This window comes from Mya arenaria, chromosome 1 (genome assembly GCF_026914265.1).
Source record: "Mya arenaria isolate MELC-2E11 chromosome 1, ASM2691426v1".
NCBI lineage: Eukaryota > Metazoa > Mollusca > Bivalvia > Myida > Myidae > Mya > Mya arenaria.
The window spans coordinates 26547217-26619305 of NC_069122.1; the positions used below are offsets into that span (position 1 = coordinate 26547217).

Below are 72089 nucleotides of genomic sequence, written 5' to 3' on the forward strand. Positions count from 1 at the left end.
CTGGCCATTAGAAAAGAGGTTCTTTCAAATATTTATGTATTTCAAACGAATTGTTGAGATCGTTTAGGGAACGTCAAACAGCGTCACTTTCTTTTTAATTAAGTTGTTTACAATTGTTATAAACGCTTCCTTTATGTTCCTTTTTATTTTGCTTGAAAATCTTTCATATCGAAAACTAATAGCATTTGAAACTACCATGACCAGCCAAAAAGCCAAAGGTCTGTTTAGTGTTACAGGTGATGTTTCCGTTAACGGGATCGCCGGTCGATTTCTTGTTAAATCAATTATGAAGCTTCTTTTAAAACTACCACCCAAGCTGCTCATTTTAAGATGTATTAAATGGGATAGCCATAGGTTCGCTTATGTGCTCTGGTGAGTTACGGACATTTTCGCTAACACGAATATACGATGTTACTCCTTTTTGTTTAACTAAAAATCAGCAGCATGAATTCGCTCAGCCTATGTCAATTTACTGGTTTAGTTGAACAAAAAATAGCAACTTTAACTAACACATAGGCCTAAAAAATATATGTCTGTTTCGGGTAACCCGACCCTACCTATAAAAATGCGCCGACCCTAACTATTTTTTTCCGTTTCTGAGCAAAAAAAATATTCGTTAGCGAAAAGAGAGTTACGAATGGCGGATAAATGCAAATTATTGTTTATCTGATAAAACAATGTCAGGCAATGACAGTTATGTAGGAAAGACTGCCATGTGCAAGAAAACACTCTGAACTTACGACAGATTTTGAAAAATAAAATAAAAACTAAAAAAAAATCCCGACCTACCCTACCTAGAAATTTTGGGAAGGTTACCCTAAACAAACAATTTTATTTTTTTTGGCCTTATCTTGCTTTATGCCACAACGATCTATGGTTGAAAAAATAACAATATCGAACATCGTACTTCTTCAATCTAGTTGAGTTAGCATTGTCTGAAAAAAACAACACTGATTGTTCTTTATAACAAGATGAAAATAACCTGAAAAATGCGTGAAACAAGAATTAGCCTGATGCAGTTTTATCACTTTATTCACATTGTGAAAATATTTTATATCCATTGTTCGATAACTCTCATTAGTTTCTCTTGATCATGCTTTCTGTCTTTCTTCTCCAGCGAACTTCATTTTCTCTTACCTCATCTGTCGTCTGTTGTTGTTACGTGCTTTCATTGTGATTAGTTCGTATCTGTAGATAAAACATTCTTAATACTTCCTCACTTTATGGAAAGTGTATCTAGGTAAAAGGAGAGGAAAGTCAATTTCTACCGTTCCATTCCTGGATATCGAAAGGAAAGAAGAAGAATGTTAATTCATTATAAAATATACAAATCAATATTCATCATTCTTAATTATGCTACAAAATATAATAAATATTACTTTAAATTAAAACATAAATAATTTAATTCATAACTAAACATAACGTACCAGAAGTACGACCATTTGTAAACAATAGTATTAACCTTATACAAAAATATACTATCAAAAATCACATAGATGGCTAAACTGTTATTATTCTTCTCCATTTTGTAAGACTAACTACATGTACATGTATTGTGAGTATTGATCAAAGGATTTATGTAATTGAGTGTCAATTCTATTGATGTTATGTCGAAGACTCAAATATTTATTGCAAAAAGGAGGATAATAACAAGTGTGTTTACTAAAATTGTATCGAAAAGGTTCTAAATATTAAACAAATTTAAGTAGTTTGTATGAATTAAGTGTTATTTTAGTTGTTTCGATGATAAATACTTGAAACTTGTGTATACACACTTAACTCTTGGAATTAAGCTGCGTGATCTTAGACAGTGTTCAGACATTCTTCAACTAAGTGCATTACACACTCTAAGTCAGATAAACGTTACACTATTAAATATTTAAATGATATTTGTATCAGCATCACATATGTTGTTCTTAAGTTGGAAACTAGTGATATAAATATTAAATACGTAGAGATAAAACTGTTAATAATGTTAAATTATATCAGTGCGATTGACATGTGTATATTTCGCTCATTAAAATATGCTTAAACCAAGTCTGAGTTTCACTCTCCATGGTGTGCTTTATACCCACTTGGGGCACAACAAGGAAATACTGACTTCTAAACTCACACCCCTGCTGCAGCCAAATTGGTAAATAATTCTCGATGTTTCAGGCATCGAATTTTTAAGGGTGAAACAAAACATAGTAACATTTCATAATAACTTTATAATGAAAGTGAATACATTCCAACGGCCAGATTACTAGATTCGACCACATTTCCAGGCGTTATTCCAAAGTGATGAGAATATGTTTCCTACGAAGATCCGAGAGCCAGAACCCTGCCGTCATCATTATATTATACTGAAATGATTTACAAAGCGCCAGATGCCGTTTTTTTCTCTAAGTGAAATTAGCACGCCAATCAAAATGAAACATATACCTATTAAAATATATTTCAATCGCAATAAATTCCTTTCGGTTTGTCTAGTCGGTTGGATGTGTTAAGTCATCATTAACAAAAAAGGCAAAAGGAGAATCAGTTATTGAATCACATTACATATTGTTTCGTTCTGACGTGCTTTTATTCTTGGAAAATTTCGAGTAACGGAAAATTTACCTTCACCAAACCACTGCGAACAAAGTAAATGTTATAACTCATACGTCACAAATTAAACGATTAAATTCCAAGCGACATGTATCATGAATGAAGCATGAACTATTACCGACTTAAAATTATCAATGGGTAGAACATTAAGTATGACGTTCAGGACCCTAAACATAACAGTTTTAGTCACGTTCGCTAATAAAAAAAGTGAAAAATTACCCTTATTGGTATATTTTGAAGGACAAACAAAAATATGCTATGGTTATGTATTTCTTTCATCAGTTAACATCTCAAAATTGCATCAATAGTACATTATTTATATTCATATTGATCTTCGGTCTGAAAGGATACGTTTCACACAATGATTTCCCACAATGACTGTGGTTTTAAAACATCTATACCACAGAGAGCAATAATGGAAGTTGAAACCACGTTAATCAATGTTCTCGCCCACGTACAAGTGTTTGTTTTATAATGAAACGAGTGTTTTAGAGCAGATATGTTTCAAAAACAAGGCGGCATACCGCAAATCAGCGGCGGATTTAAGGTCACCTGCAAAACTCTAAAGGGTATCTTAAAGACACGCGGGAAATGTTGGAAAGGTGCGCGGAAATCAATAAAAATATAATTGAGCTTTTACATGCTTACCCAACAAAATCAAATTGAGAAGTTTTGTACATATGATGGTATTTCTAGCTCACCAGAGCACAAACTGCTTAGCGTGAGCTATTGTGATAGGGTGATTGTTCGTCTTCTGTTGTTCGTCGGCCCTCGAATGTCGCCATCATTTTCCTTCAAACAACTTCTCCTCCTTAACCACTAGGACAATTTCAGCCAAACCTCGCAGGAATACTCCTAGGTTGGTCCTCATCCTGATTCCTTCAAAAATGTTGTTCCATGCAGAACTCTGGTTGGCATGGCCACAAAAAGAAAATAATTGAAAATCTTCGTCTCAGAAATCGATGGGCCTGATTTCAACATTTTTACACAAAAACGATCAGGTGGCACTGTATCAAATCCCTTCACTCTATATTGATTTGTAAAAGAACGTGGCCGCCAGTGGACGGGGCTACTTTTCACTAAATGTCCAAATGGGGAATCTTTGAAAATTTTCTCCTCGGACACCGTTGCCCTGTTTTTAGAATAATTTCACAGAAATGGTCATTAGGTGACCCTCTATCAAATTCCTTCACCCACTGTTGATGCATCAAAATATGGCCACCAATGGACGGGGCTACTCTTACATTTATGTCTATTTGGAAAACTTTGAAAACCTTCTCTTCAGAAGCTATTGGCCCGATTCCAAAACAATTTCACTGAAGTATTCCTGAGGTGACCCTCTTTCAAATTCCTTCACGCCATGTTGATTCATAAAAAAACACGGTTGCCAATGGCGTTGCTGATTACCACTTTATGTTTGTATTAAAAAGATGGTAAAAAGTAGGGTTCAGTGACATTTTAGAAAAAAATATATGTTTGGACAGTTATTGCCAGTAAGTGATTTTGAGATTCCGCTATTAAGGTTTAAAGCTATCTACATAATTCTGTTCAGCAGTATAAGAAAATCTCAAAGTTATCCACACATAAACAAATGTATTATGCAGTGTTCATGATTCATGTCAGCAAGACAAAATTGTTATTTTGAATTAAAAACACTCCTGTTAACGTTATCAAGATGATAATTGTTTTGCTGCCTTCACTTTACGAAAGCTGGTCCCGCCTTCCTTATCAATTTGGCAGCAAGAAATTATTTTCATCAGAAGACTCAGATGCAATTAATTCTGGGTACTTCATGTCTCGATGGCTTTTCTTGGTGATTTTTTTCAGTCTGATTTGCCTTAATTGAGAGCAATTTACAGAATGTTATATTTTTGAAGGTGTCAACGTGAAGTCTTACCGTGATTGTATGACACTTACCGATAAATTGTTTTGTAGAGTAGATGTTATAATAGAATAAAACCCAAAACCAATATCCTATCTTTGGTGCGTTATCAATTGTTCTCTGGACCTTAATAAAATATGCATTTATATGTGTCATAATAAACTGCTAAAACTTCAAATATTATGCTGTATACAAGTAAGATGTGCACGTAAATGCAAAAGTTAAGTATAACGTTTGATGTTAAGTTCATGGTAATTGTTATTAATGTTGTGTCTTGACTGATACGATTGAAAGAATGAGCCAAGCCATAAAATTTCAACGTTGAACTTGGTTTAACATGCACACAATAATCTTAACCCAACAGACACTTTACGAAACACACAACGACACAATACATTTATATATTATTGATATTATCTAAGTATTTATTAATGAAATTCAGATCAGCGCCATGGAATGGTTGGTGAAAACAGTTTAGTTCACTGGAGTTTTCATAACTCAAAATATGTATAAGTAAGAGCATAATCTAATGTTTAAGCTTCTTTTTTTCTTCAGAGACTTTAGCAGTGAGTTTAACAAAATCAAAACATCGCGATTGGTAAGAGTTTGGGTAGCAGCCTTGGCATGGACATTGGCAACTAAGTAAGAACTAATCCATCCAAGCAAAGGAATTATCTGCAAATCTCAAGAAAACAATTCACTAGAGTGTGACACCTATATAGGTCAATAAATGTGCATTAAATTAACCAGGGCACTGAAGTCGTCATTAAACAATTCAATAAAGGTAGAGCTCTACAACGCAGACAAAAGAGACACGTAGTATTAACATTCTTTGTCTATCAATTTATTGTTATCATTTTGTCTGTTTTTGTTTTGAGAAATACAATTTTAAGGGAAAAGTATGAAGAGGAACTATAAATGTCAATTTCTACCGTTTTAATCCTGGATATCAAATGGAAAGACGTAGAACGTGCTTTCATCAATGATATATGTAGCACAAATGTTCGAGTCAGGTCGAAATGACCAATGTTTCATATATTTCTATACATACAATGCAAGTCATATTATTCGGTATGGACGGACATAAATTTAAACAAATACTGTGATTCAACTTAATTAATGATTATCATAACAAGGGTATACAATGTAAAAATAATTTTTCATCATTATCAATGTTACTATAAAATATAGCAAAATAACATTTTCAATTAATACACAAATCCTTAAGCTCATTACTCAACTAAATGCAATAATCATTCTCCATTTTGTAAAAATAATTTTACAACATGTACATGTATTGTGAAGAATTAATATACATGATTTATGTTAATGAGTGTCTTTTCTATTGATATTAAGTCAAAGGCTCAAATATTTTTACCATATAAGTGAATGTGTATGTACATTGTACTGTAAGTCCCTTTTACTAGCCTACAGACTTAGGCGTTACACTTTAGGCAAATAAATGGACTTGTTGAACAATAGTTATCTACTCACCTATAATTAAAATCATATTCAATGATTTCATCTTTCTCCATAACATAGGATTTCTTCATGTTATCGATATGCATGTACTCAATCTATGTTATGTATCATCGGGTAACAACTTCAGTGAATCCTTCCGGCTCAATCATGATAATAACACTTGTGTTTAATAAATTGGAATCAGTAAGGTTAACAATAACCAAATTTAAGTATTTATATGAATTACATGTTCTTTTGGTTATTCCGAGGATGAAAACGTGACACGTGTGTATAAACACATGGATTTAGGCTACGTTAGTTTAGACTGTCTGTAGATTATAACGCCCTTATTACACTACACAGGCTTAGTCAGATAAGTGTATAATATTAAAATGGCATTTAATAAGCTAATATATGTTATACTTAATTTTCAAACTAGTGATATAAATAATAAACTCGTAGAGATAAAAGTGTTAATAATATTAAATGGTATCAGTTTGGGATTAAAATGTGTATTTTCGCTCATTAAAATATGCTTAACCAATTATGTGTGCTTTGCTTAAAACATTACATTTAGTGCTACTCTATATATTACAAAATTACTGGATAAAAATTGAATCGATTTAATTTAGTCTTTTAAAAAATGCTTTCTGAGTTTGAGTCCAGATTTAGACTTGTGTCAGTAAATATTAGTCCGCGACATTGTAAATAATGCGCAATAAATATCTGATAGTAGTTTGTGTTTATTTATTTAAATACGGTACACACAATACTTCCAAAAATGAAAATAATCATTTGATTCAGTATAACTCATAAGCGCTACTTTTACATTAAAAACATAGCGTTGTACACATATAATGGTGATCACCATGTCACAACATATAAACACGTCCGTGCAATGTGATCATTCTGTTACAATAAGTATGTCTGCAATTTACTAATGTATAATTTCCCGGAATAAAGCTGCCTTTCAGACAAAGCTATGCTTACTGATATTTTGTACTTTTCATCGGGAATACGGAAGTTGAACCAGATGGAGAGAGAGAGAGAAGGTCACAGAACGAAATCGCAATTGCAAACTAGTTCTAATTGGAGGTCGAAATAAGACAAATTGGAATTTTCTTTTCTAAATTCCAGTCCCTGCTGCAGCAAGATTGGTAAATAATTCTCGAATTTACAGGCATCGAATGTTAAAGGGTAAAACACACCGGCCAAGTATAGTTGCCAGGTTTGTCTCTCACTGAATCTGTAAAAATAAGCCTGGAAGCCTGGAACAGTCCGCTGCCTTAGTGGTTATGTTATAGTATTAGGTGAATCAGACTCGTTTTCTTGCGTGTCAGTGTATCACCCTTAATATATAATCGATTCAGCCACGTTGGCTTATAAAAAACAAAGTGAACAAAATGCATGGCTCTAACTGATTAATCTAAACAGACGGATGGAAAATGATGATTGTGATTGTTTTTAGCCGATCAAAGCATAACAGTACACTGACCGTAAGTAAAATGGCGGTTTCCGATCAGTGACTATTGAGTGACTTCTTGCATAATATTTAAACTTCGTATGCATATTGCTCATGATCATTAGATAAATTATGATGAGTTCGGTGTAATTCGGTCAAGGGCCAAGATCATGTTGAGCATTTAAAAATTGTTCATTACAATAACTCGTTTATTTTAGAGTTATCAAAGACATGTACATTGGTCATGGACAAAAGATGATACCTTTTGATTATAGGGGTCAGTATGTTTAAAGTCGGGTCATGATGACCTTCACAAAAAAATCGGTTTTAGATCAATACTTTTGAATGGCTTAAAGAATCTCAAACTTTGTGTTCACAGTTATGATCAGCACTTTGATGCCAGCCTACTAAAGGTCACTGTCGTTGTTGCATATATTCAAAAATGGTTTAAGCTTTATAAATCATAAATGCTTGATCTTACACACTAAAACATGGTAAAAATACTGATCATGAACAGAAGAGGACCTATATTGATATTGAAGTTAAGGGTTGAGTTGTATTCACCCCCTTTAACAGCAAAATTGATACTAAATTAAGTTTGGCAATGATGCTGGCTCCTGATAGGCGATAAATCCAATTCGAGGAATTAAAGCCATACACAAAAATATTATCTAGTATTATGTCCGTTTTATCAAATTCGCAAGGCGTTCGTGAAGAAGTATAATATATACAAATGCTTGATAAAATTAAAGCATTAAGAAGGTCTCTTGTAACCATAACCAAAACAATTATACCCGAAAGGGTAGAATACATTTTGTTTTACACTCGCTTGATTACAACTAAAACTTAAAAGCAGATAAAGTCACAAAAACAATCTCTAAAAATATCAACCATTCTGCAGATTAAACACATTTCGTGTAAATGACTTGCATCCGGATTTCTTCTTTGATAAAGTAGTTCTCAAATGTAACAGACAGGTGAAATTTGCAACGGACTCTGCATGAACTGTTAGTATTCTTTTTTTCCTTCAGGGAGACAACATAGCAATCATTATCATCGAACTTTTATTTGTTTAATGCAAATCTCTGGGAAATAATTGACAGGATTGTAAACTGGCGGTAAATTCATATTGTCGGCATTGTAATTTACCACCTGTCAATCGGTATGTTGGTTGCTTACAGATGATGATTGTGAACGTCTGCGGTTTTTGTTTTTAATACTGCCTGCTGAAAGAGTTTAAGTGGTGCATACAGATTCAATGAGAGGAACTTCATTTTATTTTTCTACCATTCTAATCCGTGATATGGAATATACAATTAAATTGAAATGTTGTGTATTTTCGCTCATTTAATATGGTTAGAAAAGGACTCAAAACTGCATATCTCTATTTCTTTGCATCTTTCACACGTCATGGTCAGCTGTGCTTAACATATTATTACTCGAAAGTGTTGCTATTAATTATAGGTTATAAGTAAAATGAATGCAATAAAATTAGATTGTTTTGACATCATTCAAAAAATTATTTCTGAGTTAAACGCTAATACTTGAAACCGTTCGTGTAAAATATACCCAAGCCAATGTAAATAATGCGCGATGGCGGATTGTGTTCTTGTAAATGTCGTGCGCACATGCAATATTACAATTAAGGGCATTTATCATTTCTTTTAAGCTCTATTTTAAATGAATTCCATAATGACTCTTTGAACAAATATCAAGGTGAAAAAATTGTCACCACGTTAAAACACACGTCAGTGAAATGCCATTCCGTTATATTTACTATGTCTGATTTTAATTAAGATATTACTTTCCGGAATAAAACTGCCTTGCGATTTTTTTATGCTAACTGACATTTTGTGATTTCATTTTCGTCAACTTGAGTGTCTTTAATTACCAGAGAGAGAGATAATGAGTCACACAACGAAATCATTGCAAACTTGATCCAATTTGAGCTTTGGCCACATCAAGGAATAAAAGACAAATTTTAATTTCTAAACTCCTGCCTCTGCTGAAAAGTGATCGGTCAAAATACAAAATCAACTATTCAGCGGCAAAACACTTCGGCCACGTATCTGTCTCAAGTTTGTCTATTTGGCTGGAAGGCTTAAGAGACACAATGGAACGTCAAAATGTTTTTTATTGAAAGCATTTCATCCATTTATGCGACTTATCAGGACTCATGTGCATTACTCTTGCACGTATATAAATGTCGTTTTTGCGCCCTTATTGTACCGTTCTGGCGTGTTGGCAAAATTTTGGAGACCTCAAAAATTTGCGCGTTTGTCATGACAAAGAGATAAAACCCATTTATTTTGAAATCAGAAGGTCAAAAGTCAGGTAATAATGGCCTTTAAAATCATCATGGTTTCCGATCGGTACCTTTGAAATACGTGTTGAAGAGCTTTCATACTTTGTATGCCCACTCACAGTCAGATGATGATTTTGAGGCCAGTCGGTCAATAGTCACAGTCGCGGTGTTATTTTGTTCAAAAATAGTTTGGGCTTAATCAATCTTAGTCCGTTGCTCTAACATCCTCAAGCTTACTTGAAATACTGATCATGAACAGAATATATCCCTGTTTGAGGTCAGAGACCACGATAGTAGATACCCATTTGATATCACAATTGGTATGACATGTCTCAAAGGCTTTCTTAAATGCGTTCTCCCTCCTTTGCCTTAATAGAGAGCTATTAAATGAATGTTATATTTTTAGGAGTGTTATTGTGAATTTTTAATATGATCGAGAGAAATTATCAGATTGTTTTGAAGTGTCAGAGTTATATTAAATAGGGTAAAACCCCAAACCAGAGAATCGAGCTCTGGACAAATAAGAAGAGTTCTATTTATAGGTCACATAAAAAATATAAAAAATCGAATATTATGCTGTAAAAAGACAGTATGTACAAAGTTGTAAAATTAGATAGGTTTGTTTGATGTTAAGTTTATGGTTAGTATGGATATAACAGCTGTGAATATTTTGCATTATCCGTCCGAACAACGATGAAACAACAGGGATCAATGAAATGTTCAATTATGAACTTGGTTTAAAAATGCAAATCGAAGCAGACACAACACCCAACACCATAAGACAACAATAAATTATTTATATTATTAAATAATTATTAATCAATAAATGATCTGATCAGCGCCTTGGAATAGCCATTGAAAAACACTTCAATACAATGGGGCATTAAATCGGTCTACGTAATCAAAATCTCACAAACACCTGTACAAACATAATTATAAGTAAGAGCAAAAAATAAATCTGAAGTCCTCATCGGAGCCAGCATAAACTTAGAAAATAAAGAAAGACGCAGTGTGACCAAGAGAGAAAGACATTTCTTAATGATATGTGTTTATTATGTTACGTGATGTAACATTTCTTAGCCAAATTATTCACCCTGGTTTAATTAAGACCTTAAACGCGTATTAACGCGTAATAATATCACAGTAAATCTCAACTGTTTTTACATTTTGCAGTTCAGACGTATTTTGTGGCAATAACATGCGTCGGCAATTCTTCGTTGATAAAGCATTTCTTAAACGAAACAGACAGGTGGATTTATTATCTGACACTGCATGAATCCATTGTTTCATTAGAGGTTTTGTATTTCTGTTGTAACCTTTTGTGTTCGTTAAAGGCAACATATTTACTCTCATAGAATCAAAATCAAGGTAAGTTTCGTTTAACTTTTAAATCAATTTTCGAATAAAAAATATTCGGTATGTAATGAGACTTTGCAGAAAAGGGTGACAAACATCCTGCAAGTAAGAAGTATTGACACATGTTCTCTCCAATATCTTTATATCTGCTTTAGCACTCCCTGTTCTAAAGCGATCATCCGTATAATTTGTTTGTTTGTTATAAAACGGCCCAAAGACTTTCTCATTGCTTCAATCAACTTTGCAGAGGATTTCTTGCACTGGTACCAAGTTAAGTTTTGCTTTAGACACAGCAGCTACTCTCGAACTGAGTTGTGAATATTCAAGGTAGTTTTCATAATATCTTTTATCAACCTTGAAATAGTGTCACGCACTACCGGTTTATATGATGAAAACGCGATAGTACGATGATGAAAACGCGATAGTAAAATGTGAAAACACGACAGTACGATGATGAAAACACGACAGTACGATACTACGATGTTGAAAACGCGAAATCACGAAACTTGGATGGCGAAAACGCAACAGTACGATGGTGAAAACACGATAGTTTATCGCATTATCATCGCATTACTGTCGTATTATCGCGTTTTCGTTATCGTACGGTCGCGTTTTCACCATCGTTGTGTCATTGTTTTTTCTATATTTTAACACGTTTTCCATTAGAAAACATGAACTGTTCAGCAGTGTCGAGACAGCGAATATCACAATCAATGCCGTGACATGGGTTGTCAGCAACGCAAATTATTTAGTACTATAGATATAAATGCAAATGTGTTGATTAAAGACCCTGGCTTACTTCACCCACTACTTTTCGGGTTTCATTTAATTAACTTAATGTTCAAATTGTTATGAAACTACCTAAGTGAAATAAAAAAAATCAGCAGCATCAATTTACATTAACTTTACATATGTAGTGACAGGCACGTACCGGCTACAGTTTGGGGAAAGTGAAAATATGTTTTTTTGGAATCGATTTTTATTGCCAATAAGCAGAATTGTAAAATGGTCAAATCCTGCTTGTCGAACCTACAGCCTTTTAAATCGTTCAGCGCTTTCATTATATTAACAATACTCGCTTTTTGGGGAATCGGCGTGAGAATTAATTAACAAAAACTATTTTGGAAAGTAATGTTATTGTTTCATTATCTGTTTCGACAACGAATCGTTAACTATCAAACAGTCTTGTTATCCGAATAGCAAATTTTAATATAGTTCATTTGTTGGTTAACATGTGAAACACATACACCCCCAGGGTTGCTTAATGTGTATATCTATAAATAAATCATGTTGTTGTGTGTTTCTAGTTCATTGCGTACTATGGTTAAACCTTGTGCTTTTAAACGGGGTATTTGTTAAATATTTGGCTACTGAACTACAAGGGTTCACATGGTGTCTTTGGTTGACAGCTCTAATCGGATGACTTCATCGTAGCCCCGCTCTTTTTTTAAAGAGTTATTATGAACCAGGAACCTTCTCCTATCAACGTGATTCATCATAGCCCGCCCTTTTAATGAGTCATGATTGACCACTTATCGTAGCCCTTAGAGGCGAGTCATCGTAGCCCTGTCTCCTTTTAATGAGTCTTTATTAGCCACACACCATGGCCATCCATATCAGACATTTCGCAATCCACTCGTCAAATGTTTTCAAATGATCGCCAAAGCTCAAAGTTCAAAATATATTGGTAAAAGCGACATATAAATACCTTAAGTCATTACATACATGGTCGTGGAAGCATACATAATATAAACATATACACATATCACAAAGAGAAACGTGTCATATCATAACAGTGAAACACATATAGTACGTAGTTTAGAAACAGTTAGAATGATATAAATAAGATAAATGAAAAAGGGAAATAGTGTGTGTGTGTGGGGGGGGGGGGGTTACCGAATGTTCTTTAAAGAAAAATCATAATGCCAATGATAACGTCCGCTACTTAACTATCAAAGTCACAGGAATTGTAACGGGACCTGAAACTCTCACTGCGTACAATATTTTGATCACATACGTTTTAAGTAAGTAAATGATATGTCATACATAGTGGGTTTTTTCCATACTTTCATCAATAGGAAAAATACCAAATTAGATTATATTATGTTTCATTAATTACGCAAGGGTAACCTTGAAGCGTACTTCTTGAGAATTTCTTATTTCAAATTTCAAACAATTTTCCTTTGTTTTACACAACTTTAGCATATTATACATTACAGTTCAGCACACGCAGCCCACGTGTTAAATGGTCACATGTTAAATAATCAATAGGGCTAACCAAAGGGCGATTTCTGAACACACCATGGTATGTTTTATTACTATCTTCTAACCGGCCATTTAAAATACACAAATTGTTTTTTTTACAAAGAGTTAATAGTTTTAATCCGAAAGAATTAAACTGTTAATACACACTGGTAAAAGTGAAACAGTATTTAAAAGAATATCGTATTACGGCATATTGACATAACGGTTCAGGTGTATCTTGAGAATATAGCCCAGCTGCTTGCCAGATCGAGAATTTAGGTCATCATTCAGGTAAACATTTACACGGTTACTACTTTTACGAAGGTCTAAAGACAGCTGGTATAAAAAACCTCTAAAACTATGAAATATTAGGAAATCTGTAAACATTGGACTCATGTCGAGGTATTTAACAGATGAAGACATAGTTAAGTGTGTTTTTAACTTAACCTATGCGTATCCTTTGTAACTAATTTCAATTAAATCTGTATAAAATGGGTAGCAATATTTCTATAAATATAATAACCCTCCTTGAACGTTTAGCTTTACGAGTAAAGGAAAGACGAGGGCAGTTGAGTTTTCGTTATGGACAACTTTGTTAATGTTAGATGTTAAAATGTTAAATGTTTCAGTTCATAGGAAAGTATCAAAGTCAAACACAAAGTTAAGAAAGTCAGGGTCATCAAATTATTAGAGAATAATCTTGACGTTTCATAAGTTATAAGTTCACAATCAAATGTATAACCGGAAGTGCGCACTGTGTTTTCGGTAAGCATTTTGTTGTAAATAAACAATTTATCGTAAGATACATAAGCTGGTTTGCATTCCCGTTTGGCCTTGATCTTGTACACATATGAGCTGCTTCAGGCGCTCTTAGATGACGGGTGCTCCCTATCTGTGCTGAGTCCAGGGAGCCCTTGTCGAAAGCCGCCGAAAAGTCGGCTTAGGAAAATAGTTGAAAATAGCTTCTGTCATACAAGGAGCACGTTCCATCTTTATAAAATCATTACGATTTTCTATTTCAAGTAGGTCACGGAATTAGATGGTGAAATGTTATGCACAGTCCTCCGCGCGTCGTTCGTCCGGAGTGATCCGTTCAGTGCATGGAGTGGGATTCCAAGTACGTTATTTTCCCATGTAAAGAACTGATATTAGCTAAGTGCTTTTCAACTTCAGCGTTCCGTATGCATTCAGATTTAAACGTGTTACGCTTGGAAGTCACTACCTCTAAGTATGTGTGCTTTACCTGGCTATGTGTTGATAGTACTTGGGAGACGGAAAATGTTTGACATATGAATTGTGATTGTGCCGATGGTGCTTAGAAAACACCAGGTATTGGATATGTTCCTCAGGGTAGGTGGGGTGGCAGGTTCATCAGGGAAGGTGGGCTGGGCATGTCGATAAGGGTAGGTGGGCTGGACATGCTCATCAGGGAAGGTGGGCTGGGCATGTTTATAAGAATAGGTGGGATGGGCATGTTGATAAGGGTAGGTGCGATGGGCATGTTCATCGGGGTAGGTGGGATGGACATGTTCATCAGGGAAGGTGGGCTGGGCATGTTGATAAGGGTAGGTGGGCTGGACATGCTCATCAGGGTAGGTGGGCTGGACATGTTCATAAGAATAGGTGGGATGGGCATGTCGATTAGGGTAGGTGGGCTAGACATGTTCATCAAGGTAGGTGGGGCGGACATGTTCATCAGGTTGGGTGAGATGGACATGTTGATATGGGTAGGTGGGCTGGATATGTTCATAAGGCAATGTGGGATGGCGTGTTGATAGGGGTAGGTGGGATGGATATGTTCATCAGGGTAGGTGGGATGGACATGTTGAAAAGGGTAGGTGGGATGGACATGTTCATCAGGGTAGGTGAGATGAACATGTTCATCAGGGTAGGTGGGCTGGACATGTTCATCAGGGTAGGTGAGATGAACATGTTCATCAGGGTAGGTGGGCTGGACATGTTGATAAGGGTAGGTGGGATGGACATGTTGATAAGGGTAGGTGGGCTGGGCATGTTGATAAGGGTAGGTGGGCTGGGCATGCAGATAAGGGTAGGTGGGCTGGGCATGTTAATAAGGGTAGGCTGGCTGGACATGTTCATCAGGGTAGGTGGGATAGACATGTTTATACGTGTAGGTGGGCTGGACATGTTCATAAGGGTAGGTAGGCTGGACATGTTCATCAGGGTAGGTGGGATAGACATGTTTATACGTGTAGGTGGGATAGACATGTTGATACGGGTAGGTAGGCTGGACATGTTCATAAGGGTAGGTGGACAGGACATGTTCATCAGGGTAGGTGAGATGGAAATGTTCATAAGGGTAGGTGGGATGGACATGCTCATCAGGGTAGGTGGGCTGATCATTTTGATAAAGGTAGGTGGGAAGGACATGTTCATCAGGGTAGGTGGGCTGGATATTTTGATAAAGTTAGGTGGGAAGGACATATTCATAAGGCTAGATGGGCTTGACATGTTCATAAGTGTAGGTGGGCTGGACATGTTCATAAGGATAGGTGGGCTGGACATGTTAATTAGTGAAGGTAGGTAGGATATGTTCATAAGGGTATTTGGGATGGACATTTTCATAAGGGTGAGTGGGCTGGACATGTTTACCAGGGTAGATGGGCTTGACATGTTCACCAGGGTAGGTGGGCTGGACATGTACCAATGGGTAGGTGGGCTGGACATGTTCACCAGGGTAGGTAGGCTGGACATATTCACCATGGTATGTGGGCTGGACTTGTTCACCAAGGTAGGTCGACTGGACATGTTCATAAGGGTTGGTGGGCTGGACATGTTCACAAGGGTATGGGCTGGACATATTCACCAGGGTATGTGGGCTGGACATATTCACCAGGGTATGTGGGCTGGACATATTCACCAGGGTATGTGGGCTGGACATATTCACCAGGGTATGTGGGCTGGACATGTTCATCGTTTGTAGGTGGGCTGGACATGTTCACCGGGGTAGGTAGGCTGGGCATTTATACCATGGTAGGTGGGCTGGACATGTTCATAAGGGTAGGTAAGATGGACATGTTCACAAGGGTAGGTGGGCTGGACATGTTCACCATGGTATGTGGGCTGGACATGTTCACAAGGGCAGGTTGGCTGGACATGTTCTCCAGGGTAGGTGTGCTGGACATGTTTATTAAGGTTGGTGGGCTGGACATGTTCACCATGGTAGATGGGCTGGACATGTTTACCAGGGAAGGTGGGCTGGACATGTACATATGGGTAGGTGGGCTGGACATGTTCACCAGGGTAGATAGGCTGGACATATTCACCATGGTATGTGGGCTGGACTTGTTCACCAGGGTAGGTTGGCTGAACATGTTCATAAGGGTTGGTGGCTGGACATGTTCATAAGGGTAGGTGGGCTGGACATGTTCACCATGGTAGGTGGGCTGGACATGTTCACCATGGTAGGTGGGCTGGACATGTTCACAAGGGCAGGTTTGCTGGACATGTTCTCCAGGGTAGGTGTGCTGGACATGTTTATACGGGTTGGTGGGCTGGACATGTTCACCATGGTAGATGGGCTGGACATGTTCACCTCGGTAGGTGGGCTGGACATGTTCACCAGGGTAGGTGGGCTGGACATATTCACAAGGGAAGGTGGGCTGGACATGTTCACCTTGGTAGGTGGGCTGGACATGTTCACCTTGGTAGGTGGGCTGGACATATTCACCATGGTAGGTGGGCTGGACATATTCACCATGGCAGGTGGGCTGGACATGTTCACCATGGTAGGTGGGCTGGACATGTTCACCATGGTAGGTGGGCTGGACATATATTCACCATGGTAGGTGGGCTGGACATGTTCACCATGGTAGGTGGGCTGGACATGTTCACCATAGTAGGTGGGCTGGACATGTTTACCATGGTAGTTGGGCTGGACATGTTCACTATGGTAGGTGGGCTGGATATGTTTAACATGGTAGTTGGGCTGGACATGTACACCATGGTAGGTGGGCTGGACATATATTCACCATGGTAGGTGGGCTGGACATGTTCACCATGGTAGGTGGGCTGGACATGTTCACTATGGTAGGTGGACTGGACATGTTCACCATGGTAGGTGAGCAGGACATGTTTACCATGGTAGGTGGGCTGGACATGTTCTCCATGGTAGGTGGGCTGGGCATGTTCACCATGGTATGTGGGCTGGACATGTTTACCATGGTATGTGGGCTGGACATGTTCACCAGGGTAGATGGGCTGGACATATTCACAAGGGAAGGTGGGCTGGACATGTTCACCTTGGTAGGTGGGCTGGACATGTTCACCTTGGTAGGTGGGCTGGACATATTCACCATGGTAGGTGGGCTGGACATATTCACCATGGCAGGTGGGCTGGACATGTTCACCATGGTAGGTGGGCTGGACATGTTCACCATGGTAGGTGGGCTGGACATATATTCACCATGGTAGGTGGGCTGGACATGTTCACCATGGTAGGTGGGCTGGACATGTTCACCATAGTAGGTGGGCTGGACATGTTTACCATGGTAGTTGGGCTGGACATGTTCACTATGGTAGGTGGGCTGGATATGTTTAACATGGTAGTTGGGCTGGACATGTACACCATGGTAGGTGGGCTGGACATATATTCACCATGGTAGGTGGGCTGGACATGTTCACCATGGTAGGTGGGCTGGACATGTTCACTATGGTAGGTGGACTGGACATGTTCACCATGGTAGGTGAGCAGGACATGTTTACCATGGTAGGTGGGCTGGACATGTTCTCCATGGTAGGTGGGCTGGGCATGTTCACCGTGGTATGTGTGCTGGACATGTTTACCATGGTATGTGGGCTGGACATGTTCACCATGGTAGGTGGGATTGACATGTTCACCATGGTAGGTTGGCTGGACATATTCACCATGGTAGGTGGGCTGGATCTGAATCTTTCAAAGCCTTTGACTTTAAACAACATAGCAATATGTAAATATAATTTCTCCACGAAAATATTGTATTTATTCTTTATTTTCATTGACTTTTTTCCAGGGTTTATGAAGAATGTATTGTATACGCATAAGGTTACTACAAACAATACTGGTCAACATTTATTAACGGAAGTTGCAATGCTGTTGTAGCGCTTTCGAAGGAAATAAGTTGTTTGAGACATGTTCACAACATCAATAAACACAAATTAACTCTAAGCGAACTCCAAGATAGTCTTGTGTCATGAGTAAAACTTTATTTCCGACTCAGCAATATCACTGAACAGATCTCGCGCTTCACTCATGTCCGACTCTCGGTACGTTTTCACAAACTCCATAACCTCCCGTACACACTGAGCTTCCAACCGCCTCAAAGTCGCGTGCATCTGAGCACCTACGGGACTTCCTGTCTCCATCAACTCTCGTCCTTTCTCGTGCGCTCGATAAAGTGCGTGCCGTCGGTCTATGGTCGTCTGGAAAGAAGCACGTGGCGTGTCGCTGAAAGTGGACGAGACAGTCCACGTGCCGATGTTCGGGGAGTCACAGAAGATGAAGGGTTTAAAGATTGACACGTTGGCGTTTGGTGTGCCCGTGAACCAATGACAGCAAGGCTGGCTGGAGGTGGGTGGAGCAAGTACTGACACTTGACTACCCACAGTGAGCAACTCGCCAATGAAATTGACGCTGCTTTCTTCGTTCCGTAGGAGTTTAAATATATGGCTTATGTCTACCTTATCTGAAAACATCATGAACTAAACATCAGTACAAAGTGTAATTTATGCCTAATAAGTTAATGTTGAGCCCGATTACAGACATAACCTCTCAAATACCTGTTTCATTTATACAGGTGTAAGCTGGACGCTGAGCGATGTTATGCTTATAACCTCATGTACCTTAAATGAAACTTAAATGATGAATTTATTCAAAAAGCGTATTATTTTAATAGCTAATTTGGGCGAGGTTACCGTGTAATCATATAACGGTCACATTTTAGCATAGTATAAAAACGCTTTGATCACCAGCTTCAGCGAAATGAGAGGTACATTTATATTATTATTGTTTACATCAAAAACAAATTTGATCACGTGCATGTCTTAGATATCCGCCTAATTAACAACAGTGTCCATGTTCTTACCTTTAACGCTATGTAAGCTATTTTGAACAAAGTTTAATCTGTTTCCGGGAGTTTGTTTTTCAGAGAGTGATATTCCCGGGTAGTCGGCGGAAAAAGCCTTTGCGAAGTTCAGCTCGCCGTCGTCTGCTTTCCAGTATCCGCCATTTTGCGCCTGCGCAAGAATATCGGGAGACATAATATCCGCTTCTGTCCCTATGGTAAGACAATTTGATACGGCTAGAACACCATCTAAAAGAGAAACAGTTTATATTACAAGAACAATTTTCAACGACTTAGGTAAGTGCATGTTTGCCTATCAAACTTTCCTAATCTTTCGCATATAATTTTAATTTAATGGTTTGAGATTGTTAGATTGTCATAAAGTGGAGCCTAAACTATGTTAGGAAAACACACGGTAAAATCATGTGACTATATGTGTAAAATGTACGTCTATTAAAACTGTATTTTATTTTAAACATAAAGAACATAACTCATACGATGCTGAATGGTTGTCGCAGCGGTATAATTAATTTCATAGGAGAAGACGGTAATTACTGTTTGTTATTTTACGTACTCGTTACTTTCTTAGCGGCCCACATTTTATCAGCTGTCTCCAGAAGCCAGGCTTCCTGCTTGTCCGCGATCACAAAAGAACTGAAAAGTGCAATAGGGTCTTCTTAAATTAACCTGAATTAACAAATGACTGTCTCGGTTTATCACTGAATGGAAAATCGGCACAGTGCTGTTATTCTTATTAATAATAGAAACCTCAAATATGTTTCAGGTTTTTGTTCAATTAACCGAATTAATTCATAATAAAAATATTGCCACAGGTTCATATCTATATGAAAAAAGTACAGAAACAAGCTCAATAGCCAAAAGTTTAAACATAAACCCCGTTTAATGGCACATGGTAAACGCGAAAGACATAGACTACAAAAACAAAAAATCATAAACAAGAAACATGGAACAACAGCACAAAACTCCACAAACAACACAGTGCATTATATACTTTAAAAAAAAAAAAACTAGGTGTGTTTATCAAGGATTGTTATGTACCGCCTTGGAACGGTCAGTAAAATGTAAAATTACTGCGGTGTTATGTCAATTTAAGTGGTTCAATTTCACGTGTCAAGTCAAAAACAGAAGCTAAATTAGAGTTTGGCATTTACTCTGCCTCTCTAAGTTATTTTTGTATAGATATTTATATGACATATACAGAAACAAGCTCAGTAACCAAAAGTTTAAACATAAACCCCGACACTCAGAGATCCGCTTTTACCCGTGAAAAGTATATTACAATTTACTTCTGGCTCTTTGTAACGGCCTTACTTATGATATGTCCACTGTCCAAAGTTGTGGTCTTCACTGCAGATGCCGCCTTGTCCATGCGTCATCAAGAGAATGGAAATGACGTCAATTGCCTCACGCGCTGTGCTACTTCTCTCTAGTCCAAGTCTAACGGAACATAGATGTGATATTTATTTTGCCTTTTCGATCAAAGCTGCTTTAAGTTTATTTTATATTTGAGGCAAGAACCGAACATATGTTAAATGAAATTACAAGACCACAACCAACGAAGTAGTTTAGTTAATACATTTTTGAGCTTGGTTGCGTCGTTTAGACAGCTGAAAATAGATATATTAATTTTCAAATTGTATCAAGAAAAACTCTTAAACACCACAAACAACGTTGAAAACCCGCCATTTATTTTCAGAAGAACACACAGGGAAGCATACAACTACGTCGGTCGGACTTCACATTTTTAAGTCTAGCATTGTTAGGTACATTCGGATTATGTGATCATTACAGTACGACAACGATGATAAATAATACTTATTACAATATATATAATAATCACAACATTTCGCTAGATTCTAAACCGATTATGTTTCATATTATTTACATCAGTGTTTTAACTTGGTATCATCTTATAGGTACTCTCTTGCGCTCCAATCTATGTGGATTTTCATCTAAAAACCGCTCTTAAGATTCTTAACATACATGCTCTATGTTCTTGGAGCCATCCAATATGAACCTGACTCAAAAATTCATTCCAAACCCCTCACACGAGCAATACATCAACATCAACATTATCATATCGTTTTTACTTAAACCGAGTTTTGTTTTGTAAATGTAGCTTACCTGACCAGGTCCATTCCTATCAGTTTTTCCTCGTGGTCCCCGGGCCTACACAGGCGTGTCCAGACGGCGGTGTTACCTATACAAACACCGTGGTCATTAGCTCCCATCTCGGCGCCCCAGCACCATGCCGGCTTGCTCAGGATCACCCCTCGCGTCTCTGGGATCTGGTCCACCTCGATGAAGGTACACTAAAATACCCAGAGAAATAAATCCCTATAATTTCTTTTTCCTGCTTACTAAAACGTAAATTATGTCGTCAAAGTAAAAACACTCACTTTTGGTTTGGTATATAGTTTAGCTCAAATATATTAGGCAATATTCCCATGCGTACACAAGCAGTAGAACATATATGCGCTATATCCAAATATAAAGTTATAAATTTTGAAATTAACACTTCCAAGTTAATAATACATTAAATTGTGGGTGAGGAAAAAATAAGTATAGTGTAAATATTAATCCGTAATAATTATATTATTTTCCTTTTATATCTTTAGCCTGAAATACGTACATCTCTAGTTTTCTATTTTTATTGATAATTTCAAAGGTGAAAAAATCTTAATTAATTATCGATATTGATTATTTATAACACGCACATAGAAAAGCCAAATCTTTTCTTTTTTATTTGCAATTCCTTCAATCTGTATGAAGTAACTGTTCTTGCTATTGCATATGCATCAGAATATGTTTTTATAGTTTCTTGGAGAGTAAGACTCCATAGCGTTTACATTGAAATTCTAATTATTAAGTCTCCTCGACGAAATCGCAATCAGGCTTTGAACCTGTGTAATTATGGCGACAACGCGAAATACTGACCACCAAACGATCAAGGCTTCAGCGCTGAACTGTATATGGCATATACCTTATGTGAATATACTTAGGAATATAATAGATACTGCGAACCAACCTATATACACTACATTGCATTGTCGATTGGACCTTTGTTTAGAAGTATAATTAATAACACTATAATTGTACGCACGTGTAATTTGGTTCCCTTGTCATGACTGGCTGGCGGAACATACACGACTTCTTGTACTTCGGTCGGCGGTCGATCCGAGTTCTTGGCGAAGATTACCGAACCGTCAGCCGTCAAAGGAGGTAAGACCACTAGAATGTCAGACATTGTCGCCCTTTGTGATCCACCGGTAAATCAAGGTTGGAGATCTGCGAAAGAATGAAATACATGTATATCATGGTCATTCTTCATTAAGCATCAAACTGCATTTCGTATATTTACTTAAAAATATACATTTTTGAAATCAATATTCTCTAATACCAACGCAAATCTAACTTGATATTCCCTATACACAGGATTGTTTAAAGCATGTTATACCTGTGTGGTATTCCAATAACTGCATCTGGTGAACTTGAGTTTGTTGTTTTACAGTGATCGTAAAACTAAATTGTGTAAATAAAACAAATAAATAGTATTGTTTAAAGCTAAAACTTCTTTATCCTAGAGATGCTTTTGTTACACTGATAAACATTCCTGTAGCTTGAACAGTTACCGTAAAGAATCGGTAACGGAATGAAAGCTTTGACTTCCATACTAATAAAGAGTTAAATTAGACACAAAATCAATTGCTGGCAAAAAAATTGGGAATGGAAAATATTTAAGCTAAAACAAAATGTGTTTTACATACATGATATGGTGGTAATAATCTATTACAGAGAGTAACTACCAAGAAGAACTTGTACCTTTCAACATTTGGCACACTTTCGTTTTCTTTATACATTGCTTTTGAAATAATTACGAGAACAAAATAGAGAAAGACGGTGCTCGGGACTATAAACATGTTTTATTGTAAGATGATATTAAGAAACAGAAACCTTGACTAAATTGCAAAGTGTTTTTTTTTTCATAAAAACATAGGTACGAGTATGTTTGAGGAAAATACATGTAAAATTGAGGTCATGTACTGTAGTTTACTGAGGAGGTAATTGCCTAATGTATAAGGACACATAATTAAACTATATGTGGACCTTTAATATTGGCATAGCTCTGCATTTATTTAAATACATTGTTGAAGAGCGATGTATTGGAAACATAAACAGAGTTGCGTTTTTATAAAGCCCCGATCCAATCCCAATCTATTAAATAATATAGACGGAATAAGAATTGTGCTTGATAATAAATTTGCATAAATTGATAGTCATATGTTTGGTGAATACATATTCTTTACCTGAGTTTTTAATGTATCTCTGACAGAGAGGGGTAATTCTTAAAAATAAAAAATAAATGTTTAACACGCATTTGGTTTACAGAAATGACCTTTAAGTAAGGTCAATGAGGTGTCCTCGTCTCACCGCACGTTTTAATCGCGGCCACGATCACGGCTAGCACACTGAACTATACTCACGTTTTTAAATCTAATCACCGACCCGTTGATCTCGTTGAATTATTTTATGGGCTTTATTCAAACCTAACAGTACTAATAATTTCTCCTCAAGCACCCATATCAGGGAACGATCATCATCCCTTAACATCTGTGTTTGTTTCGATTCGCCATTTATGGCGATTACATGTATATATATATATATATATAAAGACTTCTGAGTTCTGCCTTATCCTTAAAACAATATCATAGTTTCCATAGCATCGTTGGTCTTGAGTTGGTTACAAATTTCGTTTTCATCACAATGTGTCAACGTTATGTCAAAATCTCTGTTATAGTTTGTGGTACACTGACCTATGTCATTTCCTCAAGATACACGCTATTTATTCCGTTCATAGAATGCCAAAAGGAAAAACAACACACGCAATAGACAGGCTTAGGGATATTCGAATAATTGTACAAATACCATGACGCTCAAGAGGATATCACTGACAACGTGTCCTATACTCGGGATATTACTTATTCATCAAGAAATGCATTAGGATCAGAAACGAAAATCAATTTTTAAAGTGGTGTTTTTGGAAACCACCAAAAATATCAATGGCTTACCGACAAAAGCTGACACATTCAGAAAAAAATACATTCACGAAAAACGAACGTTGAACTTCTATCAGCACAATTTTCCGTTTAAAGTAATGACAAAATAACAGGCATTTATGCCCAGGTATTGAGCACAAAAATTTGAGATAAATACATTTAAACTGAACTCGATGATGTTGAAAATGCATACTAAGAAAAAACATAAAATGAAAAATTATTCAATGTACTATCAACTTTCAGCTCTCAACATTTGTCCTTCATATACAACAAAACAGAAACCATGTGTCTGTCCTGTCTAAAATCACTCCTCTTCCTGATATGTAAGACTAATTCATTCTACGGTTTTCCGGCGGAATATGTCAACCACATCACATACAGCTAATACCTTTTCAATTCATGTAGCATTCATGTGAGTTTCATTGATATATATTTTTAATTTAAACGAACGTTGGAAATCACACTACAAGCAAAACTTGATAACGATGAAAACCAATCTGCTCATATCCCATTAACAGTTCAAGAAGGTATTTAAAATCCATTTCCGGACACAACAATTAACATTCTTATCGTTTCTTTAGGCGGCGAAGAATTTTAAGCACTATTTTAAAGCGATAGTTATGACTATGACGTATGATTAAATCAATAAATGGCGGACAAACAGGAAACGATAACCGTTATTAAAACTGCTTTGCATCAATGATTTACACTAAAGAAAGCAAAATGAAGGGAAAAGGCACCAAGAAATGTTGAACAGATGAATCGTTTGAATAATTGAAAAACATTTATGTTTTTTGCGTTGCTTTTGGAATATATGCAAATAGGCAGAAACTATTCTTGGTTGTTCTAGACTACTGATTATTCAAGTTGTGCCCAATATTGCCTACGCGTCTAACGAAGTTTCTAAATACAAATAAAAAAAATGATTAAACTACAATGCGAACTTCAATATATTGCTTGCTTGAACGCTCTGTTTTAGAATGGGCAATATAATTTTAAAATATTATTTACATATGGATGGCTATCAAACTTGCAGGATATATGTCCTTTCACTTTGTTATCAAGTTTCAATTGGTAAAGATTGGCTAAAATGCTCTATTTAGAGATTGGGAAAAGTGAAAACTTTGACTATTTATGATCAAGCATGGTTGAAATATTATATCCAAAATAATTTAACAAAGAAATTCTCATATTCGAGAGCGGTCAATGTGAATTTAGTCAAATTTGGTCATTTCGAGGTTTATAACTCTGAAACTTATAACGCAATGCGGCGTTGGACCAAACGAAGTCATAATATAACCCCCAAAATACTGTTTCTAAGTAAGTTTCAAATATTAAAACAAAGAAGTATTTAGCTGACCAAGCTACAAAGGCCATGTTTTCGCTACTTAGAAAAATAAAAAAACTCACACTACCATTTGATATTCAAATTGATCTTTTTGAGAAATGTGTAAAACCCATTTTATTATATGGATGTGAAATTTGGGGTTTTGGAAATATTGATGTCTTAGAAAGGGTTCAACTGAAATTTTACAAATATATTTTCAACTTAAAAAAATCTACACCAAACTATATGGTATACGGAGAAATCGGCATCCAGCCGCTATCAGTAGACATAAAAACGAGAATTGTATCTTACTGGGCTCGAATGATTGACAACAAAGAAAACAGTCAAGTAATGAAACTAAACTCAAAATTGTATGTTATACTTAATGAACTTGTTTCACAAAGACGTGTTAAATCACCGTGGTTCGAAAATGTTAAAAATATACTTTGCAATAACGGTTACTCGGGTATATGGTATAGCCAAAGTTTTAGTAATAGTAAATGGCTTATAAAGTCTATGCACCAAAAACTAAAAGACTGTTTTATTCAACAATGGCACTCTGATATTGACAGAACCTCAGCATCGAACTTCTACAAAATTGTAAAAGTTAATTTTGCACAAAGTAATTATATAAATGATTTATCATCAAATTTACTTAAATCATTATTGTCCTTTATAACCAGAAATCATAGACTACCTATAGAAACGGGTAGATGGAATAACACTGTCATAAATGAAAGAAAATGTGTTAACTGTGATGATGTTGGGGATGAGTTTCACTATTTGTTCAAATGTAATACTTTTTCAAATGAGAGGCACAAATATCTTAATAGATATTATTATAACAGACCTAATACTCAGAAATTAAGAGAACTGTTTAACAACGAAAACAAGGAGGACATTCGTAAACTAAGTATCTTTTGTCATAAAATAATAAATTACTTTTCAAGGAAAAATCAAAGTTAGAAACGAATTCATTTTGGAATAGAAAAGGAAAGAAAAAAAAAAAAAAAAAAAAAAAAAAAAAAAGATCAATACATCATAAACTCTTGATTAAAAGCACCTTTAAATCCTTGTGTTTCGGTTTCGGCAAGTTTCTAAAATAGGTGTGAAAATATCATATTATATATGTACGATACATCGACTAGTGAAACCTTGCGCGTGTGGACTGTCCGTACAGCTGGCGAAGCTAGTCGATGGTACAAATCTAATAAATGACTAACCAAATTTGTTGTCCACATTTTATCTTTTTTGTAGTAGATACTTATGCTAAATAGATATACTCACACCTATAATTTGTATTAGTTTTTTTCATAAAGCAAACAATCACTAACCATAACAATGAAAGTAACTAGTCAATTTGATAATTGATTTATTTAAGCATTATTTATTTTTATTTCTTTCACTAATATGTCAACATATGATATGTACACACTGCAAACAGTTGTAAATAGCATTGCATATATTTGTTAAATCATTGTTATATAACATGAAACATAGCTGTTTGTATACATCCTGTTTCATAATATGCGTTAAACAACTCATTTTCTATAGCTTAACACAGCGTTGAACTTGACGAAATTATATAATTCTTAAACTTTCATATATGTGGTATACTGTGGACTGGCCATACAGCTGGCGAAGCTAGTCGATGGTACCGCAATGTATGTCACATTTATATTTAATAAACGTGTTTATATTTTGCATACTTGCATGTGCCGATGCTGCATTTATGCGCGGCATTATTATTTCTAAAAAGCTTACTTATGTATATGTGTGTATTTTTATGATTCTCTATAACACTAAAGTGTTTGTTTGTATATAACATTCTATACTTATGTATAGCCGTTTTCCATTATATTACGTGATATGAACATTGTATTTGTATAAAATGTCTGCTTTTGTTTTCCGTATAATGCAGAACTTAGCATTTGAAAATAAAAGTTGAAAGTTGAAAAGTCTGATGAAGATTTGATAAAATACTCATCGACAAGTAGGAGAGTGAATATGTCTAAATTTGTCACGTCAAAGCCAATACCTCAATAGTGACTGGTGTCTGGCTGTTGTAATCGAATCGAAAAATAATTATCATATTCAATATGAATCGTAGTAACAGTTTTATAAGGGATATGTGCTGATTTCAGAGTACGATCGTATTTGACTGCAATAATATATATATATATATATATATATATATATATATATATATATATATATATATATATATATATATATGTTTTTTTAATAATATTAAATATGTTTTATCGATGACAACAAATAAAATGTAATACGATCTTGGAACTGAATTTAACAAAATTTATTTGCATTTGATAAGTTCTCGCTGAGACACCCTTTTTGGCGACACGTCCGCCCCACCAAGAGAAGTAATTGCTGCGTGGAGTTTGCCCCAAAAAACGCAAGCAGAAGTTATATTAACATGAAATAGTTCCACGCTCAGTGAAACTTCATGTATCTGAATAATTTTCATTTCATTTTTAAATAAAATCAACAAAAAAATAAATGGATTCATATAGTTTTATCAATATATATTTTTTTAATCAAATGCATTTGCAATCTTAAACAAATACATGGCATCGTTTATGGCGTTCAAATTCACATTGTAAATACACATTGGTTATTCAAAGACGGTATTCAATTTTCGTTTTGTTAATTATTTTTTTAATAACAGAGAACAAAGCAGTTGATATATAGTTGTATATGACCTTAATTTTGTTTTTGTTTTGTTAGAAAAAATGTTACTTTCCTTGCCATAAGTTAAGCCCCCTTTAATACACAATCTTATCAAATAGGTAAGTGAGAAAAAAAATAAGAGAAAATGCTGAATGTAGCTGAAATTTAGAGAAAATAATAGTTGTTAACCAAAATTAATTACAAACTGAATGGATTAATAAATCAACAAAATCAGTACTAAAAGATTGGCTTCCTTAATTATGAAGTACAATGCATGTGGCTTTATTCATAAGTCTGTCACTTAATGGATGCATATCAAAACCAGCAATGTCCAATAGAATCCATCAATGAAAAAGTTAAAAACGCTTCTATAATAAGGTAAGGTAGATATTAGAATGATTCTAATCAAAATTTCTTTAGCATTAACCACACTAATTTTGTTTCTGCAAACACAAAACCATTCAAATGTGAGTTTTAAAAACAAGTTCGCCGAAAATTTGTTGAAAGTAGTTCTTCTCAAGCAAGAGAAAGTGAAAATGATCGGATGTTATCATTTCACTCAAGCCAGAGTGAATTATCGAGTTATCATTCACCAATATTGTCCACTCTTTCACCCATATGCATGAAATAAACAGCTATCAATTCATGCAAGCAGCAACTAATTTCATAAATAAATATTTACAAGGGATATTGTACCTATCATAAAACACAGATATAACGAGATTCTTAATGGTGAAGATGAGTGTTTATGATTATTTGAACGTAAATGCGTTTCATTAGTCTTCATGTAAACATTGAAATGCCACTTCACTGACTTTGATGTTGAAATTTTATTTTGTAATAAACGTTTGCATTTGATCAGACAAAAATACAATTAGCTGTAGCAATCATTTAACAGACATCTTTCAGTCACATACAACATTTATTATAAATCAAAGTGCTGAAAGCACTGATGGACTAGGGCTTCATTTAGGGGAATGTTGACAACCATGTTCTAAGCATTGAAAAAAATCGGCTCACATTACAAGAGGTCACTGTTTAATGGGCTAGCTTAAACTTTTGACTTAAATTGCTTGCAAGCTGCAAAGGAAATTTGAAAAATCTCGTTAAGTGTGTGTAGAGTGAGGGGTGCGGGGTGTGGGGCTAAAGCGTTAAATCAGATAAAGTCATAGTTCTTTTGAATTTCTCAAAGTCGTTTAATCAGACTTGTACAAATTAATTTACGTGTTTGGCGTATGTTAAACAAAGTACACAAACTTCTTTAATTTGATCAGATCTTTTATATCAAAGGTCTGTTATTTGCAGTTTCAGAGAAGATTTTCAATGATGTAATTATATACTATGTAGAAAACCTGTCACCTCTTTTTCAGGGGAGCTTTAAACCGCAGGGCCATACTTTGAACAATCTTGTACATTGTACACGTATGTCAGACTGCATGCACAATGCTATTAGGAAGTACAAATGTAGTTTTTATTTGAAAAGTGAAGAATTATTTTCTCCCTCTTAATTAGTGGTTGGTATTCAATTAATATAAAATGTTACCATGATAACTTAGTGCTGTTGATAAATATGAGGCACTGCCTTCTGTCTCATGCTATTCTTATTACTGCTGCAGACTTTTGTACAAAGCAAGTTGAGTAGACTAAGATGAGATGAATATCGTTTATCAAGTATGAAATATTGAAATGTCTTTTAAATACTTTGAACATCAAATTTCATAACATGGTGTCAGCATTTCATCACACTGCTAGTGAGAATGGAATACCAAACATAATCATATTTTTTATTATATACCCATCATCAATCCACATGCAATACATATCACAAAACACTTTAACCCATATTCCGCTCCAGTGCAATACGGCCATATACCACTCTTGTGACGTCACGTCATAACAAGTATGTTACGCAATATTAAATTGACGTCATTAAACCAATGAGTGCATCCTTAAAATGCAATTTATTATGCAAAGATGTGGCTTCTAAGTGACCTAATCAGTAATGTATATAATAAAAGGATTATTAGTACTGCGTTTTGATCCGGATATGGCGGAATGTCATATTCGATTCTGGTAGTTTTTTGTAGATTTTGATTTTACTCGGCTTGTGCCTTGTGAAAACCGAATCTGCAAAAATCTACTTGAGTCGAATTCAACCTCCTGGATCAAAACGCAGTACTTATAGCCCTATTATGTACAAAACCTGTTACTCCATGGACAGAGCATTTTTAACCCACAGGGCCATTGTATCTTTGAACAATCATTGTATGCAGTACTTACAACCCTATTATGTACAAAACCTGTTACCCCATGGACAGAGCATTTTTAACCCACAGGGCCATTGTAACTTTGAAAAATCATTGTAAAAGACAACTACATGTGAGACTACATACAAGATGCTAAGGAAGTAGTTTAGAAAAATGAGAATTATTTTCTCCGTCTTAATTTGTATGCATTAGATAACTCAATAAATGCAGCAGTTGACCATTCTTGTATTGTCCTCTGTCACTGTCCTGATAGCTCCCTATCTCAAAAGTTGCAAATGGTTGTAGGTTCATGATTCCCTGGTCCAATATGTCATACAGAAAGAAGATGTTGAATATAGAATCAAGAACCTTTCTTTTCAGGCACTTCGAATTGAATAGTACTGTAACATTTGGAGTGCCTAGAATTTGTTGGATTCGTAGGCAACATGTATCAGGTGTTGCAGTACATTTGGCAAATACTTTTCACCCGTCCTTGTAAATCTAAAAAAACTTTCATTTTGCAAAAGTAGTTCATATAACTATAAAAAGGTTGCTAAATCAGAGTTTGAATAATTCTGAAAACTAGATGTGCCTTTAATTGCAGCAATTTGAACTCCAACTCATAATGTCAATTAAGCTGGTTAAGCAATACTGCAGTTCCTTGGTATGGGGATTGCTTTATTTACTTGAATAAACAAACATTTCTTGCATTGGATAGTACAATGTATCTTTAAATTGGATTGTAAAGTATAACTTATATAAATAAATATATATTCCTAACTTTTAATATGTAATTAGACAATTTTTCAACTGCGCGCCAAAACCCTGAATCTAAATACACAAGCTAATGCATCAGTCAATTGTAACCATGCCCCCCCCCCCCCCCGGTCCCGGAATAGCGGGGACTTTTATTTTCGGTCCAGCCAACCCCAGCTAAATTCCCCGCCCTGCGGAGATAATCTGGTGGTTAAGTCCCCACCAAATGCACCCGCACCCAAGGGACATTAGGTTAAGCCCCATCCACACTGTATTTTCCGGGAAGACCCGGCACTGCGGGGCCTACTGAAAGGTTAAAAATGGCCCATTTCGACAGCTATCCCCGGTATACCCCCGGATGTGGGAGCCGTGGTTTCAATTGACTGGTGCAAAAAGATCCTTGTGATCCAATTTCATGCCAAGACGATTTCTGTTCTAACATTGCCAGATTAGTTATTCTTAAGCATAAAACAGATATTTGAGAAAGACTGTTGTGAGGTTTAATCTTCATTACTTCACTATTCCACAACATTGGGTGATAATGGAACTTTATTGAATATTTTGATTTTAATTTTGTTCCCTAAACGCCACAAGTCAACTGATTAATACAAAATAATTCAATTCTATCTCCACAATATTCGGCACTGCATTGTTAAATAAAACTACTCTTGTAAATTATATAACCAAATACCTTTCCCTCAAATATTCCACAAATTTATATTGATATATCAACAACAATGCATCACCATACTGTATCTCTGACTGATTATTGGTTTTCATTCTTGGCTAGAAAACAAAAAGTGAGCACAAAGCGTCTTCAGAAAAAGAACTTGTAAAGTATGCACCAGTCAATTGTAACCACGCCCCCCCCCCCCCCCGCAGGGAACAGCAGGTACTTTGACTTTCGGTCCAGCCAGTCCCCGGTAAAATCCCTGCCCTGCGGGAACGAACTGGTGGTAAAATCCCGTGAATAATCCCGCACCCCGGGGATCTAAGGTAAGAGCAATTCCCTGATACAATTTGCGGGAAGACAAAACCACCGCAATCTCCCGGCATTGCGAGGACACTAGTTCTGGCTTCCATAACTTTAATGTTGATATTTTTTTTGATGTTTACAACACATTGAACAAGTCCAAAAAGGTAATATATACATGTAATGTGTTCGCTGAAGTTCTTTAGCTACGAGGACACCTGAAAGGTTAAAACACAGCCCTCCCCCCCAGTATATCCCAAGGGACCGTGGTAACAATTGACTGGTGCATTATACGAGAGGAAATCAAAATTGAGCAGGCAAGATTGTTTTACCTACGGCGATGGTTTATCACAATGTCATTGAACAAAATGTACTTACACTGAGAGTGGCTCCAAAACTTTTCTATGCACATAGGTTAACAATCATCTTATTCATAAGCCAGATGCTGTGCACATATTCATACATTTGGCTTCATTTAGAATGAAACTTCATAAATAAGTATGCGCATATTTGATAATTTTTATCTCCATTTTGCAAAATTGAAATCACATGATTTTATCAAACGAACTTGTATTGCTTGAAAATTTACGTGTCAAATTAAAAATGCTACCCACGGTAAGATGAAAATAAATCCGTTTGATGGTGGTAATCATTCAATGGCGGCTTTATTGATAAATTTCTTCAATAAAACACGTATGAAATTCACATCATCAGCATCCGGAAGTAGTGATAACATACATGTCTGAATCATTCCGCCGCTCTGATCAAAGTAAATGAGGTCAATACAGTAGACTGGTACCCTGAATTACTTTTCCTCAAAAATATAAAGTGATACAGGTACGCGGCATATGGGTTTTAGTTAACATTAATAGTATTTGAACAATAAATACCAAAAATCATGTTGTGTTTGAAAAAGTGCTTAGTGCCATGCAATGATTAGTTAAAAAATAAACTTTGTATCGAAAAGAAAATATCACGGAAACATGCAAATTATGTCGAAAAAAAGAACAGGGACCGACTTCGGATTTGTTTTATTAACAATGGATATCGTTTTTATAAATAAATACCAACATTCTATACAAAGGATATTAACTAACTTTCCTGGTTGTTTTCTACTTAGACCGCACACTTTAGCCGCTTGAATTCACAAGGCATTTCGAATGCGCGATGGGCACCGCGGTTATCTGATACTGGTTTCTTTACGGATAAAAGAGAAAGAAGATACCAGTCTATCAATACAGAGCATTGAACGCGAAAATTTCGATGCGTACTTTTCCAATATGTTCATATTCTAATTGCATATAATCTGACCGTATGCAAGAACATTCATGTAGTTAACCCGATTAACTCACTAGCTACGTATGAATCTCTTGTGCTTCATTAAAAGAACATACGGTTAGCTTGAATTGTTAGGAGAACTATTTTTATTGGATTTTTTCATTGTAATCAGTTCTGGTACTACTTTGATTATTCAAATTCGCTAACGGCAATCCAATCAAAATACAGCGTATGAATACATTACGTCAGTGAACCCCCAGATGCAGCTTGAGAATGCAGATATCGTGAGTATCGCTATGAACTAGGCCAAAAACGATTAAGAAACAAGTGTTTTGACTCAATATTAAACGCAATATTAATCGCAGTTTTCCAATATGATTTGAGTATAAGTGGGGGATAATAAATAAATGGTTTGCACTTTACACCAATCAATGCTGTATTCAGCTGAACACAATCTAACAGAACTCCCTCGGAAGCACACAATAAATCTACAACATGAAACCAGCAGTATTGATTTGTTTGAACACTTCCAACATCGCCATATGTAGCCTTGGGTTAATTTAGCATTCCCTTTCAGCACCATATACGGCCTTGGGTTAATTTAGCACCCCCTTTCAGCACCATATGCAGCCTCGGTTCGAATGAACGCTTCCTTACACATCCATAACTCCTCGGTTCGAATGGACGCTCATTTAAACAGTCATATGCAGCCACGGTTTGAATGAAATATTACAACGCCATTTCAGCCTCGGTTTGAACGAACACTTTCCAACACCGCCATATGCAGCCTCGTTTTGAATGAACGCTCTTTAGCACCGCCATATGCACCCTTATGGGGCTTTGGGTAGAGACATTGTTGTTACACGACCAATACTGTGTAATAAAAGTTTAAATCCAACCGCACACGCTGCTGTCATACTGAATTTTACTGCTTCTATCAGAATGTATTTAATTAAAACTCAATTCCAATACAAACACATATGCAAGCACTGCGTTTATATGTCATTTGTATTGTTTGCTTAAGTCTGTCTTTAAAAGGTCAACGGACACCACTTCAGCTATTTCACAATCAGATATGTTCGGCCGCAGTACTAACTGCAAAATGACATAGTATTCCTTCCATCGAGAACATTTGATCAAAGCAATCTTTTGGTAGAAATATCATCTGCTGTTGATGCATTTATGCACAGGCTAATTATAGAATATATTATACAAGCTATGACATTAAAACGCAGCTAATAGATCTAAAATAGAACTTTGTATATAAAAGCTTCGACCCAGAGAGAAGTTTTACCATTTTGTCTCAATAAACATCATGTGTGATAACAAACTTCCAGTGATAAGTATACCGTGTACATTGCTAAAATCCACAAGCATGAACTGCAATGGTGTTTAAGCAATAAAGCAACGAAATAAACAAATATTAATTGCGCATTTTCTTCAATAATTATATGTCAGACATAGGAAGCAACAACTTAGGAATCGTGTTTATTGAAATGAAGATTCAATTGCTTACAACATTAGAATCTACGCTCCACCAATGGAATCACGGGCGGACTTGGTCGTTAAGAAACCATCTGACAAAAAGGACCACCAAAGCTCTATTTAGTCATTGATATTGTATTGCTTACTTGGCGTGGTAGTTGCATGCGCAGCAGCTAGCCAAAGGCACAAGTGTCAACCACTAACAAGGCTATTATAACAAATAAGTCGACAGCTGGGCTTCGCCAGGCTTATACCGTTTGAACGGTTTGATAAAGCAACAACTATAAACATTTAAATTTTACTTAAAGGTCATTTTTAGAATTTACCTTATAACGAATCGGTGATGTAATTATTGAAGCAAAGTGAAAAGAATGTTTTCATCTGGTCGCAAAAAATGGCCATTATGAAAGTGGCAGTCATTTTAGTTTTACTGAAAAGCAAGTCAAGCTGTGTCGACATCGTAAATATCGTGACCACAAATAAAACCTCGGTGGTTGTGGTCACAACGCAAAATATTAACCACGGCCAGTGACTGTATTGCGGAAGTTTCGTTTACCCTGTATGGATAGGTTATTCATCTATTTTCGTTTTGTTTAAACGAAAAAGGCTCAACACGCCTTCGGCAAACACAAAATCTTGGACACGGTTCCCATCCGCACGGTAAATAACATATTTCGCTAAACAAACAACTATCAGAATAAATTGCCCTGTTTTAGAAATTTTTTTATCAAAAATGTAGTACCGTGCTCGATATCAATAGTTTGGACCTCCAATGGCAAAGTATTTTGGACGCATGTGAACAATGGAAATTTACAGAAATTATTTTTTGTTATGTATGCTTAAGTTGTTCTTGTTATTGTATGCTGATGATATTGTTATGTTTTCTGAGTCAGAGGTAGGACCACAGAAAGGGTTAGTATTATTAGAAGCTTATTGTGATAGATGGAAGTTAAGTGTAAATTCTGTGAAAACAAAAGTTTTGATTTTTAAAAAAGGAGGAAGACTGAGAAGAAATTTAAGATTTTTGTATAATGGTCAGGAGTTGGAAATAGTGAATAAATGTACTTATCTGGGTATTGTTTTTACACCTGGAGGGTCATTTTCTACCACGTTTGATACTTTATCAGGACAGGCTCTTAAAGCGATTTTTAAACTAAAAAGTTGTTTAACTAAATATCCTACTCTGTCAATTAAGCACAGATTAGACATGTTTGATAAACTCATTTTTCCAATATTAAGCTATGGTTCGGAGGTATGGGGACTACAAAATAGTATACAATTAGAAAGAGTACACCTGAGTTTTTGTAAGGATTTATTATGTGTTAGAACACAGACTCAAAACAATTTTGTATATGGAGAGCTTGGTAGAACAACATTGTTAGCTAAACGTTGTACAAGTGTAATACGATATTGGATGAAAAATATTCAAATGGAGACTATTAGATACGTTAGGATAGTGTATGATCAAATGTATTGTGATTTATATGATACTCCAAATTTTAAATCATGGGCTTTTTTGGTGAGGCATTTACTCCAAACCTTAGGCTTTAATCATGTTTGGATGTACCAAGGTGTTGGAGATGTTAACTTATTTATGTCTACAGTCAAACAACGAATAACTGATATATTTATACAAACGTGGATATCCGAGTTAAATAATTCTACTAGAGCTAGATCATACATATTGTTTGCAGATTTTAAACTTCAATCTTATTTGTCAAATGTTAATATAGTAAAATATAGGTCTGCTTTAACGAGAATAAGAGTATCTGCACAGACGAATTTCATTTTATTCTTGAATGTCAACTGTATAAAGAACTAAGAAAGCAATACCTGAAAAGATATTATTATACTGCACCGAACATACCTAAATTTATTAAATTATTTAAATCGCAAAATGTAACTGTAAACAGAAACCTTGCCATTTATGTGTATAAGGCAATGGAACTAAGAGAAAGATATTTATTGTATTACGGGTACTAATAATTTTATTTGTTAACATTAACTACTTCACGCTTAAATGCAAGTTTATTGATGATATATCATTTGGTCGCATGATTTGATGTATTTATAATGTTAATCAGTTGCTTATATGAATGTATTGGACCTTGACTATGTTTAGAAACATGTTTCGTAATTATATTATGTATACGCATGGGCATTTTTGTCTAGATGTATTTGGAAATAAACTGTAAAACTGTAAAAAATGGCTGTATAATTTAGCAGAACGGTACAAAGGCAAGACTGACTTTATAACGATATCTATTTCGTTAGCATTCGTTAGCATTCCTTATCTCTTTAGATTATGTTTAAATTATAGCATGAAAAAAATCCAGACTTCAATGCTGCAATGATTTTCAAGAATATACATACTTTTGCCTAGGACATCAAACCTTACGACCTTCACGGATTGTCTTTCAAATCCAGACATCGAATTTTGGTTTTCTGAATAACACAATTCTGATAAAGCCCGTCATAGCGTTTTGACTGGCTGCACAAAAACAGCAGGCATCCAAAACCTACCTGCACAATATGCGTCATTCTCATATAAATACGTTAAATTAATGAGGAAAAAGCGCCAATGATATTTTGCACTAGCTAGTCTGTAAAATAGGCAAACGGCCTTTGCATGTTTTCATAGTGTGGCGCTTCGTTTCGGCTTGGAGAGTAATAAAACGAAGTTGTTTACAAAAGTAGAAATTGAATTATCGAGAAATGCTTTAATGGTATGTTCAAAGACTTTATAGTTGACTTAAAATGTTATATCCTTTTATATTGTCTTTGTTGTTGAATGATATTTTAAAGTTATGCCGATTAAAGATATGCTTTAAACAGAAATGACGCGTCATTATCGAAGGATATGCCATCAACAATCAAATAGCCTGCGATTCCGTTCCTGATATTTTCTATGTCATTTAGGAAGCATATACTGCAAACTGCACGTTGATAAACAAGTTCATCCACGTGTTTAAGTACCATCGTAAAATGTGCAATCAACAAAAACAAACAAACTCACTTCAAAAGCATCGCGGTTTAGACAAGCAAACATTTGTCAGTTTATAAAGGAATCTTAGTTCATAAAATGTGCAATCAACAGAAGAAAGAGCCAAATATTCAGGTAGTTTTCAGTTGCAGAAATTGGCATCTCGTTCATTTTGTGAATCTGTTTTCCCGGGCTTTTATTTTAGTCCATTTTCTATGTATTACTTTTGACTGCATGTGACCACTTCCAGACGCGTCAGCCGAACACTTTGTTGTTAATTATTAATGTCTTAGATACAATACTTGTCTTATGGATTGTAACTCATGCTTACATCAGACAGAAACCGAAGACAATGTTTGTTTAACACCATGCTGTAGGGTTTTGAGAGTCCTCCCCAAGAAATGAGCATTCGATACGGGGATATCTTGACTATTTTACAGAACCAAAAAAGTTTGCAAAACATTAAGTTTAAGAGTAATAGCAATGATACCAATGACTCATATGTAAGATAGTTTGATAGTTCATTCGCAATAAATATGTTCAATACCTATGTCATGTCCACGAAGACACAAGAAAACTCACAATATTAACTATAAACGAAAAGTCATAAAACATTTTACCAATCGAAACAATGATTTTATAAATTAATATACATTTTCGACTTGTTTGACAGTAGACGACAGCGAAAGGAAAGTGTACATTAAATGTCTATTTATATGTTTATAAACATATAATTAAACTATAATAGTTATATAGCACGTTTCATAATTTGAAAGTATAATGATTATATATGGCCAGGTTTCTTTTGAATTTAACATTATCAGATTGCATTATTGAACAATTGATACATACATTTTCAAATAATATTTATCAATATTTGTGTTTAAAGACATTATACAGAGGACATTCCATAATAAAATGACAATTATTTTCTAAAACATTGCATAAAATTCATTTCAAGAGTTTAAAGAGACTTTTGCAGATATTCAAATGAGCTCTCTCCAAATCCAAAGAATTAATCAGTCACCAAATTTCAGATCCATAATTTAAAATTGGTAAAATAAATTCATCAAAAAATCAAATTTATTTAGCGAATACCATGTCAGATATGAATTTAATTCAAAATTGCTTGTGCTTGTACTGCTTATATTTCAAAAGTTGTTGCAAATGAGCCTCTAGTTGTTGAAACAATGCATAAGTATGTAAACTGTTAAACTTTTTCTATTTCTCTCTCTCTAAACATGACATGCGCAAAACAATGAACAATTAAGTGACTTATTATAAATCATGTGATCACATATATCAAATACCCCCGTCATTATAAAAAGTATTAAAATGAAAAACAAAGAGCATCAAGACATGCATAATAATACACAATTGTATATTAAGAAGCAAAGGGTGGGATGGAAAGGCACCAATTTTCAAAGATGTGCCTGCTGCCGCGCGTGGAAAGAAACTGACCTCTGAGAAGCAGCGGCTCACAGACGCCCCGACCTCACGTCATGCAAGGCACTCACGGCCGGGGGGGGGGGTGCCATTTAAATCAGTTTTAACACATGTAAAACCTCACTTATAATATTTACATATTTATTTTCTTTTTTTACTACAGAGTGAATAATGTCTTAATAATGCAACCATTGTAATATTATACCGTCATGCATCTATGTTAATAAAGCATGTTTTATATTAAGCACAGTACACTGTGATAACGTCGTAATTAGCTCATGTTTATTTGTTTCATTTTCCGTGTTTGGGATTGTCGTTTTGTTGATGTAAAAACCGCGGGAATTTCTTTGAAAACTTCTACATTAAACGAATATATAGATGGTATCACAGCACGTTTATGTAATTTCAGAGAAACAGAACATTTTACAAAATGATAGAACGTGATATGTTCAAAACAATATCAATGGCAATAATTACTTCATCAGTGGCTTATAAAACGCTTGGGTAATCCCTAGAAATATTTGAGGTTCCAGAACAGAAACTTCTTCAAAAGGCAATCGTGTGTTTAGGGCGGAGTATCATCGCAGCTTATCTCCGAAATCCCTGTTCAATTTTTAAACAGTAATAGTTGATTAATACTCCTTGGTGTCTACAATAAACAAATACACCGCGGCAGGCAGAAACAAGTCGACTTAAGCAAGAATTTGGCGTCGTCTAAAACTTTAAGGCGACGCCTATGTTCTGACAAGATTTAATGGTCCATGGGAGAGTTAACTTTCTGTCTGTATGGATTTAGTTCATGCTTCATTTCACACTAAAAGTTAAGCCATTTGTGGGTTACTTGCAATGAGGGATACTTGTGGGTTACCCGCCCTCGCTTTATTTGCCACTAACAAAGAGAGACAGTTGTTGGTTACCCGCCCCTCGCTGTAGTTGATACTTACAATGAGGGATATTTGTGGGTTACCCGTCCCTCACGTGAGTTGACACTTATACTGAGGGGTATATGTGGGCTACACGCCCTCGCCCTAGTTGACACTTACAATGAGGGATATTTGTGGGTTACCCACCCCTCGCGTGAGTTGACACTTACAATGAGGGGTATATGTGGGCTACACGCCCTCCCCTAGTTGACACTTACAATGAGGGGTATATGTGGGCTACACGCCCTCGCCCAAAAATGCTACTGGTTGAGTTTCATTTAAAAAGTAAAAAAAAGGGTTAATTTTTAATATTTCTAATGTTTTCACCGAGATCTTTTTATACAAGAAACAAATTAATAGAATTGCTATATGATCCTAGCAACCCATTATATATCATTTTATAATTGTAGCGTCATTATGGCGTTATTCAAAAATGTAACCCATGCAAAAATAATGTAATGGTTAATCAATAAGAATTGAGCATAAATACTAATCTCGATTTTAATATCTAAACTGCTATAACACATCCTTGCATCCTAATGATAGATAGCTTACATTGAAATAATGCGTATGTTTAAGAAACTATTACTATCATTCACGTTGTGCTACAGTTGTCATGTTCATAATATTAAGCTCTTCAATACAATTGAGTTTTTTTCTCTTTCCATGTTAATTAGATTAACTGAAACCTCACACATAAAGCATCGGGCTTTAGACAAGGCAAACACTCGTCAGTTATCAAAGGAATCTTAATCCAATATTCTGGAATTGAAAAACAGAAATGTTCTGCAGCATTTCCCGAAACTCTCAGTATCCAGAAAACGTGGAATACAAAAACACTACATGGTAATGGTCTGCGAAAAATGTCAATTACCAAGTCAATTTTCCTATTATGAAGACAAAATAATTTTAACTGTAATTTTGACTGCAGGTCAAACAATTCTTAAGTATATTGATACGCTGACTTTACTGAGGAGAACACTATTAAAATACAAGCGTTATAGTCGTTATTAGCAACATGGATTCCATCAGAATGTATGCCTGAAGTTGTTCATTATTCTCCACGTATCTGTTAGAGCCCATCCTCATCATACAGAACAAAATATGTTCTAACTGATTTAGAATATAACGTGTTTTCAGTATCCGGGAAACGACATTAAGACGTCATGCATGTTCAGTTTTTTTTACTATTACGCGTGGTGTTTATATAAATCGTCGGATACCATGATTAGTATATTTATCCGAATAGAGTGTTAAGGAGGTGTTCGCATGTGGATGTGTACGTATATTTTACGACGCCACCGGATATTTATCGATCGCCGTCAGACCGAGTGAGAGCATAAGTATAGATACACTACTCTTTCACGTACACCAGTGTATAGCACACAAACGGGATCCCCGTTCAATGTCCCTTTCCTTAAGAAGGATACTTTTGTCAGTGCTTAGTCAGGGGTCCGAATCAGCGAACCCTAGATAGACAGGCAAGTGTAGTAACAATAAACCACGGAATAATGTTATACATATTTTGCCCCCACTGGATAGCCGACGATGCTGATTGAAGGCCTATAGTCGATTTCATTGGCTGAAAATGCAGGTTATATTCTAGATAGTTTCAGTGTACAATATATTAATGTCTGAAAGACATTTGGCAAAAAGAAACTATCTGTCCAACACTGCTATGATAAAAAGTATCAGTCTGGCATCCATAGCAACTTTATCTTAACAAGAATTTAATGTTGATACCAATCAATAACACGTCAGATAAAAGAAATATTAACAAGATCATCATGCACCTTGGAATATTACAAATTTCGCAGGTATTTAACTTCAGTCTGCATTTTTCCACGAACAGATAAAAAGAACAGCATAATATTGACACTCAACACTAACAATCCCGAAATATGTAGACCTTACCACTAAATTTATCAGGAATAATGTTCATATAAGTTGTACTTGGCACTAATTCTCGTTTATGATATACATTGTGATGATATTTCCTCAAAGTGTGCAGATTGGTTTTCAGCGTTTATTATGAACAGTTTGTCTGCATCTGCGCTCTTTGTCTACAAAAATGTGATAAGTTTCCGCTTAAACTGATTTTTTTACATGTCAAAGTTAGTCATGTTTATTATATTTTAAAACATGCAAGAATATTTTAATGCCAGTAAGAAGAGGAGTGTCTGTGCACCTGAGCTCTTTGTCTGCAAAAGATTGATAAAGTTTTCCCTTTAAACTGAAATGCCGTACAAAGCAAAATACGTCATTCTTATTATCTTTTAAAACATGTAAGAATGTTTTAATGTGAGTAAGAAGAGGAGGCAGCCACATTCAAACTAATCAAGTATGGAGGCTACTAGAATTTAATTTATCTATCCGTCAACGACTATATATGCAACAATAATTTGTGGATGTATTGGAAACGATTGAAAGTATATAGCTAACATATGGGTAACATATTGCCAAAAGGTACTCATTTTGGTTTCAATATCATATCTGAACAAAAACGGGAAAGTTATTGTCACATTTTTGAGTGATATGCATGTCCGTCTAAGGGAAAATCGAATTCAATATATCATCTGTGATAATCGGCAGACAAGATTTATTTAAAATAACTCATGGATTTGCCTGGGAGACTGCATGTGAGCAGCTGACATAGCAATAGACAGAAATTAATCCAAACGATTATGTGTATTCTGTGAGAAGAAATTGAAAGAGGTTTAATTGGAGCCTGAAGCGTACATTTTTACTGTAGGAAGATAAAGTGATAACAAATAGACAATTAATGAGTTTTTTTCCTTTAACATCTTGAAATAACTTGTTTAACCACTGTTCGCTTGTTCCAACAAGACAGATCTGCTTACAGCGAGGTGTATTTCCCTGAGAAATACTGCTTCTATGAGGCAAGCGAGACAGATATCTACTTTCAGCGTGTTGTATATCCCTGAGAAATACTGCTTCTAAGAGGTAACAATTCATGTTCAGCAAATTAGAAGGTTACACTGTAACGTTAAACGTACCATTTGGAAATATATTACTCTGGTCGTGCAACGACTACTTACTTCACTTTAACGGCAAAAGGGTCACATAACCGAATGCTTTACACATGAGGTTGTATAAACTTTATTACATTTGACAGCAATCATACTCCGAAAAGTATTAGATACATTCACTGCAAGATATACTCAGTAAATACTTTCTGTTATTGGTTCAATATGGTTTTAAACTTGCCTACATTTATCAGGTGTTACCTCCGTTAAACGTGTTAATGATCATCCTTACATGTGTGTAACTGTTTCGATTCTTTTTGTTTTCACATTAAATTTCCTCCATGGTCAGGGCGGGTCCAGACATGATTGAAAGACTTTCTTCGTATTTATTTTACATATGAATTGCACAATTTCCTACAAACGGTCAGATGAATAACGAAAAAAATGTCCAACGATATCAAGCCGTTTTGCAGTTAAAGTAAGAGTGTGCTACACGAAGTAAAAAGCTACGAAAAAGACCAATCAGAATGAGATTTACTATTTTTCTTACTTAATCGAATTGAAACCAGTTGGTTCAACTTTGCAGTTATATCAATTGCATACAGTTGATGTTAGTTATTTATTTCTGGATTAATAACTGTTCTATAAAAATTCCATTTGGTATGTTAATTAACCAAAAATCCAGACTTCAGCTGAGACACCAACGCCTTTCATTGAAGAAACAAAATCCCGAATGTGGAGACAGTGGGTTCACTGTTGTATTATTAATGATAAGCTTCAAACTAAGCGGAACACGTCAGACAGTTACAATAACTGAATATTTTGGCACCAAATAGGTAAAGTGTTGTTATACAGCTTCACAACAACACAGTGCTAAACAAGAAAAATATATACACTCTCGCTTAGTTCACACTATCTATACACAAAATAGACATAAACTGACCATGAATACATCTTTACATTTTAGTAGACAATAACGAAGATTACATCTATACATCTGAGAAGACGCTGCCTAAGAAAACACGAAACACAATTGAGAAGATACACCAAAGAATATATATTCACATTTTAGTCTATTCTTCCCAAAAATACAGCTATTTCATTTGACTTCACAGTGTCCCAAAATGCATCAACATATCTCACTACACACAACCCATCAACACATTTACACATTTAATAAGACAGTGTACAATAATAGTTCTACAGTAATTTGAGAACACATTGCACAAGAACATATCTACATATTTGAGTACACACAATCTTTGACTGTTGTTGAACTGTAACCGATACATGATTAACAATAGAGTTCGTTGTAACGAGGCGTAGGAATCTGGCAGCTATTCAATATGAAAAACAACTTGCGTTATGTGATGGGTTCTCATCGAAAAAGAAAAATATGTGCAGAATATACATTGTACATGAAAATAAAAATGCTTCGGTTATACGTATTTTTATTTGCCATGGTCTAAAGAAATGATGCCATTATTACTCCTTTTTGAATTGAGAATAAGGTTTTGACAACCATTTTTGAGAGAAAAAAGAAAACAGCTGTGAAACTCCTTAATATAATCATTTTTGTAAAATCAGCACATTCTAATTAGAAACAGTTAAACTGAATCAATAATACCAATATTAAGAAAACAAAATTTGCTTTAAGCTTTTTTTATCTATGTTATTATTAAGACTTGCAACATTTCAGAAAAAAAGAAATACCATAAAAAAACAACAATAATAATAACAAATAAAACAATAGCATTCGTTTGTATTATTTAATATGTTACATTATACATACATTTTATTTTCCATTTTCAATAAACTATATATATTAAAGATATGTCAGGGTGAGATATGTTCGATTTAGTTCCAATAAAGCTTCAGAAATCCTGGTAAATTTCTAATAAACGTATCATTACTTACCCTTAATAAAAAATCAAATATTTTCCTTTATTCCAGTCATCACATCTATTTAAACACCTAGTATCTGAAATAACCACTTGTTCAAGCATGTTAAATGAAATACCAACAAAGCTCGAGAATTACGGTTGCAGGTTTGCAGACAGCCTCACAGATCGATACCACACGTTATAACAAAACAGCCGGAACGAGCACGACTTGTTTGTATAATTGGATTTTAATTGTATGAATGCATGTACTCATCATAAATAATATATTTCTAGAATTTGTTTAACAACATATATCAGTCAGTGCCTGGTACAATTTTTATTAGATTACATGTATGAATGAAATGAGTTCTGTTTGATACAGCTATTGACAAGATTCGTGGCGCGTATATTGTTTCTCATGAGTATTTCTAAACGAAAAACACGATTTCAATTAATCAAAGATTCGCTCAAGTTTGTCAAAAGGTACTTTTTACTCGCATTCTGAGTCATTTGAGCTTTGTTTCCATTTCTTATTTAAAACATGACTTTGTTTTGATAGAATTGCGATTGAAAAGTGTGTTCACATGTTGAGATTTGAGAGCTGATTATCTCCCATTGACCTTTGTTTTGGTTTAGTGTAGTTAATTTTTTCACTTTCAACACAGTTCAATACAAGTTTGTTCGCTATATTGACCAGAATGGTCCATTATGGTGTTCTAACGCAGAAGACGTCGTTAAAATCAAATCTATTGTTTTTTTGAAATCTTCGAAAAGTTACAAAATGTTGTCAAACAATAAAGCATATATGTAATGGGTCGTTGTTCTGGTGTGTGCAATTCCATACAAAGAAGAAATTCTTTGTTTACATATATGTCTGTTGAATGTGAATCTAATTCCAATGGAGCCAATGACAGAACCAAAGAACATACAGATTACATGCCAGGAAAGATTCAAACTAAGTAAGCATGGGAAAAATATACAGAACGCATGGGTTACAAGGAACGTGTTCTCATTTCCGGATCTTGTGGAAGTAATTTTCAACATGCAGTCACTCTTTCATTCTGAAAACAGTATCTGTGTGCCTTATACCCCATTTCAAAATGCCCTATTATATCAGAAACACATTTCATATAGTATACCTCACAGGTGCATGTACAGATGCCTTTATAATTAATCAAATAAGCTGTCAAAATAAAGCAACAAAAACAACAGCTGTTATAGATTAGTAATGGACCTTGTTAGGGATTAACTTAAGTTCCAGAAACTAAATCTTTCTGGGGTTGTTTTTCATTCGTTAGATATTTCGAGATACTGGAAAATTAACCATGAGTTATGTTTATGAAGTTGTGTATATTGTTTTAACAGTTCTCATCACCAATTTCAATCACTTTTGTTTATCCATTTTCATGAAATCGATCAAGCCTTCTGTGGGTAATCGTCTCTCACAATCATTTCCAAGAATTAATGTGACTTAAATCATTTATTTCACGGAGAGCAATAACAATAAATTAAGCCACGGTGAACATTGCTGTCTCCCACATAAAATTTCTTCGTTTATAAAGATTCAATTGTTTCAGAAATACCATAAATATATCAAGACCACGTACCGCAAACCACAATTGCACAAAATTTACAATTCCCAGGTCGCCTACAAAACTTTAATGGCGATGTGAATTTATAGAAAGACTTGCGGCAACGCTTGGAATTGTAGACGATGTACAAGAATAAAATTTTAATGTAATTGAGACTTGCTACCCTGCAAAATGTTAATATAGGAATATTTTGCTTTTGAGTGATTTTTCTACCATCAAACATTTTTAATGCTAATTTTTATTGCTGCCCTATAGACTTCATACACTTAACTAACAACCTTTTAGACGATATGTTTACAAGAATATTCAAACCATTTAAACAGTTTAACGGTGCCATCGTCGTCGTCCAATGCCTCGTCGTCGTTTGTGTCACACATTCGTGTTCAATCTATAACCTTTCAGTTACTTGTTGTAGATTATTTTGACTTTGTATGCACATTGCACATGGTCAGTGAATAAGCACTGTTAGTTTTGGGGCCAGAATATCAATGGCCAAGGTCAAGAGGACCTTTAGTAGAAAAACGGTTTCCGATTAGTACCTGTTGAACAGTCCTCAAACTATGAATCCGTCTTTGTCTTGGTTATTAAAGAACACCAACTGAGTTTAGGCGTAATAAGTCAATGGTGAGGGTCATGATGATTTTCACCAAAAAATGGGTTTTGATCAAGAATTCGTTAATGAATTGCTGAATACTGAAATGATTTTACACATTGGTCATCGTCAAAAGGTGATCCATATTCATTAACGTCTCAGTAGATCGTCGTTCAGGAACTAATAAAATTTAAATTAATACTCTTTCCGGTCAGTGACTTCAAATGTCTTCAAAATCCCTCCAACTTTGTATTTGCATTATTTATTGTCATTAAACAAAGAGCTAGCAATCTTGAAGTTTTATTTAGTAATGTTATGTCTTTTCTTGCGAGAAAACCCCTGTGACTGTCAAGACAAACACACTTACTTGAACGTAGAAACTCCTTCTGTCGGAACCTTTCTGACAAAATCGGTATCCAAAGTTTTCAATATTTCCAAAGCTGCTTCTGTTATTCAGCTCTAAAATAGCGATTCTAGTTTCCCATTAAAGACAGCGCATAACTGACGGAATTTACAGGCGCCACGTAAAATCGATACTGATCGTATAGAATGGAATTGCTGAAGACATGTGGACGACGTCAGTTTTCATTTTCCAATAAGCGCTGATGTTTAAAATGCCAGATACAGTGCCTTTTAACTAGTACTTAGTTTTCACATATATGTCATCGACATTATAGGAAAACGCACCGCATGCGACACATGGTAAGCAAAGTCAAACCGAGGCTATGTAAAGAGTTAACTTTTTGTCAGAACATGATAACATCTATATCTACTCTGCGACTGAAAAACTATTCGTTTGTGTGCACGTTACGTTCGTGGTACATCTAGAAGTTCTATGAATACTTTGTATAAACATCTTAATGACCAATCGTAAAAAATATACTGCTGGAGCAACCACTCGATTTTCTAGTGGATTTCGAAAACAATACGTAATATAAAGATATGTTATTTGTATGCAGTTTTGATAAAAAATAAGAAAATTCTCAACTTGCTTTAAAATATTTGTAGGAAGTGAAATGATCTGCATTCTGTTAAAAATATAGTTTTTTATAGATGCTGTATTCCCCCGTATAAAACTGATCAAAAGTTATTCCTCTATTCTATCTGATTTGGATCATGACAGCGAGACAAAATAGTTCATTAAATTTGCAATACGCCTGTCTATGTAAGCTGGATTGTTATTATTTTACTACAAGTAATTTCAAAGAAAATATTATCCCGCCTCTCGTAGTCATGGAAACTACTGGTTGGCGTCACAAATCCGAACACTTTTGAAGTGGGTTTTTTACACTTATCTTCGAGAGCTTTTGCCGTAGTTGATTACAATTTTGTATGAAACATTTTGGTTAATGTTTCAACATGTGTCAATGTGCAGGTTCACAATCTATTTTTATTTTATGTCGAAAATCGTTCATTTTATCGGCAGTAAATTATGTGTCAATTTTCCGAACATTTTTTTTAAAAATCTTAAATGTTACGCCAGTGTGGAAATTACTTGATATGAACGCAATGAAATAACCCTTTTTACAAGACTGTCGTTTGAATGTCCCCCAACAAGTTCGGAAAGTAAGGCGCAAATTAGAAAGAACCACGATTCGAGTTGTTGTTATAAAAGTTATGAGTTGGTTGTGGAAAGAAGCAAGACAACTAGCACTTCAGTTAAATGTTAAGAGGAATTGTATCAATGGATTTTGAAAGCACTCATATTATGTGCGAAATTAAAGACCATACACAAAAGCAGGCGAGGTCACAACAATATGCGCCAAACAAAAAGGAATTATAAATAATCAGGGCAACTCTGTTGAATTCGAATGACTGAGTTATAGTTTTTGGGCGCTGCACTTTTCCTCAATATGAAATTTCTGTGTATAAGGTTTAGAAGTCCTTGATAAGGGGGTTATGATCCGGACAATAAGAGGTATAAAAATGAACAAATGGCAATTACTCTAAAATACAAAAGCTTTCCATGTAAGCACTTCTACTTTACTCAATAAGATATATCTAAATATGAAGTTCGAAGTCAATACATTTAAGATTTTTTAAACTATGCTCCAGACAAAAACCTATACCTGAGAGTTTCATATAGTTTCTGTGAACTGAACTCGTCTTCAATAAGATATATTTGTATATAAAGTATGACGTAAATACGCAAAAGACATTTGGAATCATGCCCCGGACAAAAAAAAAGTATAAAAAGAGCACATGAAAATAATTCTGAACATACTAAAGATAAGTTTCCTGTATTCTGAATTTCTCAATTCTCAATCTTCTATACCGGTATATGAAGATTAAAGTCAATATTTTAAAGAAATTAGGAGCTAGCTTCGGGCAAAAATTGTTTTCAAACTAAAGTACCGGGGAGATAATTCAGTAAAATTAGAAGGTCGGATTAACGCTATTGCGCTTCGCTCATATTTATATTCCAAATTTTATTAAAATCTCTTTTGTAATTTTTGGACGGTGCCCGCTCAGGGCAGCGTTCATAGTAGGGGCAATCGGCTGAAAAGTTACAAACCGATTTACCGCCTGTCTCGGTCGAAGAAAGAGTGCGGTTTTTCAATGCTTAAAACACCAGTAATATTCAATAGCTTACAAGAACATTAATAATTATGTAATAAATCTATAATTCTAAAGCATAAAGGATATTTTTAAAATACATTACTTAAGAATGCATGATTTATTTATCTTGATTTTTCCTGCGCGAGCTGACCGTTACATTTAATGACATTGGACTTTTTCCTTTTTTTGGCACCAACCAAATTACTTGCAAAAAAATAAATCCGGACTCCAAGCTTTACTGGAATAAGGGCCAGTTCTATTAAACTTCGTACGTCTGTTTTGCGTACGAACTTCGTACGATGTATCTCAGGCTGTTTAGCCGTTTTATTAAGATTTTCGTACCAACAAGCACCTATTTCTTCGTAGATCTACGGAATTTTTTACGAAAGCTCTTAGGGTGGCGTTCGAACTTCGTAGACTAAAAAATGGCCGCCACAACAACAGAAATATTCTATATTGGCGATCTTTCATTTATTATGGCGTATTTTAACAAAACCAACTGCCAAATGTCAAGACAGACTCTGTGGAATCTGCAACCCGGTGAGTAAATTAACAAATCGTTACGACGCCGTTTTGACTAAATTTTCAAGGGACGCAACCTCGCGCCAACTGTCAAAATGTTTTGAAAAACAAAATGCTCTTATTTCGATGCATTTCAAGAGTTTTGTTGTGATAGGAACACTGGAATATAGACTGAAATACTATCCAACCATTAGACTAATGGTATATGAATTTTACGGTGTTTTAAGTAAAACAAACAAGCTAAAAACAGACAGATTTTATGACAGTTAAATGGCCGTCAACGAGTCTTTTGACGATGTTGTTTTACTATGGCAGATTCGTGACGTCCACCATCCAAACAAAAAGTACCGAACGGTCCTTGCGCAGAGAATCTTCGCGGCCACAATTTTGAAATTATCTCCGTTATAAATTCAAATTTCTACGAAAATATTATTGCCTACTTTTAAACACATACTGGGCAGTTCCCCAATTCGGATTTGCCTAAATATTCAGAAATCGTTTAAAAAGCGTTTCGGTGACCGTGATCAATATAGAATGATCACAGTCTACGCAACTGACCTCCATAGCAACAGAAACAACACAAAAGTGCAGCTATTTGAGTAAAACCCCAAAATAAATACCTCTAAACTTTCGATTTCCAAAATGTCAATATTAAGTCACGTGGGGGATGACGTCACACAGCGCGAGCTTTTATATTGAGGTTCGACAGGGTTATCTTTAAACACTAGACCTACTATACGATGTTTATGAATTATCGTCAATCACGAAATACATTGCCTATTACATATAAAGTAAATAAATTGATGATGTCATTGTTTTGTGTTGTGCAGCATTTGATATGAAAATGAAGCAAAAATGAAGCAGATTCGTACTTTCAAAATTATGCAAATTCGGACAAATTAGTAGTTCGGATACGCCGAAAATACACATACAAATACTTCAGAGAAATTTAAAATTTATATACAGGTTAAACATTTAATACTTGATGTTCATTTAAGTAGCATTTAAATATTTGTATTGACTTGATAATGTTTACTTTGTTCTTTGAAAAAATCCGAATATTTAGGCACTGAATGCAGGTTTTTGGACGTCGTTTATGCACTTATTTCGTACTGAATATTATATTATAATCAATTGTTTTTTCTTTTATTCTTTTTCCATTTTGGTTGATATAGTACCCAACATTTTTCTATTAAAATTTCATGTTCAGTAATTATGACACTATTTTAAGAAAACTTCAAAATTGGTCCGGAATTAGGCAACTGCCCAGTATTTATTTATGTCACTATGCCAAAAAACATGTTCAGGTATACTGGTTGGAGAGCAGTAGCCGGCGGAAAGCAGTAGCCGGCAATCGCTTTTTATTCGTGTTTTTTTCAATCTTCTTAAAAAAGGTGAGAATGGTAAATCCAAGCAACACCATTTGCATCAATTCCAAACAAAGCGTACGTTTAAACATTTTATTTACAAAAAGTATTGGAAATGTCAAAAAGTTTGCCAACTTTCTCGTGGGGGATGATCACGTGAATGTTACTGCGCATGCGCAATCGAATAAATTTGCATATCTAATTATAGCACTAGCAATTACCGACAGTCAAGTGTTGGTTATGAACGATTATTCATCGATGAATCACAGCAAAATGTATTTTTAAAAAAGCCTGTTGAAATGATATTTTCATATTGCCCGTCAATCGCTTTCAAACAATATTGAGACTTATTTAAAATTTTATGTATCCATGGAGTGGTTTTAGACGCGTTGTTAAAGCGAGACTACTCCAGCGCTTGGTTACCAGTATTACTTCCCTGTTCAACAGAGGCGCCCGATGGGGAAATTATACTTAATAAGCCGATAAATATTGGTTTTATAGTCAAGGAGCGGTACTGAAATAAAACTGCCGGGTACTGCTTCTCATAATCTGTAAATTGGCACTAATTGATTACCCCCTTTGTGGCCCCAATTAGGCACGCGCTTCGTGACAACACAAATTTTAATATTGTAAAGTTAGTAGACCTTGACCCCTAGTTAAATAAAATGTAAGTATTATTTCCGTAACATTTCGATCTACCGAGAAAATCTTCAAAAACATGCAAAAACTGCAGGCTACTGCTCTCCAACCAGTACATGTTTCAATTTTTTTTATCAAGTGTCCCGATATCTGTAAATCTGGGACAAATCTGACAGGTTGTGTACATGTATAACGGTATTCGTGACCAAGAATATATTTATGTGAAAATAACGACTCTAATGACAAATTAAATCAAGTTTAGATCACTGTCGGGTATATATTGAACAACTTTGTCATTATTATTCAACATCGATGCATAATATAACTATTTGTTCTTTAGCTCAGTGTTTTTATTCTTTCGCTCAGTGTTAAATGGTAGAGAGTTGTAGCGTTACAGGGATACATAAGAAATGTCAAAATAATAAAAAAAGAAGCGTTGATTGCTCATTATTGTAGCTAGTCAAAAAGTATTTTTAAAATATCCAGATCAGCCAGAAGGTAAGCATAAGCTCTATTGGTCACAGTTGGGAGACTTGTTTGTCCCAAACTACATTTTTTTCAATTTTCTTGCGGTTCTGAAAAAAGTGCAGCTAGTAATGGGACTTGGCCTGGGGACTCCCTGTTTGCAAGTTTGTGCTCTATCAACTTGTCTCAAAGGCCCTTAGAACTTAAAATAACTTAAAGCTTGCAGATGAATTGTTCAACCAGCTCTACAAACTGTTCCTGATAACTTAATTTGCAAACAATCTAACCTGTGTGGGTTAGTACTGGGAGACACTCATGAACCGTATAATATTAGTACGGTACACCTGGGTGCAAAAGTGGGACAGGTTCAGATCTTGAACCCCAAGACTGATGAATATTTGAGCTCAAGCAATGGCTTTATTAAAACAGAAATCACCTTGCATTTAAAGAAAAATGTCAACCATATTTTAAGCTTCAGAAAGAAAACAGCCTGTTTATAAATAAATATATTATTCATTTTTTATTTCAGATCTTGACATGGATCAAAGATGCTGGTAACTAGGCGGGACGGATTGTTTCACAGAACTGCAGGTTTCTGACTGGGTAACTAAATTTCCATATTTCCGGTTTACTTGTGTTATTTATAATCAAGATAAAAGTTAATACACCACAAGAGCAAATCAAGTGGAAATCGTGCATTATGTATGTATTTACAGTCAGTTTGTAGCATTTTTTTTTTACCGAATCTCAATTTAATACAAACTTTTAAGCTTATCATGCATATAGTTTGTTGCACATTCTATAATTATAATATTAAAGATGTGCAGCATATATATGGAATGATCCACATCACTGGATACTGTATATATGTAACATTGCATGTGAAAATGCATAGCAACAAGTGATATAAGACTGCTGAAAAAATCGCATTGCAAGTTTTCATATTTATTTTTTTTTAAATTGATGTTTTATGCATTTTTCAAAAACATTAATTTGCGACAGAAATATGAAAAACTGCGATAAAATCTTTTGTCAGCATTCTTGTATCGCTGGTTTTCAGATGTTTACACAAAATTGGCTCATTCCTGGACAAAAGATAAAATATTATCAAAACTGTTAATCTGTCAGAGTGCAGCCTTAAAGAAAACAAAAGAAATAAAAAGGGTTTTTAATGATTTCTAGCAGATAAGTCTGTTGTCAAAGAAACAAATTCAAGGTATCATTATAGCCGTCCGTCATGTCAGAGACAATACACTAATGTTATTGTATTATATTTGTATATGATGTATAGGTCCTAATTATTAGGTCTATAAATCCGGCTTTAAGAGATTTTGAGTTGTGCCCTTTATATAACTGAGAAAACAACAGATGTTTTATTATACGTATTTTACAAGTGGCTCTGTGAAATATTCTGTGACTGTTAAAAGGTGTAAATTTAAAATATCTTGTATATATACTCAATTAATTTTTTATCATTGTTATATTTGCTCTTAAATCATTTTTGTTTTTCGTTTCAGAGACTCAGCGCCATGTCACAAATACTTCAGAACCTAGAATGAAAGTTACCGAAAGAGCAATAGACTTTCCAATCTCTACAAAATTCATCTTAACTGTTCTTCAAGGTGATACTTGAGACTACCAAAGACTTTTCAAGGACAGAATTCACAAAACAGTTTATGCCACCATCTCATATCAAAGGATTGTGCTTGAGTTGAACAGCCTTCAAACAGAAACTGTTTCAACACCTTCAATGGATTCAATGGATTCATTCTAATTCAGTTTACTCTTGCTGTGATCTGAGCAACTATTTACATCAGTTCAACATTGTAAATTGTTTAAAATTGAAAATTCTGTCCTCTTGCAACTCACATGAATCTATTTACTGTGGACTTTGATGTTGACTCTATACAGGAAGAAGAGACCATCTTTATACATCCTGGCATATCATTTAAAAAGGAAACAAATTTTATAACCAACATACTGCACTGTTATGTCATCCAAGGACTCAGCTACTGACTCAAGGAAAAAATGTCTCTGTCAATGTAATTACTGTTGTGCATAATAAGACATTTTTTATTATGCCCCCTTCGAAGAAGAGGGGTATATTGCTTTGCACATGTCGGTCGGTCTGTCGGTACCGTGATCTTGAAAGCAAACTCGACAATTCCTGGACCAATGGTCATCAAACTTGACATAAAGGTTGGACCTGACCAGTAGATGACCCCTCTTAACTTTGAGGGACATCGAGCCAAGGTCAAGGTCACAATAACCTTTAATGCAAAAAAAGATAACAAATCTTCTCCCAGTGATATCTCAACAATGCCTGAACCTATGATCATCAAACTTGACATGGAAGTTGGGCCTGACAAGGAGATGACGATTATTGATTTTATGAGTCATTAGGTCAAAGGTCAGGTTCACAGTGACCTTGAATGCGATAATGTTTCGAGTGATAACTTGACAATGCCTGTACCCATGGCCCTCAAACCTGACTTGGAGTTGTGTCTGACCTGTAGATGACCCCTTTTCATTTTGGGGGTCATCGGGTCAAACGTCAAGGTCACAGTGACATTGATTGAAAAAAGCTTGTCTGTGTGATAACTTGTCAATGCCTGAATCCATGTCTCTCAAACTTGACATTTAGATTTTTGTAGATCAGATGACTCATATGAATTTTGAGGTCATAGAGTCAAAGGTCATGGTCATAACACACTCTATTCTCACACTTTGAATGGTCATAATCTTAAAACTGCCTCAACGGCATCCAATCTCAGTGACTAATCAGCTGTCATTTCGGTCCATGCTTATTTCATTCAATTGTTCATATAATCCTGACAACATGGCGCTCAGGTGGGGAAATAATGTTTGACAAACATATCTTGTTGATACTTGGCTCATTTCTTACATGTAGCTGTAACATTTTGGGCAACTTCTCAATTATTTTGTTTAAGACATTTTTCATCCAGCTCATCTAAGCCTAAGTTAGTGTTCATGTTAACTTTTATAACATTGACCAATACAAGGAACTAAACCTTCTATGTCACCATTTTGGAATAAAGTAATACTTAAAGCTCATATTTCCATAAGAATCTGCTCATATACAGTTTAAATAGCTTATACAAGTATATCATTTCAACATAACATCAGATCCTCCACTGTTTTATGTTTGCAACATTTTTGCTTTAAACTTTGATTTATATATCATGACTTTTATGAACAAATACCAAACAGCAACTCACAGATCTATGCTCATTTAGGCAGAATTTTGTAAATCCAAGCATTGTCATTTGATATTCAATGCTTTTTGGCAAATTGGGGCATTTTCTGTCACATTAAAATCAATATTAACAATAAATCTCCAACTTCAATATTCTCATATTTTTGTGCCCATTTTTTTGCCAATTATTTGTTTGTCTATTGGTATACATGTATGTTTATTCATACTGTTTGTCAAAATAACGAATGAATAAAATGTTTGAAATATTTTATTTGTTCATAACTTATTTAATATGACAAAAAGATGACTGCATTTTGTTTTATTTCACATCATGATCACTCATAGAGCGAGACTTGAAGAAGTATAGTGATATAGCCACAGGTGTTTGTCTCACTTTCTCCTACCCAAGAGGGCATGTGTTTGAATCCCAAGTTGGAAAACACAGTTCAAAGGTCAGTTGATGTATCCTGATTGCAGGCAAAGAGAAACACTCTATGATGGGCACCTGTAAAAAAGAAGATACATAAATCTTTACTATTATCCATAAAACTTGAAAGTTGTTAGTAAAAAAAAGAAATGGTCTACCATTTTTTTCAAATACAATTCTTGATAATAGTTCTTGTAAAAGTACACATTTATCTTAAGAGATAAAGAAAACAACACTACAGTACAAATTTGTTTTGTAAAAACCATTTCTCAAATTCAAATGAAATGCCTGCCTTGACAGTGATATTTTGTATTATGATTACATATATTGGTAAAAAATCGGTAGTTTGCAAGAAGCAGTAGCAAGTATTTTCTTATTTCATACTATGTTTTAATGGCAATTGCATCTGTTTTTGAAAGACTGGGTCTTATAACAATAAAAAATCTAATTATTATCCTACTCCCCGATTACTGTTTGCATAGTTTTTGCAATAGTTGGTTTAATCATACACTGAGATATACAGTCATACCCAATGCTTTTCAGTGATGCAACACTGCATCTCCGATGACTGAGCTTTTCTTTCAAAAGATTGCAATCAACAACAAACAAAGAAGATACTGTAATTGACAATAGGTATACCTATTTGTAATGACAAATGTCATTTGTATACTGGTTAGTATATAGAATTGTATATTAAAACATATTTGAGTGTGTAAACTTACATACCTTAAGATACAGTTCAAATAATATTCGCTAACTAAACTCTTTCTTAAATTTGTACTTCCGGAGTTTTCAATCGAATAGAACAAAGAATTAACGAACGTAATAGTACATTTACCTTTTGGGGTGTGATTATTTAACATGTTAACGCCATAACAATTATTATACACAGTACAAGCGATAAGAAATGATTATAGTTCGTATCGAAATGTGTCAAAACCTGAAAACATTGCAATGTGACACAGAAACAGCTGTTTAAACGGGTCAAACCTTGCCGTAGCAACCGTAGTCGACAAAAGGTTACCACCCACTATATTTATTAAAATAAATAGTAAATATCTATTTTGATTATTCAAAAAGCGAAGCAGATTAAATCACTATTTGCGAAAACATTTTTAGTATACTCACATCTACGGTTTGTTTACATTTTTAGTCCGATTCTTCCCCCTTTTGAAGAGTAATTACGTACGAAAGCGTTAATAAAACGGTCGCAGAAATCATCGTACGCAACTTCGTACGAAGTGATCGCTTGCTTAACATGCATTCATAAAAAATTGTTATGCATGACGAAAGTTGGCTCTTGAAATAACCAAACTGTCAATAGTTGATAACAACGACGATTTTGAAAGCAGGCAGCCTTCCCTGTATATTTTTCTGCACATACACCAGAGGGACCGTCCCTCAGCACCCTCAGTGCTTTGACTGAGTTATGGTACGCACAATCAGATTCCCTATTAAAAGGATTCTGTAACATTTATTGTAGGAAAGTGCGCAATGCGTTTGTGCGTATTGCCCTCTTGTCTATTTTTAAGTTTCACTTAAATCCCATCTGTATTGTTTATTTCATTCTCGGGACAAAGGTGCAATCTAAGACAAATGGATGGACAAAGCGACGACTATAATGATGATATATCTATAAAAAAAAATAATAAGATATTTTAAATGAGTCCTGTCTTACATGATTGTTTTGGTCAGATGTTGAAGTACTTTTACTACTTTTAATTGCAATTGAATCAAAATACGAAAAATTATTTTTATGAATAAGTAGTAGAATAAACATTAAATACATGGCATGAGTATACCTCACGTCTATAGAACATATAATAAAAACTCCTGGGTAGTATTTTCGACTATCACCCAGCACTATCACCCTCTGCCGCACTGTTACCCTCTGACGTCATGAACTTGACAATACGCAACAAATACACTTATGTGAAAATAAAACTGGCATTGCAACCTTAAAAGACACTTCACCTCAGTGGACAGTATTTGCAATATGACAATATGCACTGTCACCCTCAAGTCTGTCAATATTTATACAATGTCTCACGTTGTGTGCATCATTGTTTTGAATGGTTCATCCACTTTAATTGAATTATATGCAACGTACGGAGACTGAAACCTGTGTGTGTGCGCCGTCAAACGATAACAAAAAATAGATAATACTGGCGGCCTTTTACAACGTATCTAAACAAGATATTACAACGTAAAAGATGCAGTTACATTATATTGATCCAGGATTCTTGACGAAAGTATTTACAAAGTTCCTTATGTTATTGGGTTTTTTCCTGCCACGTATTGCAACTTTACAATACGTTATTCACACCTATTCGATGAATATTGAACCTAAACGCGATAACGTGATACACAAAAATACTTAACATTCTGCAGATCAAACACATTTTGTATAACAGAAAAAACATGCTTGTGGAATTATTCTACGATAAAGTAGTTCTCAAATTTACCAGACAAGTGGAATTTGCAAATTACTCTAGTACTGAACTGTAAGTTTCTTTGGATCGTTTGTATTTAAGTCTGTTTTAAATAATTTAGAGTTGTTTGACCTTTGGGCAACAGTGTATTTTCACCTTGTCGCCATTGCAATTTATAACTTGTCTGTAGCTGTGTGGCATGCTTCAAGAAGTGTCTGTGATTTCCCATTAAAACTAACATCAGCGGTTAATTCATAAATCATTTTAATAATATTATTATTATTATTATTATTATTATTATTATTATTATTATTATTATTATTAATAATAATAATAATAATAATAATAATAATAATAATAATAATAATAATAATAGTAACTACAGACCACCGACCTAACATTTTTCTATGACATACCTCATGTATTATAACAACGCAGATAAGAAACCGTTTAAAAACAGCAATTGCATTTACAATGACTAAAAATAACAAAATTAGTTCAGGAAATATTATAACCTATTAGTATGTTTATTGTTATTGCTGTTGATTCCTTGTAGAAAGGAAATCCATTATCAGTAATTCAAATTGTAAACGTGTATTGTAAGATTTGCTCAGATTGCAAAGAGAAAGACAGACGGGGTCGCTTTAGTAACTGTTAACCTCTTGTCGCCAGACGTTCAGAGAAAAATATATGTGTTAGCCTTATCGGAGCAACATCAACTTGAAAAAAGTAATCAAAATTACTTGTAAACAAAAGCCAATCAAATTAACCAAAATATGTTGTTGTTTCTTCTCATTATGTAGCGTAACTAGTGTAACATGCATTTTTCACACTTGTTGAATTAGAAAAATGAGTCTTTAAGAAAGATTAAGTCACAATGACATTCTCGATAAATGCCAAACATTGCACACTGATTAGACACATTTCGTTGAAATAATACGCTTCTGGAATTCTTCTTTAATTACATAAATTTCAAACGTAACAGACAGGGGGGAATTCATCTGACAATGTATGAACTCAATACTGGAAATACAGGGAAAAGCCCACTGGCATAACAATTAACCACACGATCCTGTTGAAATGCTACGGATAAATGACAAACAAACGCTCAACAAGAAACACCACGTTACATGGCAGCAAACATTTCGCAATTATCAAAATTCAAACGACAACTTTCTCAAGCAAACGACAAATCGTCTATTTGGATACGGTACAAATCATATTTTTACTTAACAGTTGAATTCGCCCGGCATATGTCGATTTAATGGTTTAGTAATGCAAAACCTTCCTGCTTTATGACACAACGATCAATGGTTGAAAGAACAACCTACACACAGTACTCGGATGTAGCTGCGCTAGCTTTGACCTTTCGTTCTTAATGAATTGGTGTCAATAACCTGACAGAAGTTTAAAACAGGACGTTCTATTATGCAGTTTGATTGCTTTATTCACATGATAAATATTTGATGTCCAGTGATCGATAATATTCATATTTTTGACATTGCTTTTGTTCCTTCTATGCAAAAAAACTGAATTTGCTATATTCCAATCAATCTTCTTACTAGATTGTTACATTATTTTAATGTGATTATTTCGTGTCTTTCTTCTACAAAAAAAAAACTAAATAAGTTATACTCAAATCATTCCGCTTTGGTTGTTACATGCTTTTATTATGATCCTTTAGTGTCTCTCTTCTCCAAATAATTTAGTTTGCCATATTCCAAACATAAATAAATATCAGTTACTGGAATGTTATTCAATTGATCTTCCGCCATTTAAAAAAGTTTGAATCCAAATTTAGACTTGAATTTGCCTGTAAATATAAGCCCACGTCATTGTAAATAATGCTCAATAAACCTCCGGCAGGAATTTGTGTCCATGTAATTAAATGTCTTGCACACATGCAATGTTTCCATCAAGGGAAATTCGTAATTGATTTAGTATTACTTCCAAGCGCTATTTTCGCATATCATAAATATCATAGTGATCACGATGTCACAACATATAAACACACGTCTTCATAATGTTTGCACTCTGGACGTGGTCTTTGAATGATCCTTCTTGATTTTTGAGCTCCATGAAGGCATGGTCATTGTGACATCTAAAATTAAACGGCATGATTCCTATTATTTTTGGCGTGATAAGATAAAAAAAATCACTGACGTTAACAAGTAAGTATCAAAATATCCATTGAATATCTATTAATTTGGAGTCACCGAGTCCTATGTCAATATTATGTTGACTTTACCTATAAGTTTGTCATTATTTGTTTTATTATTAAGTTTCCTGAAGTTAATGCATACTTTGATAAGATTTACCTTTTGCGTTTTATCTGTATTAAGGATTGTTGGGATAAGAGTGAGGTTTGTGCACTTTAATTGGTTTAAACCCCCAGTAAATTAACATTTTACTGACCGTTCCAAGGCGGTACCTAACAGTCCTTGATAAACACACCTAGTTTTTTTATATAATTATATATAAAGTATGTATGCACTGTGCTACTTGTAGAGTTTTGTGCTGTTCTTCCATGTTTCTTGTGTGTGATTTTATGTTCTATGTCTTTGGCGTTTACCCAGTGTCATTAAACCGGGTGTATGTTTATACTTTTTGCTACTGAGCTTGTTTCTGTAGCTTTTCGCATAAATATTTTAAAAAAGCGATCAACAACTCGTGAATTTTTGAGTTACCAAAAATTTGTTGGCATATTGATCATGCATTTTTGATCAGTTATGAATGTAGGGTAAGTAGGTCAAAGGTTGAGTCATTTTTCATGGGTTTGAATGATTCGATGAAGAGTTTTCAAACTTCCTTGTTTCTAAATCCTTTAAAACATAAATTCATGTATTCTTCAGTGTGCAAATTAATTAAAGTATACTATTTTCCTTATATTGCTACCTATCCTGAATTTAAATAAGCGTACGCTCGTCATTGAAGGCCCGTCAGGATTTCTTAAAAGTTCCTTCGTTTTGCACTGTGATATAGTTAAGTATCTAAAATGTAAGAAAACTGTTGACTTTGTATAGCTTTAACCTAAAAATATACGCCATATAACTGTGTATACATTACAGATGGGGATTTTCAAAGATAGAAAGAAAAAAAAACTTTTTCTGACAACAACAAAAAACCCAGACTTTTTCTCGGTCTGGTCCAATTAAAAACAAACCCTGGAAGACCCACTATTTGAAAAGAAAAAGAACTCCCATAAATCATTGCCATGCAAAAGAGCAAAAAAGTATGAAATTATGAATATGAAGAAACAGTAAGTGGGTTGGAGGAATCAAAATATTTTCTGTACTGCTCGGATACGCATGAATCCATTAAGTATTTCGATTCGGAAGATGATTGTTTCGCTCTCGACGAAGACGAATGGGAGACAGAAACAATATCAGACGTATTCAGAGATGTATTAAACATATTTGAAAAAAGAAAACAGCGGTTTTCTGCCATTCCTTAAATAAGTCTCAGCTGAAAAGTTACCTCTTGATAATGTTGAATTTATGTTGTTTCTAGATGTGATAAAATGGTTGAATTCGGATGACATTCGGCAAATTAGATACAATGATACATCATACATATGATACAGTTATCAAACGTAAACATTTATCGCGATGAGTTATCTTTGTCCTGAAAAGACGCGACAAGGCAAAAACTTCAAGTAAATCCAGCTGATAAACAGCAAAAGATCGATATCGATATTGTATTGAATCAACACCTTGCTCAGTTCAGCAATGCTTTATTGCTTCATATGACGGTGTATGGCTTTACCGAAGTAATTGTCGATAAAGTACTGAAAGATTATGAAAAGTTTACTTTTTCCCGGCCCCTACCTGAAACATCAGACGTTGCTTCGATGACTTATGGTTATGAAAGAGGTTGTTTTTTGGGGTAAATTTACGACACTTTATTTATTATTATTATTTCACTTAGTTTAAGCTAGTTCGCGTAGAGTATTGTTTCCGCAAGTAGTTGGCATAACCAGCAAAACAATGAATGATAAACATAGCAACATGTGTATTCATTCCAAAAACATTTTTTTTATATTGCTTCGGACGCAAAACATACTCGACAACGCCACCACTACTCGACAGCGCCACCACTAGGTCAACAGCGTCACCACCTTTATAAATATGTGCATATTATTATAATTAGAGGCCGTGAAGTTATTGATTTTGAAATCATTTATATCATGTGCTAAATAAAATACCATACAAAAGCAGGTGAAGTCACAATAATATGCCGCAAACAAATATATACATATATATATATATATATATAATTATCAAGGCAACTTTGTTAAAACACGATTGTTATAGCTCTTGTACACTGCATTCTTCCTAAATAATATATATATATATATATATATATATGTGTGTGTATAGGTTTAAAGTCCAAGCCTTAAAGGCTTTTGGTGTTATACACCGTACAAAAATTGTAACAATACGAATAACAGAGGTAAATTCGTGAACACTGCATTCATCCTTGTGTATAATGTTGAAAGTATTTTGCCTAAGAAGCGATTAGAGTTATGCTCCGGGCAGAAAAAAAGTTTAAAAATCAACAAAGGGCAATAACTCTAAAAATTATCAAAGGTTCCTATGTATGTTCTTATTGAAATAAATACATTAACTATTGTTGATGTAATGCTCCGGATATAAACGTATGTTTCATGTGGATTGCACTTGTTCTCAATTTGTTGTATGTGTATGAGAACCCCATAACAGGTCTGGACTTATGCTCTTGGAAAAATACATAATGGTAATAACTATACCTATACTAAAGGTAAAAGCTATCGTTCCTGTGGACTACACTTAACGTTTATTGTATCAAGCCAATACCCCAAAAGTATTTTGGTATTTTGCTCCGGACAAACGATCAGTATTAACATTAACAAAGATAAACTGTACATTGCACTTTCTCAATCAATTATTCTTGTATAGGAAATTTGAAGTCAATGTCTTAAATAATTTTGGAGTTAGGCTCTAGGGCAAAGAAATGAGTATAACAACCATGGTAACGGGGCGTATAATTCAGGAGATGAAACGGTAGGATTAAAGCTCTTTTCCATATTCCAAGTCTTGTTTAAATCCCTAAAACGCTGATAAAGTCACAAAAACACTCTCAAAAATAACAGTCTGTGCATATAACATGCTTCGATTTGTTTCTTTGATTAATCTAACAGACAGGTGACTGACGCTGCACAACCTCCTTGTTTCATTAGTATTAACGTATGCCACAACAGTGTGTATTCGTCTTGTTGTCAGTGTATTGTATAACCTGGCTGGTGATGAGTGGTATACTATGAGAAATGTCTTTGAATCTCCCATAAACTTAGGTTTGGGTTTTAATTCATTGATTATTTTAATAATAACAATACAATGGAGACGACAGTGAATAATACAGTGAAAGAAACAATATAACAACACAGATAAGTTACCGTTTGAAATGTTATTCTACAAAGTTCATTACAAAACAGTTGCATATCCGATATAAAAAATTATAAAATCAGTTTAGAAATATTATCAAGTATTTATCGTTATTGTTGAGCATTCCTTCTAGACAGAAATTGATGTAAAATATTATTCAAATATTTAACGTGTATTTCAATTGTTCTTAAGATCGGACGGAATCTCATAAGTTGTTTTAGTTTATTGGCAGATAGTACAACAGATTCCACGAGTCCAAATATTTATTAATCAGAGATAAATAAAATGGTTTAGCCTCGTCGGAGCCAACAACAAGTTAAATAAAATAAATAAAAAAATCCTTTTGATCAAAAACCAACAAAATAACTAAAATAATGTTGTGATGTGTTTTTCTTATTATTTAAAATAACAAATGTAAGATACTTGACAGTACTGAAATGAAATCATTGTTTAAAACATATGACATACTTTTATTTACTGAAACTTGGTCAAATGATTTATTTAATTATGATGTAGCTAATTTTTCTACCTATATTCTAAATAGAAAAGATAAGGTTAAACATTCAAAGAGAAGTTAAGTTGAGGTGTCATGATTTATGTACATAATAAATTATCAAAATATGTTCAGTTTGTCAAAAATACTAGTGACTGTATTCAGTGGATTAAATTAGATAGACAGTTACTAAATACAGATAATGATGTATTATTGTGTCTGACTTATAATATTCCTAAGGGTAGTTGCAGAGAATATTTAACTGATAATTCAGTGTTTGAGTTGATTTTGGATGATATTTTAGATTTTAATATTATATATGAAAATACTTGTGAATATTTTGTTTGTGGAGACTTTAATGCTAGAGTTGGAGAAAGGCCAGATTTTGTCTTAAATGATAATATTCATACTTGTTTGGAAGATATTTTCCCAGATGACTATGTACAAGATGAATATATGCATAGAAGCAATTTAGATAAAACTGTAAATGAATATGGGAATATGATGTTAGATTTCTGTAAAATGTCAGGTTTGAGAATTTTAAATGGTAGGAGTGGATTAGATGCCAATATAGGAAAATATACTTTTGTTAATGCAGCAGGATGCAGTACTATTGACTTAGTTTTATGCTCAAAAAAGATGTTCTGTTGTGTAAAGAGTTTTAATGTGTTAGATCCAAACATTCTGTCTGATCATTGTGTTGTTAGTTTTAGCTTGGGATGTTCACAAATTTGTGGTAATAATAGTCTTTGTAATGAAGATGTGAAAATTGATGATGCAGTTGATAATATACCATATAAATACATGTGGAGTGATGACAAAAAGAATGATTATGTTAACACATTAAATAATGAAGAGACTACACATATGCTTGAAACACTATGTGATGACATTGAAAATCCACATAGTAATGATGATATTGATTCCAATTTGAAATCATTCTGTAATATTATAGAAGATATATGTTCACCTTTGTTTAAAAAATATTGTGATAATAATGTTGCACATGTATGTAGAGCAAATGATGGCTTATATTTTGATGATGGTTGTAAAAATTTAAAACACTGTTATAATAAAAATTTAAACATGTATAGAAATTATCCATGTGATGTAAATAGAAAGAATATGGTAGAATCCAGAAGCTTGTATAAGAGTACTGTGAGAAAAAAGAAATGTATGTATGATAAAATGCAGACTAAGAAATTAGAAAGTGTTAGATTATCAAATGCTAAGATGTATTGGAAAATGTTAAAAGGGTCAGTTGTTAAGGAAGAATGTGGTAATTTGTCAAATGCAGATTTTCTACAATATTTTAAGGCTATTAATGACCCAGATTCAACATTTTATCAACCTGATGAAGATATTTTGTATTTTCATGATAGATATATGAATGAAGAATTGAATATTATGTTTGAAGAATTGAATGTACCATTTTCACATGAGGATATTGTTAAGGCATGTAACCAGTTAAATAATGGTAAAGCTGCTGGGCCTGATTATCTGTTAAATGAGTTTTTTAAACATGGTATTAATAGTAATAATTTCTTTATTGTTGTATGTACTTTGTTTAATAAGTTGTTGAGTTGTGGATATTTCCAGAGGCTTGGTCTGAAGGGTTAATTGTACCTTTGCATAAGAAGGGTGATAAGAATGATACAAATAATTATAGAGGTATTACATTATTAAGTACATTTGGTAAATTGTTTACTAAAGTAATAAATAATAGATTAAATTGTTGGGCTGAAAAATATCATGTATATATTGAGGCACAGGCTGGTTTCAGAAAAAATATGGGCACAGTTGACAATATTTTTGTACTACATGGTGTTATAAATTATTTGTTAGAAAATAATAAGAGACTTTATGCAGTTTTTGTAGACTTTACTAAGGCCTTTGATTTTTTAGTGAGAGATGTCATTTGGTATAAACTTTTGAAGTTAGGAATTAGAGGAAATATGTTTAATGTTATTAAATCTATGTATGCCACTGTTAAGTCTAGAATTAAAATGCATAATACTATTAGTAAAGATGACTTTACATGTATGCTTGGTGTTAGACAAGGAGAAAGCTTATCTCCATTCTTATTTTCTATGTATTTAAATGTTATTGAAGAGTATTACATGTTAAATGGTTTGATGGTATTGATATAGGTATGCTGAAACTGTTTCTGTTATTATATGCAGATGATATTGTTATTATGGCTGACTCTGAAGACCAGTTAAAAAGGGTTTGTTGTTACTAGAGCAGTATTGTGATAGATGGAAATTAAGTGTTAATTCTACCAAGACTAAAGTTATGATTTTTAAAAAGGGAGGCAGGTTAAGGAAAAATATTGTTTTTTCTTATAAGGGGGTCAATTTAGAAATTGTTAAACATTTTACATATTTAGGTATTATTTTTACCTGTGGTGGTTCCTTCACCACCACCTTTGATACTTTAGCAGGACAGGCATCCAAGGCTATTTTCAAGTTAAACTCATATTTAGCTAAGTTTCCATATATGTCTGTTAGTAATAAGTTAGATTTGTTTGATAAATTAATCTTACCAATTTTAAATTATGGATCAGAAGTATGGGGATTAAAGGATTCTATTGTTTTAGAAAGAGTACATTTAAATTTTTGCAAAAGATTATTAGGTGTTAAAATTCAAACTCAGAATAACTTTATATATGGCGAACTTGGTAGAACTACATTGTACACTAGGAGAGTTGTTAATGTTATAAGATATTGGTTGAAAGTTATAAAATTAGATGCTAATAAATATGTTAAAGGTATGTATTCTCATATGTGTAGTTATATTGAAACAAGACCTAATTGTAAATCTTGGGCAAATGATGTGTGTTCTTTATTGCAATCTCTAGGCTTTCATTATGTATGGTTAAACCAAGGAGTTGGTGATGAAAATATGTTATATCATTGTTAAAAACAAGACTAAATGATATGTTTATTCAGAATTGGATGTCAGAATTAAATAACTCATCTCGTGCAAGATCGTATACAATGTTTAGTAATTTTATGTTACAACCTTATCTGACAAATGTTAATATGTACAAATTTAGAAAAGACATGTGTAGATTGAGAGTTTCTTCACATAGACTGTCAATAGAGTCAGGCAGATGGCACAAACCTGACCCAATACCATATATTGATAGAAAATGTTTGTCTTGTTATGTATTAGAAGATGAATTTCATTTTATTTTAGAATGCTCATTGTATAGTGATTTAAGAAAAACTTATATTAGTAAATATTATTGGACTAGACCAAATGTACCAAAGTTTGTTGATTTAATGCAATCGGACAATGTTAAAGTGAATAGAAATTTAGCTATGTATATACATAAGGCATTTAATGTTAGAAACCAATACCATTATTACTATGAATAATATGTGTTTTTCATGTACACAATGATCTCTCGCTGTCATATACATGTACATAATGCTATATTGTGTCTCTATTATGACATGAAACATGAATATTTATTTATATGATCATTGGTGATTTATTTGACCATTTGATTACTTACATGCATATAATTCTCTATTTGTAAATGTATACTCATGGACATATTGTCTATTGTATTTGTTAATAAACTAAACTAAACTAAACATTTGTCATATTCGTTGGATTAGAACTGAAACCTGACCGCAGGTAAGGCTGCAAGATCACTATCAATAAATATTAAACATTTTGCAAAATCAAGCATATTTCTTCAGGAAATCTTGATTTTGATAAAGTAGTTATCAAATGTAACAGACAGGTGGAATGTGCATCTGAAACTGTATGAACACACTGTTTCTTTGGATGTTTAGTATGCAGGTTGTATATAGAGTTTTGGTCTTTTCACCGAACATAGCAGTCCTTCTATCCCAACACAACAATGGAAACTGCAGGGACAAACCTAATAGCCAAAATATAACCACGATCCTGTAAAAGGGCAAAGGGGTCAGTGTCGACCCCCTCAACAAGAGAAACAACGCTACGAGACAAACAAGAAAAAAATGATGCATAACATCAAGTCGGCGCAATGAAATAAGAAGAAAAACCTGCATGCAGATAACCAAAAATGGTTATTATTTCAATGATAATATTTTTTTTAATGTTGGATGTACATATTTTCGAAGGACATTACGGTTATTAATATTGTTACAATAGTTTAAGCCCGGAATTATAGATATTCTGGTTTTTCCCAAACTAATCCTCCGTAAAAATTAAATTATACCAAAAATATACATACGTTTCTTCTGAAAAAAAATAGAGTCAACGGTCTTATACATATATTTCGATAGCATGACATTTACCTTTTATTTGTAACGGCATGTTATGTGAATTCCTTGCTTTATATATTGTATAAGTTTTTGTAACCCATTTTACTCGTATGAGTATATAGAATGGAGATAAAAGTACTCTATATTAAGAGGGAATTATTTGGAGTTCATTTCGAATGACATTTTCAAAACAAACAATTAAGCTCAATGTTAGTTTTTCAAAACTCGCATTTTTTGCTGTCGCGAAGGGAGGTTACTGCGTAGGAGGTTGACAAACATGAAGGATATTGTTATAGTACCGTGTAACCTTCATCTATTTGGGCAGAAGTTGGTATCAATCGGAACACCTCGGCCTGTATCTATCTTGAAGCTTGTCGGAGATGGCCGAGTTGTTATGTATGAGTTGGTATTTAAAATCAAAAAATTCAAAATGATAAGGAGGGCTATTATAATTTAAGGTTTTCATTATCAATTAAAGTGTTAAGCTTTATAAAACATACTAAACTTCATATTTCATCACGCAATGTGGAAACTATTAAAACATTGTTCTGCAATTTATGAACTAGTCCCTTAGTTGGAATATTTCTAAAGTAAAATCAAATATAGTCCTTTTGGGGGCCGACTAATAATAACCTTTAACAAATATCAAAATGTGTGTGTGTGTGTGTGAATGTGTGCGTGCGTGCGTGCGTGCGTGCGTGCGTGCGTGCGTGTGTCTAGTAGCCAGGACATAAGGGAAGAGGTTCTTTCAAACATCTTGCTTTGCTCGAAAAAAATCATGTTCAAAACCTTTAGCTTTCGAAACTACAATGACTAGCCCAAAAGCTGATATTCTGAATAGTGGTTACGCCCATATCCCCGTCGACTGTATCGCCGCTCGAGTTCTGGTTTGGTCAAATAAAAATCTTTTAACAGTAACAATGGCCAAAAGTTCATAAATTAATGTATTGCGTTGGATATTCAGTGGTTCGCGCATGCGGTCTGGTCAATTTTGGGATAATCGTGCCAACACTAAGATTACTATGTTATTCATTAATTTGCTTTATTAAACAATTGAATGGGCAGTATTATTTCGTCCGGCTAATGTCGAATAATGATATAACGCAAAATTAAACCATACATTTTACTTATCTTAATGTTGCTTCCTGACATACCGATCAACGATTGAAACAGCAATCGTACAAAAACTGATCGGATGTAATCTCAAATCTGAGTTGTGCTAGCGTTAAATGATTTACCTGATGTTCTTTATAGAATGGTGACGAGAAACCTGACTGAAGAATAAAGCGGTTTTATTGTTACATATCCACACAATGAAAATATTTGATGTCCTTTAATCGATAATGCTACTCATAATGTCCACATTGCTTCTGTTCCCTGCCCCCCCCCCCCTCCACATATAACTTAATTCGCTATATTTCAAACTATCCTAATCTAAGTTGTTAAATGTTTAATTGTGATCTTTTCATGTATTGGTGTTGTTTTTCTTCTAAATACTGCCTGTTTAATGACAAAGTGTCATATAGGTAATAAGGACCTAAATTACTTTGCTTAAACCGTTGAAATCCTGGATATAGAGTATGTAACCAATGGGACCTGTTGTACATAATGTTCGCTAATTCAGTATGTTTATACTAAGTGTAATGCATCAGTCGATTGTAACCACGGCTCCCACAGGTCCAGGGGTATACCGGGGATAGCCGGGGAAATGCCGTGTTTTTACCTTCCGGTTGGCCCCGCAGTGCCGGGTGAATGCGGTGTTTTGTCTTCGCGCCAAAATAGAGGGGAAAGGGCCTTACCTAGGGTCCCTGTGGTGGGGGAGCATTTGGCGGGGATTTGACCAGCAGCTCGTCCTGCGGGCGGGGATTTTTACCCGGGCTTGGCTGGACTGTTGTCAAAGTCCCCGCTAAACCCCGGACCTGGGGGGCAGTGGATACAATTGACTGGTGCATAAGTTTCACTCTTCGTAGTTTTCATTGCTGAAAACATTAACATTCGAAAGTGCATCTGAATATATATTATATATACATTGTCAGACTTCTGGAATGAAAATAAATTTATCTTTTGTCGTTTAAAAGCTGGTGTTCTGAGATTGAGTCCAAACTAAGACATGGATCCATCTGTAATCATAAGCCTTCGACATTGTAAATTATGCATAATAAACGTCGGCTTTGTTCGTAAATTCAAATGTCATGCACGCATGCAATGTTTCCATAAAGGGACATTCGCAATTGATTTCGTAATACTCTTAAATGCATTCCATAAATATCGTTGAGCCAATATAACAGTGATCACGATGCCATCACATTAAAACACACCTCCGTGCAATGTCATCATTCCATTTCAACTTGTCTGTCTGTTGTTTTTACTAAAATATTATTTTCCGGAATAAAGCTCCCTTGCAGACAAACGCTCTGCTTACTGACATTTTGTTGTTTTCATTAAGATAACAAAAGATATAACGATCGGGTCGATTCTCTCAAATTACCAGACGGAGATAGCGAGTCATACAACGAAATCGCCATTGCAAAGTGGATCTAATGCTACGTTTACACTATGTTGCCGGTGGCCACGGCAGCCCCGTTTGCCCCAAACGTATTGCGCTGTGTGATTTTGGCAATTTTTGTCCCCATAAACAAGTTGTGTTAGATTGTGCTAAGTTTCCTCACGGTTTATCAA

The 72089-nt window shown here is 34.6% G+C and overlaps 5 protein-coding genes across 6 annotated transcripts; all 5 read right to left on the bottom strand.

The window, feature by feature from the left end:
- Positions 1-14644: 14644 nt before the first annotated feature.
- On the bottom strand, positions 14645-15016 carry LOC128225757 (uncharacterized). The gene has a single exon (XM_052935662.1). It carries the CDS (start codon positions 15014-15016, stop codon positions 14645-14647), a length of 372 nt encoding a protein of 123 aa, XP_052791622.1.
- A 29-nt stretch (positions 15017-15045) lies between these two features.
- Positions 15046-16095, bottom strand: LOC128225768 (uncharacterized). Its single transcript, XM_052935672.1, has one exon. The coding sequence runs from the start codon at positions 16093-16095 to the stop codon at positions 15046-15048; it is 1050 nt and encodes a 349-aa protein (XP_052791632.1).
- Positions 16096-16283: 188 nt separating this feature from the next.
- Positions 16284-16634, bottom strand: LOC128225779 (mucin-13-like). The gene has a single exon (XM_052935681.1). The coding sequence runs from the start codon at positions 16632-16634 to the stop codon at positions 16284-16286; it is 351 nt and encodes a 116-aa protein (XP_052791641.1).
- Positions 16635-16636: 2 nt separating this feature from the next.
- On the bottom strand, positions 16637-18180 carry LOC128225790 (uncharacterized). Its single transcript, XM_052935692.1, has 3 exons — positions 17917-18180; positions 17292-17792; positions 16637-17167 (listed from the first exon to the last, which is right to left on the bottom strand). Exons 1-3 carry the CDS (start codon positions 18178-18180, stop codon positions 16637-16639), a joined length of 1296 nt encoding a protein of 431 aa, XP_052791652.1.
- Positions 18181-18357: 177 nt separating this feature from the next.
- Positions 18358-48110, bottom strand: LOC128234216 (secernin-2-like). 2 transcript variants are annotated; one of them, XM_052948301.1, is made up of 7 exons: positions 47969-48110; positions 22486-22670; positions 21507-21694; positions 20694-20819; positions 19936-20015; positions 19383-19610; positions 18358-18983 (listed from the first exon to the last, which is right to left on the bottom strand). In XM_052948301.1, exons 2-7 carry the CDS (start codon positions 22627-22629, stop codon positions 18490-18492), a joined length of 1260 nt encoding a protein of 419 aa, XP_052804261.1. In that variant the 5' UTR covers positions 22630-22670; positions 47969-48110; the 3' UTR covers positions 18358-18489. The 2 variants fall into 2 exon arrangements, with proteins under 2 accessions (XP_052804261.1, XP_052804270.1); XM_052948310.1 differs by lacking the exon at positions 47969-48110 and adding an exon at positions 45452-45590.
- Positions 48111-72089: the final 23979 nt, after the last annotated feature.

Excerpts from the sequence above, each read along its gene's own strand:
- LOC128225779 (XM_052935681.1), bottom strand. The coding sequence starts at position 16,634 with ATGTTCAGCCAACCTACCCTGGTGAACAAGTCCAGCCCACATACCATG.
- LOC128234216 (XM_052948301.1), bottom strand. The coding sequence starts at position 22,629 with ATGTCTGACATTCTAGTGGTCTTACCTCCTTTGACGGCTGACGGTTCG. Across the intron at positions 20,016-20,693 it reads GGACAGTGGACATATCATAA|TTCTTTTGTGATCGCGGACA; the intron begins GTAAGGCCGTTA and ends TGCACTTTTCAG. Across the intron at positions 19,611-19,935 it reads GGCCGCTAAGAAAGTAACGA|ATGGTGTTCTAGCCGTATCA; the intron begins GTACGTAAAATA and ends TTTCTCTTTTAG.
- LOC128225790 (XM_052935692.1), bottom strand. The coding sequence starts at position 18,180 with ATGTCCAGCCAACCTACCATGGTGAACATGTCAATCCCACCTACCATG. Across the intron at positions 17,793-17,916 it reads TGTCCAGCCCACCTACCATG|CCCACCTACTATGGTGAACA; the intron begins GTGAATATATGT and ends AAACATGTCCAG. Across the intron at positions 17,168-17,291 it reads TGTCCAGCCCACCTACCATG|CCCACCTACTATGGTGAACA; the intron begins GTGAATATATGT and ends AAACATGTCCAG.
- LOC128225768 (XM_052935672.1), bottom strand. The coding sequence starts at position 16,095 with ATGTCCAGCCCACCAACCCTTATGAACATGTCCAGTCGACCTACCTTG.
- LOC128225757 (XM_052935662.1), bottom strand. The coding sequence starts at position 15,016 with ATGTCCATCTCACCCAACCTGATGAACATGTCCGCCCCACCTACCTTG.